At 40.4% G+C, this 72,089-nt stretch overlaps 2 protein-coding genes across 6 annotated transcripts; both read left to right on the top strand.

Moving 5' to 3' along the window:
- Positions 1–19,233: 19,233 nt before the first annotated feature.
- On the top strand, positions 19,234–38,364 carry TMEM139 (transmembrane protein 139). Its single transcript, XM_081316938.1, has 3 exons — positions 19,234–19,468; positions 33,674–33,985; positions 36,247–38,364. The coding sequence occupies exons 2-3, from the start codon at positions 33,738–33,740 to the stop codon at positions 36,659–36,661; spliced, it is 663 nt and encodes a 220-aa protein (XP_081173064.1). The 5' UTR covers positions 19,234–19,468; positions 33,674–33,737; the 3' UTR covers positions 36,662–38,364.
- A 3,592-nt stretch (positions 38,365–41,956) lies between these two features.
- Positions 41,957–68,772, top strand: CASP2 (caspase 2). 5 transcript variants are annotated; one of them, XM_081317575.1, is made up of 12 exons: positions 41,957–42,162; positions 43,495–43,563; positions 44,034–44,184; positions 47,977–48,144; positions 52,010–52,091; positions 54,851–54,948; positions 55,965–56,141; positions 57,319–57,447; positions 57,797–57,887; positions 65,840–65,989; positions 66,106–66,215; positions 67,012–68,772. In XM_081317575.1, exons 3-12 carry the CDS (start codon positions 44,035–44,037, stop codon positions 67,144–67,146), a joined length of 1,290 nt encoding a protein of 429 aa, XP_081173701.1. In that variant the 5' UTR covers positions 41,957–42,162; positions 43,495–43,563; position 44,034; the 3' UTR covers positions 67,147–68,772. The 5 variants fall into 5 exon arrangements, with proteins under 5 accessions (XP_081173701.1, XP_081173699.1, XP_081173700.1 ...); XM_081317573.1 differs by having other exon boundaries at positions 43,305–43,563; XM_081317574.1 differs by lacking the exon at positions 43,495–43,563 and having other exon boundaries at positions 41,999–42,162.
- Positions 68,773–72,089: the final 3,317 nt, after the last annotated feature.

Genomic DNA, 72,089 nt, shown 5'->3' with positions numbered 1-72,089 from the left:
TTCTTTTATGATCATCCATGTATGAGACCTATCAACCAAAGGGAGGATTATAAATATTGTAAGTAAGTGAAATCAGTAAGTTAGAAAACAGATTGCCAATGGATGGGTTTAAAGATGCTGACCTGCTTTTAAGCCTTCCACAGGAACTTGCATAGCACAAATCAGTAGGCAATTTTTTTCAATATAAAGGTAAGGTAAAGGTTCCCCCGCACATGCGTGCTAGTTGTTTCCAACTCTAGGGGCCGCTCATCTCCGTTTCAAAGCCAAAGAGCCAGCGCTTGTCCGAGGACGTCTCCGTGGTCATGTGGCTGGCATGACTAGATGCCAAAGGCGCACGGAACGCTGTTACCTTCCCACCGTAGTGGTCCCTATTTTTCTACTTGCATTTTTATGTGCTTTCGAACTGCTAGGTTGGCAGAAGCTGGGACGAGTAACAGGTGCTCACTCTGTTACGCGGCACTCGGGATTCGACCCGCCAAACTGCCAACCTTCTGATTGACAAGCTCAGCATCCTAACAAAGGTCAGTGGTTGTGATCCATTCTCTTTATTGCCAAAATATTTAGAATAGAATGATTTAATAATAGCAGCCAGATCTGTAGTCAATGCCTACTCTTCAGTTACATTTTGGTAAACTCTTTTCATCTGAAAGATGTAAGACTATTAGACCAGTGCTTCTGATGTTAGTGTATGCTGGTCTTTGACTGTAATAAAGATTTGATTGCTAGCAATAAGACACATCCATTTCCCATGGATGCAACCCAGTGTATTTCACTGTCCATTCAGTTGATGGAACAGTCAGGTGATCTGGGAGAGTGTGATCAGTCCTACTGACGAATGGTCTTCAGTGTCATTTAGTTCTAGGCCGCAAGAGGGTCTGTTTTTTTCAAGTTAGTTTCTCCTGCTGTGCTTGCCTCATCACTGAACTATTCTGGGCCTTGTTGGCTTGAAAAGCCATAAACAGCACCGACACAATTGGTGACAGGGTTAGAGAAATCTGCCAAGGGAAATGATCAAGAAACAGATCTCTGCTGCTTCATTGCCTCATATTCCCCGCACCTGTCAGCCATCGTCTGAGTTGCTTTTGAACATGAGGTGAAATGGTTTTCTGGAATACTATTAAGTTTGTGTCCAAAAGGAGCCCAATAATACTCTCTAGGATTGGAGGGCTTGTTGAACCAGTGCTTCTTTGGGATATAATACTAATCTGAGCGTCAGCTCAACTATAAGCTCTTTTTGAATACATACACAACACACATGAACAAAATGAGTGTGAGTTTTGACATGCTTAAATTCAGGAATGTGCTGTAAATAATAAAATTTAAAGTTAAATTGAAAACCTTGAGAAATACATTGGAGAGCGCTATTTGCTGTCATCCTAGCTATGGTAGGAGAGTGATTTCTATAGAGACAGCACATTTTATACCATTAATAGTTTTCTGCTCACTTGATGACTAGTGAATATCACTTTAACTTGCCTGTGAGAAAGAGCACTTTATCTGTGGTGCAATTTATTTATTTGGATTTATATACCGCCCCTCTCCCAAGGGACTCGGGGCGGTACGTATCTCTCTCTGGATCTGAATAATCTGATCTCTGAGTTAGTGTAGGGTGAATTAATATTTCTGGGGCTAGGGTTGCATGGAACTTTTCAATGAAATTTCCTTTTTCCATCTCCTTAGGTTATTAAAATATTGTAAACTACTATGCTTACTAAATTATCTTTGTTAGTTATAGTTATCCATATCTTCAAAGTGTAGCTAAATAATTAATGAATTAATTAATCTACCAGCCTCCAGGAGGCAGCAAATCAGCCTGATATCAGCTATAAATAACAATTCAGCAAAGTGGATTAAAAGAGTAGGATTTAAATGCAAAATTCCTGGCAGGGCAAATGCTCGTATTTCAGTTACAGAGAATTTTAAGTATAACTAGCTAAGGTTTATCTGAGACTGAGAAACCTAAAAAAATATTACACTGATGTCTATCTGAACCTTTTTCTTTTCTTTTCTTTCCAGATACAAAATTCTGGTTTGGTGCTACAGATCTTGAAGTGTCCTGCAAGACTTTTTCACAATGAAGTGAAAGTCAGAGGAGTGAAAGACAATGTGCCTTGCAACTGAATAGTGTTGTAGAAATGATCTCTTCTCTACAAATAATCTGGATGCCTACATGGAATGAAGTGTACAAAGGTACCACACTTCTGAGTGTTGGGCTATGGAGGCAAGCCAACAGGAATGGTCTTTTATGGAGTAATGTACTCTGAAAATTTTCCAAAAAACATCTATTTGGCTACCATTCCAAAAATGATCCTTGAGAAGAAGTTCTTGTATTTTTAATGGCATGATAATTCAATAGAAAGTAATTTGGGTATAATGCAATGTTATTTATTGTGCCCTGGATAACCGATTGCAGAAAGGACAAATTCACAGCCTCCAGCTTTGATCACATGTATAAGAAAAACAAGTTTTACATTTCAGGAAAAATTCTCTGAACTTCTGAAAAATATTTTAGTAAAAATATAGATACTGCCTTAGGATCTAATGAACAGTTGACTGCATTAAAGTACTGTAGAAATTTTCACTTCATTGTGTGTAGTTGCCTAGAAAATAGATGTATTTGTACTTAAAACATGTCTCTGTGTTCTTCAATTATTGTGATCTCCAATTCTGAAAATGTAGGTGCTTCTAAATACTGTAGATAATTTTCAATCATAGCAGCAAGATCCTGCTGGTGTACCAACCTCCCTGCTAGCCATCAGAATCCCTTCTTGAGCTGTAAAGTTGGTTTCTGAGCAAGGGGTTGGAGAATTGCTGCCTTTTAGTGCTTGGGGATTTCAAGCTGCCCACCATGAGAACCAAACTTGGGATTCATCTCCTCCATGACCATCATGGGCTTGTTCATGTAATCTTGAGCCTGATTCATATTGGTGGTTACATCTTAGATCTTGTACTCATCTCAGAGTGGCTGAAATTTCCTAACTCTTGGGCAAGAAGTTCTGGCCACTATCTAATGTGCAACTGGCTGCAGAAAGTGTGCCAGGTTCTGGATAACATTGCCTCTAAATAGTGTCTCCCTAGCCCAGTTGATGCCATGGTTTTCTAAAACTCTCTTGAAAATGAAATATCTACAAGTGTATTGGATGGAGCATGGTTTGTGTCTATATTCAAGTCTACAATGTGGCAGCAAGAGGGTGGTGTATTCCTCCTTTACTGTGCCAATGGACTGTCACCCGACAGCTGTATTTAGAATGGCCAACTCTCTACTGTGGAAAACATGAAGACCTGCCGTCAGACCAATCTGCCCAGCACTTTGCTGGTAAAGTCACTCAAATTTGCTGAAGCTTTGACTTTTCATGTGGACAAAGTGACAGGTAATCTTGTGAGGTTACCTGGGGTTTTTTGGGGTCTCTGACCTTGGTGGAAGCAGATAGTTTGCTGTCTACATTGTCTACATTCTAAGATGGCGGCGCCTGGAATGGCTGCGGCTGCATTGGCTCTTGAAGGCAAATAGTTTTGGGAGGGATAGTAAGAGCTATAGGCCACATGATCAGGAAGATTTTAATGTGTTTGAGCAACATGGTGGAACTAAGGTAACATACGATGTAGTGTATGCTGTTAAGCACACACGGAAATGTCAGCACAGCAGGGGGCTGGACAGCTCCAGGCTATAACCGCTTTGGCGGGAAAGCCTGAATAGAGCGAGTCGTTGACAGCCCCAGGGCATGGTCAGCTCTGGCGGGAAGCCAGGGTTTAAATCCATTGGCCACCTGCACTGGCGGGAAGCCCAGGTTCAAATCTATTGGTCACCATTCACCTGGGCAGGTATAAGAGACGCCAGGTAAACCCCTTTGCCCCAGTTTTCATTCCTGATCCAAATAAAGAAGTACTACCCAGCTCAAGTGTCCGTCTCTCTGTGCGACCATGCGACATTGCATACGACATACGACCGACAATCTTTGCTGGCCTGGCGAGTTTCTAGTTGTTTTGGAACTGTTGGTGAGACCGTTAAAAGTCGTTGGCGCTGTTTGAATTTGTTCTACCAGCAGCAAGATCTGACTGCTGGCCCAGTGATGGATTCTATTGCAAATCAGGGCTGTTTCCAGAGGAGGCAGAGGAGGAGAGGACCTGGAACTTATGGAGCGAAGGAACTGGATGAGGCTGTCGGCAGGCCCAGAGGAAGAGAGAGAGGCTTTTGGAGGAGTTGGTGGTGGTAGCAGCGTGCTCCAGGGGCAAAAAGAAGCAAGGCCCCTTTAAGGAAAGGGTGGAAGAGTCAGGATCAGAAAAAGGAAAGAAGGCGAGGTTGTCAGAATACAAGCTAACTTGAGGGCTAATCCACATGGAGCCCCATTTCCATCTGTCCTGTTTGCCATCGTTCACTCCCTAGAGACTAAAATGGACAATGTGAAATTTGAGCGGGCCCCGAACAAGGAGTATATATCGGAGGTGGTGACCCTTTGAGAGCTGTATGCAACGAAATTTCATTTTGATGTATGCCGATTGGTGTACATTCAAAGTGACAATAAAGTTATCATCATTTGCCATCTCCCTTTTACAGCCTTGGCTATCCTGGATAATGCAAGGAGCAGGCAGAGAGGTGACCACCTGCAGCTGGGGGATAATAAATTCCTTCTTATAGGAGGGGAAATTTTCAACAGCCTTGAAGGAATTGTGGTGTGCCCCCTTCCAAACAGGCAATCTAGGGGAGTTGGACATCATTCTGTATCCAACTTTCCTTGAGACACTGTTGGCAGTACAGTAGTGGCAAACCAGTTTCACAACAACCTAGTTGAGATTGATTATCTGTTTCAGTCATATTTCAGGCTGAGACAGAGACAAAAGAAATTGCTTTTTTATGCCTGTTTCAGAATATGAGTGTCAATAGTGTACCCATCCTTGTTCTTTTGGACCTCTCAGTGGCCTTCAGTATCATTGACCATGGTATCTTACTGTCCACTTAGGAGGGATAGGGATGGGAAGCCCTGTTTTATAATGGTTCTACTCCTTCCTTAGTGGTGGTTTCAGCCAGGGAGTCTGTATGCTAATAATAGTCAACTATTCTAAGAGCCTGGATGGGAAAAAAACAGACTGAAACTGAACCCAAGTAAAACAAGAGTTACTATATTTATATCTGGGTCCTATGTCAACATCAGTGTTGCCTCTGGATGGTCAGGCATTACCCATTAAAGAGCAAATTCACAACTGGAGGGTCCTTGTAGACTCATAGCTCCTGCTAGAATAGGCATATCTAACGAGGCATTTGCCAAGCTAATGCACTACATGTGACTCTATCTGGTGCAAGAGAAGCTTGCTAGAGTAATTCATGCTGTCACCACCACCCCCAAGTTTAACCACCCTATTAAAGATTCTTCGGAAACTGCAACTGGTCCTGAATGTAGTCACCTATGTACTTGCCAACTTTTGGCAATGGCACTAAATAACACCCATTTTCCTGACCCTGCACTGGTTACTGATATGCATACAATTTAAGATTCTGGTGTTCACCAAAAAAAGCTTTATGACTTGGAATTTGGGCATCTGCAGGGCTGCCTGCTCCAACCAGAATCAGCCCACCTCATTAGATCTTGGAGGGCTGTGTAGTTATCCTAATGATTCCACACTTCAGGGAGGTGAACGAAGCCAAGGCAAGATGATATTGTTTTTTTTTTAAACAACTTCATTGTTTAGCATGGCCTCTGGAATGGTATGCTCGATATATTGCACTGAACCATTTTAATGATTTATTCTATTTTCTTGTCACCCATGCTGGTTTTTACTATGGAAATTTTGATTATTATTGGGTTGCATGCAGTGGTGGCATTCAAATATGTGAACAACCAGTTCTCTGTGTGGATGCTGCTTCTGGAAGTCCATTCTGGGCCTGGGCAACAAAAAATTAGCTACCAGTTCTGCCAAAGTGGTGCAAACTGGCTGAATCCCACCACTGGTTGCATGCTTGTTTACTTGATTGCTGCACCATATAAGTTCAATCAATCAATAATAAAAGTAATTGCAGAAATTGTTCTCTCCTTAAGTGGTATTTTTCTCTACAAAACAGTGAGAAACTATGTAATAATTAGAAGTGAAGACAAGATAATCTGGATCCAACACAAAATTGCAGGAAGGAATACAGCAAATATCCAGTGAAAGGTGTCTTCTGGAAGCTACTTGCATTCCTCAGAATGAGAAAATTCTGGAATTAATAAATCTATCAGATCAGCACTGCAAAATGTTTGATGACCACCAAATGGCAGCAAAGCACTAACTGCCCTCTTTTTGCTGCCACTTTGTGGTTGTCTGAATTTTTGCAGCACAGGTTAGTCCTAACATCTTCTCCATTATTCCTTTGGAGAAATATATTCTGCCATTTTAATATTTGCCAAAATATTTCTTTCTCTGGGTTCTTCCCACAACCCACCTTTGTGCCATAAGAGTGGGGATGACACACTTTTACTGGCACAAGATTAAAAATTGATCTGGCCAGGGAGACTTGATAAACAAGTTTTAAACTGTTAATGCAAAAAAGGGGAAGACACTAAAAGAGGCAGCAGAAAAAGTTCCCTGCGGAGAACAACAACAACAAAATGAAAGGTCTCACTTCAGAAACTGAACATTTGCAACATGTTAAAGAGGACTTAAGGACTTGCAGCTTGAGAATGCTGAAAGCTCCAAATAATTTTATAAGCCTAGTATTTTTGTGTGTACAATTTGTGAGGGCATGGAGAATCTACCTTTGACTTTTATTTTAAAATAGACCACATTATTTTAGAGATTGAAAATGCTTATATGTTCAGGATTAGTTCCATAGTAGTTTTACTGATTAGTGATTAGTGATAGGATAAGAAAAGTAACTTAATAAGAACAAGGTTATTTCCCTACACAAGCAAACTTGAGCTCATGAGGCTCCTGTGGGTAGACACACTTCATGTTTCAGGAAAAGGATAGACAGATAAAATCCATTTACAACACCTACAGAAAATGCACAAATAAAACAAGCAAACGAACACATTTTTCCTTCTAAATGAGCTTAAAACATTCCCTCCTGACAAGGGAAGCTAAAAGGGAATTCAGTTCTTTTCACTTCACTCTATTTTGTTGGCCAGACAAAATAAGAGTGAAGGTATTTTCCCTTTGGTGGCTTATTTTAAGCAGAATTTCTAGCAGAATTTTAAAATTCTTTTCTCTTTGAATTAGAGACAATTACCTAATTTACCTCTCACACAAAGAGTTTGACACAGGTACACACACAAAGACAAGGAAAACAAAAAAGGAAACAGAGCTCTTAGTTTTACACATCCTGGTCATTCCCACCATAAATCTCAGTTAACTCAAATTAGGGAAGGCACAAATCGTAAGCATATCATGTGGTTGCAGAGAGAGAGAGAGAGAGAGAGAGGGAGGGAGGGAGGGAGGGAGGGAGGGAGGGAGGAGAGAGAGAGAGAGAGAGAGAGAGAGAGAGAGAGAGAGAGAGAGAGAGAGAGAGTGTCACTATTCCTATATTTTATTTTCCTTTTCTTTTAAGTACCTTTATTTAGCCAAATTGGTTTCCCAGCAAAGCCCTGAGCAAAGACACACATAATTGGTGTGCATGCTTCTTTTTCATTCCCACCTGGATGGGTAACTTCTTTTAGCAGTCTCCCTAAAGGAGACATTGGCAGAACCTTGGAATCAGTGTTTCCCACATAGTATTCAGGCAAGACTCTGACCTCTTTACCCGCAGTGAGTCTTTTCCTTTATTCTCCTGCATCCCCAGAGTGACTCTTTCCTGGAGTCCTCTGTTCTGGCAAGGCAATCTTTCAGCCCTAGCCCCTTTTGAAGCCGCCCTAGTTCCTTGTCCCGGTTTCAGACCACAAAGGGATCTGGGAGGACTCTGACTTCCTTTTTGCAGAGTATGAGGGTCCCTCCTAGAAGAGTGGAACTTTGACTGGTGGTTTCAGCCAGTTGCCCAGGTTTGACACTCTTACTCATTTCATTCCATTTTCACACAGCCTCTCCTTTTTCCCTAACAAAAGGTCCTGCGCTCTGGCCAAACCCCCATGCTTTTCAGAGTCTGTTGGTTGAACAGATCTTTTGGTGGTTAGGAAAGGCCAGAGGGAGCAAAATCCAACTGTGATTGGGAAAAGGGTCTTCTCACTCTCACACACAGACACACAGACATTACCCTCACTGCCCTGGGCTTTAAAGTTAAAATGTAGAGGTATTCACCTTCTTTCCAAAGCAGCCCTTGAGCAAAAACTCAAAACTCCCTTTATTAGCTTCACTCCACATGGCCAGAGCTGGGAAACCTATCCACATACACAAGGGGTCCACAGCCAGCAAGATGGGGCTTACCAGTCCCAGTCCATTAGTCAGGTTGGAGTCCCATCTGGGGTGCCAAATTGTTGAAAGAAAAATCTTCATCAGAGTCCAGTCCAACCTGGGAATAAACAAAATGAAGACTGCTTTAGAAAGAAGTTTGTAGTTTATTGAAGGACAGAGCCAGACAGAAGCGTGGCTCTGGGAAAACTGACCACATATTGCTGGGAGTGCTGGGTTTTTATACCTTCCTGGGCTTTTGTGTTTGGAATTTTTCCTGTTTGAGGCTTTGTGTTTCCTGTGTCATGTACTTTGACCTGAGTCTGAGTGTGCCTTTCTGATATTCTGATGGTGGTGAGTTAATCCTATTATGTCCTAAAGGTCATATCCTGCTTCCCTGTGGCTGCGGCTGCTGGTTATGTCCTGTGCTGGATTTTTTTAGGTGAGGGGTTGTTGAGTCTAGGAATCTTTGTCTTTTTAATCCCATCAGCTCCAGCTTCCTGGCTCCAACCTTCCTGAATGGATTATTACATCCGCATTTCTAAAAGCTGGTTTCTGCTGAGTTTCCTGGGTGGGAGGGAGGGAGAAATTTCTGCCTTTTAAAGATCATCTCCATTATTCCTTTGGAGAAATATATTCTGCCTTTTTAATATTTCCCAAAATATTTTTTCTCTATTCTTCCTACAACACTGTAATGTATTGGCCTTTTACATGCTGTGTTTGCTTATATATACTGCTTGCTAAATGCTTAGTTCAATTGCTAAGTACTTAGTTCACTGTATGCTGGGCCGGCCCAGACTGGTTGTCTCTAGCTGGCTAAGTAGGTCTTTGGGCAGGAAACCACTGCTTTAAACCTATTGATCGCCACCTATTGGCCAACTGTATAAATAGCTGCACAGGAGCTCCTATCTTGCTTCTGTTATGTTCTGACCTTCAATAAAGCCTGTTGCTGTTTTGAACCTTCCGTCTCGCTCAATGTCTGCAAAGAACTGGCTACACAACAAACACTTTATCTGGGGCTGCAAGTTAAAATGGACAGACTACATTTACGAAAGAGACTGAAATTGACTGTATTTGGAACTGTTCTTGTCTTATTTAGTTTTTGGCTAGATCTCATTGGGTGATAAATGCCATTCTCTTTTCAGTCTGTGTGTCAGAGGTGTGGCTGTGGAGGGGGGAAGGTAATAATAAAAGAAGGAAAAGTTGGAAGAAGCAATCAGGCTACATATTTTAACGGTTGAATTTTTAAAGAGTGGAAGTAGGGAAAAATTCTTAACTCAGAAGGTAAATTTGGAAGAAAATTTATAATGGCAAGTGCTGGGCAGAGACCAGAGAGAAGTGTGATTGTATTTATGTTACATTGAAATCTGGAACTAGGTCCAGAAGAGGACACCTTACTAATTATCTTGAAAAGAGGCTGTAAATGACATTCATTTTATGCACCTCGTGATGGGATCTTGCTGAAGGAGGAACAGCAACCTTTAATCCAGTCATGTGAATTGACAGAAACTGGTTAAATTCTGTTGTAAGGACTAGATTAAGGCCAATATGATTCACACCAGAATATATCTTAGATCAGGGGTGTGGAACAATGGCCCTTTTATGACTTGTGGACTTCAACTCCCAGAATTCCTGAACCAGCATGGCTGGCTCAGGAGTTCTGGGAATTGAAGTCCACAAGTCATAAAGGGCCCATCGTTCCACACCTCTGCCTTAAAAGTATTGTTCTATATTGAAGGCATAATCCAGTGAGATATTCTCTTGCACAAATCTTGCAGAAATGAATAGGCCCATGGAAAAGCCCTTCTGGGGTCTTTCTTAACATTGCACAGCTTGCTTCCTCGGTATTCTGCAAGATGATTTACAGAAGGTAATGCACTGTTAAACACAATAAAATGGCAGTAGAACTTTAACATACATTCAGATTTCTGGGAAAGCTAACAGAGACCTATGTGCTGTTATAAATTTATAAGGAACAGCCTGTTTGTATAACCATATATCACTTTACAAGATGCCCTTTCCCCTGAGCATTTAATTTTGCATTTACATCCTGCACCTGGTACTCACGTAAAAGTAACTGAAGTCGTGACAGGTATATTGCTCTTTCTTAGAAATATAAGAATATTCTCAGCAAGGAAAATTACCCCGGAATTACAAGAAAAATGAAGAAAGAAGAGAGGAAGTTGGAATGACTCATCCGTCCTCTTTTTATGTTTACTTGATGAAGTCTGAAGCAAGGTTACACATCTACTTCCCTTGTGATGGAATTGGGCATGATGAAACCGGAACTTTCATTATAGAGAAAATGTGCAAAATATTAGAGTAGTCAGTTTTCAAGTTGTATTTTATTTATCTATTTGTCAAATTGATGTAGCCACTAATCCTTATACATATGTGTCTCTGGGTGGCACTCAGTAAAAATAAAATAATTTTAAAAACTGTAAAAACCATTAAGGATTAAAAATATAAATATACTGGTCAAAGTCCTTGATTTATGCCTCTGTTGAGACCAAAATTTCTTTCACTAAGCAATGCAGTCATCAAGTGAGTCCTGACTGATTTTATGCCTTTTTTGCCACAGTCATTAAATGAATCACCACAGTCATTGAGCAAATCACAGTCATTAAGGAAATTTCACTTCCCCCAGTCAGTGCTTAAGACAGTTTATGATGCAAAACAGCCATTTTGAAGTGCAGCTTCAAAACACAACTAGAGTTGTATTTGTGATGGGCTGGGAGTAATTGGAGGACAACATCACCTAATTTCTACCTTCAAAAAGTGATGGGTGGCTTATATAATGGAATAAGCAGAAATGCAAATCTGACTCAGGACTGGAACTTCACCCATTCTCCAGGATTATCCTCTTAACATCAGCTCATGTCAAATAATTGCTTAAAACATGAGTGCAAAAAATTCAAGCTGCTAACATTTTGTGATTTGAGTGACTGTGATCAGAAATTTAGTACTTCTGTTTACACAGTTTGAAAAAATATACTAGCCATCTTAAGCTTTGCAGTAATTCTTTTTATCCTTTACTCTTCACCCAAGATATACCATCTGACCTATCCTCTTTGAGAACGAGGTACTTAATAAGCTGTGCAAAACCTAGGGTGGCTTTGGTGCCTATTGATTTCAGGGTTTAAGTAGCTAGCCTTTTTCATTAACCATGGATATGATTAATCAACAGTTTGGAGTGTGAGTAAACAGTTGATCCAATGTAGAAGCCAAAGTTTATCGGTCTTTATTTGCGTAAATATAAATTACTTTATTGCAGTCATTAACCAGCACAAGAGAACTGATATTCAAACATCCAAAACTAAATTGACACAGGATCGTTGTGAAAAGTGCATATAGACAAAAAAATTTGGCTAAAATATGATATTAAATCATAATTTGTTAAAAGGCTTGCTTAGGCTACACATCTACAGCAAAAAGAGATTAAAGTTAACAGTCTGTATAATATAAACTAGGAATACCAAAATAAAATGCAAATACTACTTGGCTGCAATTAAGTTTTACTGCGTAACATTTAAAATTTATTTGGAGTATATGACTGAATAAAAAGCTTAAAAGGTATTAATTGTGCATAGCCAATAAGCATGGCTAGACAGTAATTACACAATCTCATTTCTGTGGAAAATCCCTTTACACAAAATTGGAGAGCAACAGTAGGCGTCAGAGAACTGAAAGTAATTCAAAATGAATTTCTATGCTAATGACATAGAGCAGTTTCCTCCACCTACCATCCTCCAAATATATTGGGACTGATGAGGCCGCAGATCCAACATGCAGTCTCCAGTCCTTTGTGTTCTATACAGACCTACTCGTGTGTATTAGGTATACATAGCCTGTTTGAGACAAAATATTGTGAGTGTGAAAAGGTGAAGCAATGACACTCTCAAACTACTTTCAAGACCATAAAACTTGTTGTCCATCTCTACAGCACCAGAAGAGTCAAACCCATTCCTGTCAGCATGATTCAGCATATCATGTAAGGCAACCGAAAAGCAAGGATGATTTAGTGTTTTCAGGCCAGAACAAACATAGGAAAATCTATATTTGTTTTGGCCTGAAAACACTAAATCATCCCTGCTTTTTAAATAAGGTATCTCATTTGTCCAAATTTAGACTGTGGTGAAGGATCTCTGGCTGAAAGATCTTCCCATTAAAGGTAAACTCCCTTTAATTAAAAGCCTTTTCAGATTAAGGCAAATGCTGTCAGCCTTACCAGGTAGACCAGATAAGAAACATAGGCAGATCAGCTAATTCTTCTTTATTGTAAAGCTACATTAGCAGAATCTTGTAAGTCTGAAAGTACAGTTCTCCCAACATCCCCTTTATAGACCCAACTTAGGGAAGGTCCCTCCTGAGCCTCTTGCTCTGCCCACTGTGCAGCTGTGGGCTTTGCTACCTCTTATCTGACAGAATCTTTTTACCCTGTCTCTCAAGGTCATTCCCATACAGTGCACTGTTACAGTGCACTGTTTTCCAGTTAATTATGGAGTGTATTGGGCCAGAGGCAGGCCCTGAGCTATACAGTATTTTCCATTTGTGTAACTTTGAACCTCAAAGGAAGAATGAGGAGCCCTAGGATTGGTCACTGAGCACAGTCACGGGATCTCTATTACTGGCCTAGAACAGTGACAAAGAGCATCCCTCTATAGACTTGGGACAGGCAAAGAAGTAGCAGCCTAAGATCTGACAAATTTATGGACGGCCAAATCAGAAACAAAATTCAAATTTCATACACTAGATACACTTTGTTTATTTATTTGATTTGATTTGGGTGCAACCTAACTCCAAAACAATCACACAATAAATGCTGACTCAGATGGGCAATTTAGCCAAACAACATAGAACAGGGGTCTTCAAACTTGGCCCTCTTATGACTTGTGGACTTCAACTCCCAGAATTCCTCAGCCAGGAGTTGAAGTCCACAAGTCATAAAAGGGCCAAGTCTGAAGACCCCTGACAAACAAAAACATATATAAAAGGGAGCCAGAGAGGGTCTCCATCTTGCCTCATTCAAGATTTAAAGGGAGCAGTCCTTAGTGGAGGTGGCACTTCTGTATAAATTATTTTATTTATTGTACTTTTGATTTTTCCAGCCATGAAATTTAGAGAACTATTAAAAACATTAAAATTTGTAAAAGCAAACTTGAACATCACAGTGTAATTCCCCTTGCACCTTTGTCTACCACTGTTGTTGCAGCTGGTAACCATTTGGATGATATCATCTCACAAGACATTGAAGATCATTGTTCCTCACTACGAAGCAGGACCAGAACCAGAACCATCCCATTCTGCAATGGATTCCCATGAAACTGGCCCTCCATCCCCCAAAACATTATACCCACAACTTGATTTTGAGGATTAGCCTAGCTGGACCAGTAAAATTTTTAGCATTATGATTTGCTTCATATACTTTATGGACAGCCATATAAGACAAGAGCTGTACTGTTATCCGTATATTAGGAATGCCGAAACTGAGAAAATCACAGCTTTCTGAAGACCACTCTGTCCTCAGGGCCAGAGTTAAAAATGGAACCCTAGATTTCTCTGTTTATATCAGCCACTATACTGTATCAAGGGCACACGTCCTCTATGCCTTCCAAGAATCATTTCTGCCTCCCTGTGTCCTTATGCCATCATCTGTGTTCAGCAGCTGAGTTGACTGATTTCTGGTTCATTCTTGGTGTAACCAAAACAGAAAAAGTGATATCTCTATTGCAATAACAAAGCTGTGTTGTCCTTGTGGGTGGGCTGTTTCCTATTGGTGGTAACTCTTCTCTCACTAGTCTTTCAAAGTTCTATATAACAAAATGAGTCTGAGTACTAAATTAGGAAGTCATCAAGTGGAGTTATTTCCAGAGTTTTCTCTGACAGGAATTGTTAAGGTTTGAGACCAAAATAAAATATGTATGACTTTGTTCAAATGGAAGGCATTCAGATTGATCCAGTAGAACTCATTATTAGCCAAGGCTCATAGCTTTGAGAGTTCCATTAATTTTTCTTTAGTTTTTGCCAGGGTAATGGGTACCCTTTACTTGAATTTACTCTAGGAGATGCAATATTTGCATTGCTATTCTTACGGGTTATCAGCAATAGTTCCCTATTACTCAATCCAATAAATGATTTCACATAATTCCTGTTACTTACACGCACAAAGATAACAAATAAGGAAACTGGCAATCAAAAAATCTATGAAAGAAAAAAGAGAAGATATGGGGGGAAAAGAGGGAAGGGAAATTTAGAGGATCGACAAGTTAAATGAGCAACATCTTGTATGAAGGCCTAAAATAATGGGAAAATATTTATATAATATTTATTTAATTTATTTATTTAATTTATTTAATTGGATTTGTATACCGCCCTTTCCCGCCTTACCCTTTCTATATTTCTATAAAATATAGAAAATAACATTTTTTGAGAAATTCTTTTAAAATTAGGTTACCAGATTACTCTGTTTTTACCAATGTTCCCTATGAAGGAGTATCCAGGTTGGAAGATGAGATTTCTTTCCACATCCTGCAGTAACTTTCTCTGTCTCTATTTAATATTTAGAAAGAATTCTGTGAACCACTAAAACCACTTATCTTCTCATATCACATAGATCTATCTGTATGTTCAACAGAGACATCTTTGACTTGCAGGTGACATCTCAAGAAAATTGGCACGGGATTTTATCCAAGGTGATTTTTATGATTCTTAAAATTTAGGTAAAGCATTGGCAGAATTTTAAGGAAAAGGCAAAATATTTTGGGTTCTAATTAAATCAAGGATGTGAATAAGGTTGTAGAAAGTAATTTTTTCAGTATTAAGCAAAGATAAAAAATAAGGCTCCATAACCTCAATAAGGGAAGTTCAAAAGTAATGCTGGAAAATATTACCTGACAGAAATAATATTGGAAGCTTGGAATCAACTTCCAGCAGAGGTAGTGGGTCAGTCATCAGTTACTGAGGTTAAACATGCTGGGGATAAACAGATGTCCATCATCGAACAAAAATTAAAAATTAAACAAATTAAAGATAATGATTAAAACGGATATTTTGGATCTCTCAAAATGGACAAAAGAATAGAACCTCAGGCTTGGGTTGAATGTCTACAAGCACTTTCACCCAAGAAGCTTTTCTCCACTGTGGAACTGAAGCCTCTCCACCCATCCTTGAGTCAACAGAAAGCTATGCTGGCATGAAATTGGCTGTCTCTGTTGCGAGGCTCTACCTTGCCTTTATTGCCTCTGTTCTTATTCTGTGTGGTCATCTAACTTTCCATCAAGGAAAAAAAAGCCTAACAGACTTTGGGACTGTTATTAGACAGTGTCAGAATAAAGAGGAAAGACTTTGATACTGCACAACTAAGGATGACTTAAACCTTCCATGCTCATGGGCTGGGGATAAGTTGAAGGTGATGTCATGGGGAATATACGGTAGCACAAAATAGATGCTGCCATGACTTGTCTGTGCTGAGGTTAAGTTGAGGTGAGGAAAGGATTTAGTGATTCCATGCCAATTTAGAAGCAATTTTGGACCCCTGTGCTTCTGTGACTTCAGTTGGTTTTGCAAGCTGAGTTATTTTTATTGCAGCTGAACTTCAGTGAGCCCAAATTGCAACCAGTCAACCCATTTGCAACAGTCTGTGGGCATCTGCTTCCCCACAGGAAGAAACTCTTGTCCCTCTGTTCTGTTGGCTCCTCATCTTCAGCTTTCCCAAGTATTCCATTTCAGGTCCTTTAAGGAGAAGGTCAAAAGTGAAACTGACCAGTGTCCTGTTGGTTTTCCCCTTGGTTTCCACTGGGAGGAGCAATATTCTGTCTGGGTTTCCTTCTTTTTTCTACCATTTTTTTTCCTTTGGGTGGAGTGAGGGGTGAAGGAATTTTTGATTGCTCCAGGGGATTAGAAATTTTGGCAATATTACACAGTAAATTCCAGTAGCTTAAGAACTATGCAATTTATTTAGATTGTAGTACATAGTAGTCTATAATTACCTGCTTCATTATTTTGATGATGTAAAGTTATGCCATCTCCCTGAGCTTTTTAATACAAGAGGAATTATGGCAATGGACTGATGGCTTCATCCTTTTACAGTCAGTTCTCATATAACATGTGTTTATACAACATGAATTCACCTATGCACAATTAATAAATAGGAGGACAATGTCTGTAAAGTAAAAAGCATGTTTGCGTATGTATGATTTTCCTGACATTCAGTTTTGGAGCAATCAGACGTGGCAGGTGAACACTGCAAGCACTACCCAATTGAACATTAACAGATTGCTGCTTTCTTTACTGCTCACTCAATTCAGTTTGCTACATGTGTGCTATTTTGTCAGCATCTGTTGTGCCTCCCTTCTCATTTTTTGATGTTATTCAGGGGTGTCCATAATGGAGATTAAAAGAAAAATTAAGATGGTGACCACAAACCAGTGATCAAAACCCTGTCCCCTTTTTAATCTGCATTGTGAGACAAGTTCAAAAAAGGTGGGGCTACATGATTGTAGTCATTATCTTGACTTTTCTAAAATTCCCTTCCTGAGGATAGCCCTGGTGTTATTACTGTTTAAGTGTGCTTTCTCCCTCCTAAAATAGTAAAATAATTGATATACTGGTGATAAAACTTCAGGTAGAGAAAGAAAAAAAAAGCTTTATCAACTGAGGAGAATTTTTTAGATTCTCAAGTTTTTGAAAAAAACTGAAAGAGCATGTAATACAGTATCATGCATGCTGCTGAGACGATGTTGTGGACGATGTTGTGGACAGCTGGAAAAAATGTGGAGAAAATACCCAGAAACTTTTTAGAGGGAACAAGTCAAGTGCTACAAAGTCTGCTAGGACAGGTCATAAAGGAGGAGATGGAACATTTATTCAGAGTTTGGATTGATGATAAAAGAGGAGATTGAGGTACGATTTTGCTTGGTAAAAGAGAACTTATTAGCAATACGTGAAGACCTCAGAGAAAACGCTGAAAATCCTGAAGACATGTTTCCCTCAACTGTGTAAGTATTACATTGAGATTATTTATTGTATTGGTTGGCTTTGGTTTGCAAAAATATTTTTATCTTTGAGTGTCTACTTCTAACCCTGTTCTTTCTCCAAAATCTTATTATTCATTTGCGTGATTTTGCATCACATGAGGTTTTCTAGCAACACAACTTTTGTAGTACATACTGTAAAAGCTGACTTTTGAGAATTTGACACATTGCACCACATGAATACACCTCTGGGATCTAGCAATTTATTCCACTTCCTTTTTGTGTAGAGGTAAGGGTATATTATTTCTCCCGGGCCAGCAGTAGCATGGACAGGATACCAAATGAATAACTTTTTCCAGCTAAGCCTTAATTGTTCAGTTAGGGTTTGGCACTTTGTGTTGTCAGTATTCTGAATTCAGCAGGGTAATTGGCACATTGCTTCCAACTACTTTGGAAGGGATGAGTGACATGTCAAAGTGTCCTACATGTCCCTGAAGCCTCCTTTCAACTCATTTACGAGATTATTGGTCAACAAGGTATTATTCACATACCACAGATGTGTGCAGGGTTTCTGCTTAACTGACAACCACGACACAAGTTATTTTCTCCATGTTCCATAAAGGACCAGTAGCTGACTCTAAGTGGCAATAGGACTGTGGCCACCACTTGAGGTCAGAGTGTAGGTTAAGAAGAACAGGGTCAAGGCAAGTAGAACACTCCGAGCTTGGTCCTTATGACTTTTGCTTTCATTTACCACCTCTCCAATCCAAGGCAACTATGTTAAAATGCTGTGATAATTAATTAGAAGCTTACTTTTCAGAATAACAATGGCTCACAACCAATATCTCCATTGCTACACAGTATGTATCACTGTGTTCCATGTTATGTTGTGGTATAAATGACCTTAGAGGATTAGTGGGACAACTGGCATGTAAAAGAATGGAGAACGTTCTGGGAAGTGTTCCAGAAGGGGTCTTTTCAGAAGTTTTTCTAGAGAATAGAAGGAAAGGAGGGGAGAAATATTTTCTTGCAAGATTCTTTTAATGAAAATTTATATAGAGCTAGTACTCATGGCAGTATATCTTGTCCAGAGTACTTTACTAAACTAATATATTTTGTTTTGTATTGTTTTGAAATGTTGTAAGCTGCCTAGAATTGCTATTGTGAGGGCTGGATGTCATATAAATTGAAGATTGAAGAAATGAGCAAATAATGGAAAGTGTAGAATAAAAGGACAATAAATGTTTAAAAATAACCAACTAACGTTTAGAATTTTGTCATGGATGAGGAGGAACTGATTTGGGTCGTTTGTTAAATCATCGGTTCCTAAAGATAAAACATTTAGACACCTCTGAATTATGGTGTGATGTTTCTTTCTTAATGGAAGTCTTTCAGACAAACAGGGCTGAGGAGTCACTGCTGAAAGCTTAGTTCCTCTGTTTGAGCAAGACTTCTGAGAAACTTCAGACTCTTGTTGATGTTTTTACCAAATAGTTGTAACTTTACAGAATTGTTGAATATCTGCCCTTTCACTTTTTTCTAAACTTGTAATCATTAGGTGGGTACTCTTAATTACAGACACCTCCCTTGCCTGGGAAGCTATTTGGGCTGTCACCAGTTCAACAGTACAAAATCTGTGGATAAAACCAGCACCTGGCAAGCAATCGGAGTAGCTACGATCCAGTGTGTGTATCTTTATAGCACTCATAAACAGTTTAATGAAGAACAGGCTATGGAGTTAAAGGCTAGGCCAAAGCCTCACCCTGGGGAGGGAGGTGTGTCTGAAGCCTTTTTCCAGAAGAATGAGAGATTAACCCAGATAGGGGAAGGAGGGTAAGAGGCAAACTATATACATATTCCCTCCCTTTCTCCCTCCCTTTACACCGCCCTTTTCCTTCACTAGCTTCCTGATCATCTGAGTAGCTTAGCCTGAAAGGCAGCAAAAAAAAGTGAAGAACATATATTGAAGCTGAAAGAAGGCAGCTTTATTTGGGAGGGGAAAAAATCTAACAAAGCTGAAGAGTGAGAGTTTGCAATTATGTCTTCTCTCTGACTTTCTGAAACAGTGGTGAAGACAGGAAGTGTGAGAAGTTGTTGGAGTTGCTTCAGCCAGAGACAGTGGCAAAGAGTTACTACAGCTAGCTGGAGATGACAGCAGGAGGCAAGAACACATGGCTGGATCTGCCATAGGATTCCCAGGCCTGGTAAGTATCCATAACCTATTGCATCTTTGGCAAAGGGGACTGTACAGAGATGAAGATTGAGTGTATAAATGAATTGAGTATGAGTTTCCTCACAATATGTACTGTATCTGTGTGAACACACACACATAAATGAATGGTACTGTATGGAGAGTGGTTGACAAGCATAAAAGCAGATCAGAATATGTCCCAAAGGTGCTTTTGAAAAGGCAACTGGACTTTCTTGGGGTTTCCCCCCCAAAAAAAAATGTTTCGCTTATCATCCAAGAAGCTTCTTCAGTTCTGAGATCAAAGTATCTTCTCCACAAATTTTACTGATGTGCTGACAGTGCAGTCCTATTTATGTTTCTTTGGAATTTACTATGTTCACGAGTCTTAATCCCTGATACTTTAGTTTGAGATGACATTAGAGATATAACAAAATATTGTAAAAATCTTAATCAGGAGAATTGCAACTGCAATTTGAAACTTGTAAATATCACTTGTTATATATAGATATATAACATTCAGCTACATTAACATTGGTATCGCCCTAGTCTGCTTTCATAACTCATAACATTTCCTAAGTGTTTAAAAAGACATTACAAAATTTACATCATGAGAATCTGAGCTGTCATTTACTCAAAAGTGGTAAGGTTGGCATTACTCACAATGGAGAAATGGTTGGTGAAGACTAAATTAACCTTTTTGATTAGAGAAAAAATTGTATCAACACTTATGGCTGAAAAGAAACCCCTTGTAATTTTTTTTGCATGAAACAGAAAAATGCAGTTTTGATTTGTAGTTTTGATGATTTGAAAAAAAGATGGGTAACAGAAAACAATTAGCTTTTTTTGTAGTCAGGAAATAAGAGAATTTTGTAATAGTATTTATGTTTGCAGCAAAGAAAATCAAAAGCTGCCTTTTCTTTTCTTTTTGCATGTTTTATTTTTTCCTTCCTTTCTTTATGGCTGTTATTCTTTGTTAGTTTGTTAGTTTTTATGTTCTTTGTAAAATATTTATATAAATATTTATATACATATGTATTCTGAACTGTCAGTGACAGTATTGAATTTGAAATGCAGTGCATTATAAGGATCAAGGAATAACAAAGTGAAATCTTTCTGCATGAATGAAAATAATGGTTTCATTAATTTTAGGACTGAGCAAGAAATAAATACAAACTTTTAATTTTAGTAATTACACTTCAATCTATAGATCAGAGAAGTTCTCAGACCCTGTGTGATACAGTAGGTGTCCACTAAGGCTTTATGAAGGCAAAATGAAGATCGAAATCCAGAATCAGTTTTGATATTCCCACTTTGCCAAAACAAGTCTGATCAAAGACTTTTTTTAATAGTGACTCCTCTCCAAGTTGCTTATAAACTCCTGACATGGTGGTTTCATTCAGCAGATTGAGAACTGCTGGCACATGCTTTGCAGATTGATGCCAACATTCATGACACACCTTTTAAAAAAAGATGAAGTATAAAGTGTAGTTATATCTTTCTCTGTTCAAGATTTCAAAAGGTGTATATTTATATTAACCTTTGTTATTATAATCTCCAGCAGTATTACTACAGTGGCCTCAACTGTTCCCCTCCAAATTCCAGTCCCTAACTAACAATGATTCCTGTTCACCTATTTATTCATCGAAATTGAGAACAACTTTGTGAGTCAGGTTAGGCCAAGAAATTGTGAGACTAGACATAGGCCATTGTGAGTTTTAATGGGCAAGAAGAGAGTTATGCCAGATACCACATAATCCTACTCATCATACACATCTTTGCTTTCATGAAAAATTTACCGTATTTTGGAAAGCTGTATGTTTCATACCACCCATGACCACATTTTATTCTAGACAGCCATAGCCTAAGACAAGGAACCTGAAGGCATTCAGAAGTCCTTTGCAGGAGTGTCCATAGTAGGTATGTCCAACCTGTGTCCTGCAGGCCACATGCAGCCCTAGACAGCTAGTAATGCAGCCCCAAGGATCATAAACTAATAATGTATTTATATACATTGATTAGGGACGTGGTGGCTCAGTGGGTTAGGACACTGAGCTTGTTGATCAGGAGGTCAGCAGTTTGGCGGGTCGAATCCCGAGTGCTGCGTAACAGAGTGAGCGCCTGTTACTTGTCCCAGCTTCTGCCAACCTAGCAGTTTGAAAGCATGTAAAAATGCAAGTAGAAAAATAGGGACCACTACGGTGGGAAGGTAACAGCGTTCCGTGCGCCTTTGGCGTCTAGTCATGTTGGCCACATGACCATGGAGACGTCCTCGGACAAGTGCTGGCTCTTCAGCTTTGAAACGGAGAAAAGCACTGGCCCCTAGAGTCGGAAACGACTAGCATGCATGTACGGGGGAACCTTTACCTTTTACCTTTATACACTGATTATATTTTAAATGTGGCCCAAGATCATTTGTCTTCACTCAATGTGGCCCAGGCAAGTCAAAAGGTTTATACTTTCAGGAAACAAGTGAGTTTAAAATATTTTTTTCAGAAGTCTTAGTTACTGTGTATATAAATTAGCTGCTCCGTTCTATGATATTTAGAATTGTGACAAAGTTTAATATTTGGAACTGTGTGTGCATGTGAATGGCATGCATACTTCTGCCTTGTTATATGTACAATATTGTGCTTCTTGTGTGAATGGAAGTAAAGACTACAATAATTCAGGGGCAACTCATTTGTTCAAGTAATTATGCAACTCCTACCATCTCTCCCCTTTCTACTCCCAGTTTCTGACTACTTTCTTTCTTTTTTTCCTCCCTCCCTTTCTAATTTGGGGTTTCATAAGCACCTTCTGACTCCGAAGAGTGGAATTTTCCTGCCCTTTTGCTGTCAGCAGGTGTGAGTTTAGGCATACAGGGCAATCTCTATGTGTGATTTAAGCCCCAAGAAATGTGACTCTAGCAATAAAGCTGCTATCATTGCAAATGGGAGAATAAGAGCAGAACGTCCGTCAACTGGAATTTCCTTCAGGCCAAAAAAGGACAACATTCAACTGGCACCGAATGCCTTGAGAATATTTTCCTTCAGACACTTTTTGTTTTAAAGACTATGCCCCTAACAGGCAGTAGAGGGCTTACTTGCTCCATTCACGATAAAGCTTGGCTTTGGTATCTCCATAACTCAGATCAATATTAGGCTATTTCACTTCTAAGGCAAAAAGGCAGTTACTTCAGACCAGGTAGGCTTCTAAGCATTTCATCTACAGAAGTCATTCTTAATCCCGTGGCAGATTGCAGTAGGTGATGGTATTAATTTTTGGTGTGTGTTTTGATGTGTTCTTGGAGCTGATTCTTGCTTGCAGTCCTCATCCTGCCCAGACAATTCTCATCTCTTCCAATTCATTGCTCCAAGATTTGTTCGTTTTATCTTCAGCCTTGTGTTGTCCTTGTATTAAATAAAAATACCCTGCCCCCGCCCCCTTAAACTGATTTTATCCTACTCAGATTCAAGGCAAGCAAAATGTGTGACATCTGTTATCCTGAGTTGTGGACATAAGAAGAGGTGTGTTCAGTGTGTATTTGGCATGGCCATTAGCCAACACATCCTGAATCCACTTCTCTCCTGGTGTTTGCACTCCCCATTTGTTTCTTCTTATGCTACCATCTCTCTTTATGTTTAAAGCCAGTTTCTCTCCAGGCTTCCAACAAGGGAGGTGTGCTGAGATCAGATCCTCAGTATTTAATCTGAGCAAGAAAAGGGGGATATTTATTCAGCACCAGGATAGCACTATGCTTAGAAGCAGTATTTTTATTTTCGGGTGTGGGATAGTCACTTTTTTCTCCCAGTAGGATTCTGAAAATCACGAGGGACCTCAAACGGTGCCTTTGTTGGTCATTGGCTGGTTTTACTCACCTTGCACAGCAGCTAGTCAGCTTTAGTTAACCCTATTTAGAGGACATAGTTCATTGCACAATCATAGCAGAATGTGCCTTCTTCTTCTTTGCGATTATTTCTATTCTAATGTTTCTCTGTTCAAAATTTCATATTTTAACTTGGGAGATGTATAGATGGGATGTGACAGGAGGGGCAGGCCAGGCTAGAAAAGAATCCCCCCAACCAGGCCCACCCCATTCATGCTGCAGTGCCCTGGTTGGTGCTGATTTTTCCCACTGCCTGGTGATTTTCTGAAGGAGGATAGCAACTTAACCAGAGAAGACTAACCACTGATTATAATGACTGACATATGTGCAAATCCCTATGACACAACTTGACAGTGGCATAGGACGGATGCCAAAGAGACAAAGTAGGAATTGGTGATAGGCACAGCAAAGTTAATGATGGCATTGTGTTTTGTGCCAACACAAGGAATGAATAGCATGCAATAGTAGGGAAAGGCCCACAGTTATTTAGGTATCACTGAGTCTTGTTTGCCTCTGAGTAACTGTTTGAGCAAAAGTTTGCTAGCTTGCCTTGTCTTTAATAAAAGTCATAGCTTTTCTAAGACATTCCAGTAAACTCTTGGATTCTATTCATCCATCCAATTGGTCATTTTCCTCTCCCATTTCCCTCAACCTTGCCAAGCACCTGAATTGGCTGCTGGCCTGAGTCCACAGCTTCTGGGGAATACATGACCTTGAGAAGCACCACCTTGTCTCCCTCCCACCTTGTCACTGAAACCACCATGAAGTGGACTAGCAGCTCTTTGCTCCAAATGCTGGTGGTGACTTCGTGCTACTTACATTTAAGCACCAGAGGACCAGGCACTGAGAAGCACTAGGACTTTGGGTAGATGTTTGGGAAGGATTGTGGTGAGTGTTTTTTTCAGACTGGATATATCCAATTGGGGGGATACCTATTTTCTCTCTGGGTGTGAGATACGTAGTAGAGGCAACAATATCCTTCTCAAGTAATGCCAGTCTGCAGTTGTTAGTGTGGGATGTTATAGTATGTTGATTGATGTGATGGATTATAGATCTGAAGTTCCACTCTGTGCATGAGTAGAAGTGAATTAAGGTTTCTGAGAAGCTAGTTGGTTAGAGAGTAGATGGTTGCATCATATTTGAAACTAGGGGAAAGCTTCCAGGTTTGGGGAGGATTGGTTCAATCGGGGGAGGGGTGGGAAAGGCGGTTGCCACTTGCTGGTGATAGGCAGAGAGAGATATGGCAGGAGATGGGCAGCTCAGGGAAAGTGTACTCAAGTTTCTTGTACCAATTCTGCCTTCTAGACCCCTGGCTCAACTCCAGCGCTAGTCACTGATTTCTTAGGGGTCCTTAATGCCATCTTGCTCTGTAATAAACCATTCCTTCATTCTGGATCTTATTATGGATGACAGAGCCAACATAGCATGTCTTACCAAGGCTTGGATAGGCATCTTTGTGTATATTTCCGACTTTGAATTATTTGAGGCATTTGTCATGTAATATTACTTAGATTATTCCTTAGTGGACTCCAGTTTGACACAGCTACCTATCTGAGAAAAGTTTGTGCTTGTTCATCTCAAGGATGAACCCTACCCCTAATCCTAACCCATCAGACTTCAGACTTTGGCACAGTAACAGGAGCCATAATCAGAGGGTGGGCATGAGTGGGACTTCCCAATCCAAGAATAGGCAGAGTTGGTGGGCAAGATGAATTTGTGCAAAAGCCTGAGTCACAGCTGCCACCCGCTCTTCATATAGGAATTGTGAATCCTACGTGCATGTGTCAAGCAAGTAATTTTTCTTTCTATGCTGGGACCATCAGTCTTTGCAGCTCTGGTCCAGTTACACTGCCTGGCTGAGGAATTTTGGGAATTGAAGTCCAGAAGTCATAAAAGGGCCAGGTTTGAAGACCCCTGCTGTAATGGAATGTGGGAATGATCACAGAAGGAAGAGCGGCAGTCTAGACAGTGATCTGAGAAACAAAATCTGAGTCTGAAGGAGGAGTGGAGGAGGAGGAAGCATCTCAGCCCTCCCTAGTTTTTGACACAGTAAAAGTAAGGAAGGGGGGGGGAGGGACTTTCAGACTTGCAAGATTCTGTTACTGAATTCTTACAGTAATGGTAGCATTAGTATTTATGATTGGTGCTTCTTGTGTGGACTGCCTCTAGTGGCAAGGCAACTTCAGTATATTTTTTATTGCAACTCTCTTTTTCGGTGTGTGTGTGTGTGTGTGTGTGTGTGTGTGTGTGTGTGTGTGTATAACATGATATATGAAGCAGCTTTTTCTTAGTCTCATTTTTGTAGCGGTTATTCTATATTTTCTTCTTCATTCACAAACTCTTTCACTTCATCATTCCACCAGGCAATCGTTTTCTTTTCCCATTAGTGAAAAGATACACACTTCTGTGGCATTTTATAACTGTAAAATAATTGTTTTCAATTTGTTCCAAGGAGCCATATCCTCTGTCCATATAGCCAGTTTCCATTCTTTCTCTGCCTTCCAATTCTCTTTCAGTATTTTTTATTCTAACTTCTGTTCCTTGTTTCTTTTTTCCAACAAGAAACCATTCTTGACATCACCAGTGTAAAGACAGTGTGGGAAGTCCCCCCCCCAGAAGGAAATATTAAAGAGGCAGAAAAGCATGCCCAGTTTTTCTTAACATTCCCAAGTCTCCCTCTCCAAATTCTCCCAAAAAGAAACCAGATCTGTAGAAATGCAGATGTAGACCATTCAGGAAGGTTGAAGCTAGACCAGGGGTAGGCAACCTTGGCTCTTTTATGACTCATGGACTTCAACTCCCAGAAATCCTGAGCCAGCATAGCATAGCTGGCTCAGGATTTCTGGGAGTTGAAGTCCATGAGTCATAAAAGAGCCAAGGTTGCCTACCCAAGCTAGACAGTTAAGAAGACAAAGACACCTAAAATCTACATACCCCACCCAAACTCTAAGACAGGATATAATAGGATTAACCCACAGATGCCAAAGGGACACAGGTCAAAGTACATGACACAGGAAATGCAAAGTCTCAAACAGGAACAGGAAACAACCTCAAGAGCCCCAGGGGGTATAAAATCCCACTCCCTGCATGTGCTCACTCTCTTTTCTTCCAGAGCCATCTTCCTGTCTGGCTCTCCTCTTCAATAAACTGAAACCTTCTTTCTAAAGCAGTTGCCATGTTATTCGCAGCTTGGACTGAACCATGATGAAGACTTTTCCTTCAACAACAGGATGTTGCCTGTTTCACATCCAAAACCTTTCACCACTCATATATTCTTCAATGGTTCTCTTTTTTTTCATTGTAGTTAAATCAATCATATTTTTAGATTCATTTTGTGTAACGTGTACATATTCGAAACAACTACTGTAAACCTTTCCTGAATAAATACTCACCAAACCTTCCTCATTCTTTCTGGGTCACTGAATGGGTGGGCCACTTCTGTATTTTCTCAACTTGTTCCCAAACATCCATTTATGTGAATCAACAAAATAATTTTCCTCCTCCCCCAATTGTATTTAATTTTAATAATGAAGATAAAGTAGCACACTTGTGTTGGCCCTTCCAGGTAGGGCAGATCAAAACACAAGACACTACAGGCATTCCAGAAATGCTACTTTACTATTGTAGGTTATAACAACAGAAACTTGAAAACCTACCACATTTTCCTCTGTCCCTTTTTATACTAAACAACATTAAGGTAGGGTTATTTTGAGTTTCTTTCTCATGCTTCCTTCAATCTCTTGTCCAAGTACCTTCTTAACAGCTTGTTCATGCCTTCCCAAAGGTCAGTTTTTAATTCTTTATAACTTGAATCTATGAAAATGGAAGCTTATATAGAATAAGGATATGGTATGTATCCTATGTAAGGATCAGATAGAGCAACAATTAGATTAAAATGTTGTGGTTACTTTGATGTTAGATCAATGCTTTTCTACATTATTAAAGAGAGTAATGGGATTTATTAATTGCCTTTGTCCAGTTGTAAGAAACTACTGAGCAACTATTTCATATTTAGCTGTATTGAAAATACAATAGAAATAGGTAACCACACAGTTCTGGACTTTAAAAATGCTTCAACTCCTTTTCCCTAAGTAGAGTTCTTGCATACTTCCATTATGGTCATCTTCCTTGCACTTTACACACACACATTGCATAACCTCTAAGGTTGTAATAAAAAGATTGTAGGAATGTTCTATCATCTCTGATGCGAATTTGATTATTATCTTTCAACATTTTGGAGGGATGTCTTTAACAAAATGACACTTATAAACAAGGACTAGGTTCTTACCATGTTTAGACCTTCTAGGTTTAGACCTTCTGTATTTGATAGAAGGAGTAAAATGTTATGAAACAAGAGTGTTATTGTCTAACTGCAGTAAAGTTAATCATTTCTCACCAGTGGAAATATTCGGATAATCTCTTACTCAAAAACTGGTTTGATAAGACTTGGTCAATAGATCTGCTTGAGAATGTCTTTGATGAAATTTATTTGTGTGTGTGCGTGTGTGTGTGTGTGTAAGAGAGAGAGAGAGAGAGAGAGAGAGAGAGAGAGAGAGAGAGAGAGAGAGAGAGAGAGAGAGAGAGAGAGAGAGAGAGAATCTAGCCTCTAGCCCCCTCCCCTTGGTTTCTCCCCCCCCCCATTGTTTCCTTGAGTCTTCTGAGAGAAGGATGGTGGTGGATGGAACAAATTGCTTGCAATGTAGAGAGGTTTTGGTCTGCTTGTAACTCGTTTAGCCCCATCGGTCCTTGAGTCTTCTGAGAGAAGGATGGTGGTGGATGGAACAAATTGCTTGCAATGTAGAGAGGTTTTGGTCTGCTTGTAACTCGTTTAGCCCCATCGGGACGAGTGATAAATTGATGGCAGAGAGGGGTGAAACTGCTTATAGCCCGCTGTTTGTTTGTGTCTGTGTGTCTGTGTGTCTGTCTGTCTGTCTGTCTGTCTGTCTGTCTCTCTCTCTCTCTGTGTGTGTGTGTGTGTGTGTGTGAGAGAGAGAGAGAGAGAGAGAGAATCTAGCCTCTAGCCCCCTACCCTTGGTTTCTCCCCCCCCCCCCGCATTGTTTCCTTGAGTCTTCTGAGAGAAGGATGGTGGTGGATGGAACAAATTGCTTGCAATGTAGAGAGGTTTTGGTCTGCTTGTAACTCGTTTAGCCCCATCGGGACGAGTGATAAATTGATGGCAGAGAGGGGTGAAACTGCTTATAGCCCGCTGTTTGTTTGTGTCTGTGTGTCTGTGTGTCTGTCTGTCTGTCTGTCTGTCTGTCTGTCTCTCTCTCTCTCTCTGTGTGTGTGTGTGTGTGTGAGAGAGAGAGAGAGAGAGAGAGAGAATCTAGCCTCTAGCCCCCTACCCTTGGTTTCTCCCCCCCCCCCGCATTGTTTCCTTGAGTCTTCTGAGAGAAGGATGGTGGTGGATGGAACAAATTGCTTGCAATGTAGAGAGGTTTTGGTCTGCTTGTAACTCGTTTAGCCCCCATCAGGATGAGTGATAAATTGATGGCAGAGAGGGGTGAAACTGCTTATAGCCCGCTGTTTGTTTGTGTCTGTGTGTCTGTCTGTCTGTCTCTCTCTTTCTCTCTCTCTCTCTCTCTCTCTCTCTCTCTGTGTGAGAGAGAGAGGGAGAGGGAGAGGGAGAGAGAGAGAGAGAGAGAAAACATTATTTTATTGGGACTATCAGGATTGTATCTGTTTTATACAAGATGAAATGAATAATCCTTTAGGATATGGAAAATTTAAAGGGCCTATTTAATGTAGGAATGACTTGTATAATACTATTTTTTAGAATAAAAAATGCTTTATGCCATAAAGATAAGGGAGTCAAGCTATTCTCCAAAGCACCTGAAGGCAGGACAAGAAGCAATGGATGGAAACTAATCAAGGAGAGAAGCAACCTAGAACTAAGGAGAAACTTTCTGACAGTAGGAACAATTAACCAGTGGAACAACCTGCCTCCAGAAGTTGTGAATGCTCCAACACTGGACATTTTTAAGAAGAGATTAGACAACCATTTATCAGAAATGGTATAGGGTTTTCTGCCAGAGCAGGGAGTTGGACTAGAGCAGGGCTTTCAACCTTTTCACCCATTGTACCACTTTTAGGATATGGCAACATCCGAGTACCACCAGTCGCCTAGCAAGGTGTCAAAAACTTGATGACCAAAAAAAAAAAAAAGGAAAAAAGTTGATGAAGTACAGGTAGTCCTCGACTTACAACAGTTTGCTTAGTGACTGTTCGAAGTTACAATGGCACTTAAAAAAGGGCCCCGAAGCCACAGCCGAGCAAGACACCTGCCTGTCAGCCCGGCGGCGCTCTTTCTCCTGTCCGAGGTTTTCATTGTTGTGAACATTTCTGTTGAGGCTTGGCAGGTGGGGTGGGGGTGTGTGTTTGGTTATTATCCCCCCCCATCTGCTGGTTTTGGTCACTTCACATGGCCCTGGGACCCTGTGACCATCATAAATATGAATCAGTTGCCAAGCATCTGAATGTAAATCACAAGACCCTGGAGATGCTGCAACATTCCAGCTGATTGGCGCTTCTTCTGGGCTCAGAACCACTGGGATCAGTGCCGAGCTCCAGCTGGAGCCTGGCATTGATCCTAGCACTTCCGCTGAGCCCTGACAGCCCTGCAGCTCCAGCTGCCTCTCGCTTAGGTTTGTGCGGTGCTGCCACCGGTTCAGCTCATTCCCCTCCCCTGCTACCACTTTTCAAGGATGGCCGCGTACCACCTGCCAGGTGCCAATGTACCACAAGTGGTACCCGTACCACTGGTTGAAAAGCCCTGGACTAGAAGGCCTCCAAGGTCCCTTCCAATTCTGTTATTCTGTTGTTATTCAGTTATAGGTATTAAATTCCAAAGTGCAATCTTCCATATGCCATATAATGACAAGATGAGCCCAATAAATGTTGAAATCTGTTGCCCAGGTGTTATATATCAACACCTTTTTTAATTTTAATTTTTTTTATTAAGGCACCAGGTTAGAAAGCAGGGGACTGTCACTTCTAGTCCTGCCTTACCGATGAAAGCGGACTAGATGATTTTATGGCAGTCACTCTCTCAGCCCAACTCACCTCACAGGGTTGTTGTTGTGGGGAGAATAGGAGGAGGGAAATACGTTGGATATGTTTGCCTCCATGAATTATTTGTAAAAATAATAAGAGCAGGATATAAATAATATAATAAAATAAAATAAAATAGGTTACCAAGCTATTCATTTTTATCCTCAAACAATCTGAGTAAACATTCATCATCACTTAGTCTATTCCAGTCTACATTCTGAAACAAATCATGCTACAATTATTTTTCTTGCATACATGACTAAATCCTTCACAAAAAGAATCCTTGGCAACCTTTTGACTCAGCAGGCATTGAATAAGGTTCTTTCTGAGTCAGAGTCTTTCTTCATCCTCCACAGTCTCCTGATTCATGTAATTCATCTCCTAGTGGGATGCTCAGATGGATTGTTTCTATTTTCATTTTGGCTAAAATCATACTTTTCTTGACTTCGTGTTATGCACTTTCCTTTTCCCTGAGCAATCACTCTTTCCAGGTGAGAACTTTAGGTTAATCAAACTCAGAGTGTCAGTGAATACAAGAAACTTTTATTCTGTTACATTTTATTACATTTTGTCCTTGCTATAAGAAGAAAAACCTCTTTTCTCTTGTTTTGCTTTTTCCTTTCACTGCTGGGCTAATTATATTTCTATACTTACTCATGGCCAACTTAGGTTTTAGCAAAGAACAAGCCTGCCTTCTATTTTTTTCCTCCTCCTCCTCCTCCTCCTCCTCCTCCTCCTCCTCCTCCTCCTCCCTTTACCCTTGAGTCCACCTCCCTGCTTTTCTGTTGTTATTCTAAAAAATCCTTGACATTATTGCATCCTTCCCCTACTACAGCGATGGCGAACCTTTTAGAGATCGAGTGCCAAAACCGCAACCCAAAACCCATTTATTTATTGCAAAGTGCCAGGGCTGCATCAGCATTGTGGTGCCCTTGGGGGGGGGGCAGGGAAGCATCTCTGAGTGCTGCAAAAACCAGGGGTGCAAAAATGGGCCACCGTGCTGCAAGGTGCAAAAATGGCCGCCGCCACACCACGGGGTGCAGATACAAGGCGCTGCACCATGCAAGAACAGGGCAGGGCTAGTTAGTATCACGCAGGCGCTAGCCCCGGCCCATTTGCAGCCCCTCCCTTTTCTTCCAATCCACCAATCGACAATGCTTGGTGACCTCTGCTCTACCACCTCTACTCGAGTTTGCTAATCGGCCGCTTCACCTCCTTTGTGCTGGATGGGGCTCCTGCTCCGGGCAGTGGTGACAGCCTGATGGACCTGCTGCTGACGGCGGTGGCACGCGTGCCAACAGAGAGGGCTCTGAGTGCCGCCTCTGGCACGCGTGCCATAGGTTCGCCACCACTGCCCTACTACTTAGAAAAGATTACCTCTCCCAGGTAGAGCTCAGTAACCATTGACCTTTACCTGAATAAATGCATTGTTGAATTTCTTCCTATTTACAGTATACTAGGTAGGGCTTGTTAAGTGCTTATAAATGAGAAGTACTGTGAATGGTCCTGCCTAGCACCCTCCTTAACTGCTGCTAATAGCTCAGTATCCTGACCGTTAAAGCCCATCAAGATGACCCCTCTCCCATTGTTTTATAATAATCCTCTTTACGGTTTGCACTGTTCTATTGACTGAATCTTCTTTGTATATAAAAGAAATGTACAGGTAGTCCTTGACCTAATATAGGAATTAGCCTGGAATTTTGGCTGTAAGTAGTCGTGTTCATTAAGTGACTGCCTTACTCGATGACCACAATCTGAGTTCTCCCTTTTGTGATCATTAAGAGACTGCCCAGGGATGCTTCAGGGGAGGCCTTGAGAGGCCTGGTGCCCACCAGCATGCTAAAGTTTGCCATGGGCTGGGAGGCATCAGCCAGCTACGCCCAATGGCGCACAGACCCTATCGCTGCCTCACCACGCCCTGGTCCATTTACCTTTCTGTTTCCTTGTTTCATCCTGCATGGGGCCCCTATTCTCGTGATTGTATGGAAGGCTCCTTCTTCAAATCGTGCAGTTTGGATAAAAGACCTTCCCAACAATCATGAGACCAACAGCATTTGCTCGTGTTTTCTCCTCCAGAGAGGAAGACACTAGTGAAACCAGCATTCTGAAAGGCTCTGAGCCTCAGGCTTTCAAAATGCCAGCTTTGCTACAATTTTCAATAGATTTGAAATCTGCTCTTCCAGCGCACAATCTCAGGTCAACCCCAAAATGTGGCCCTGTGACCTGGGGGAGGGCAGGACAACATTTTTCAATGCCTAGAAGTGCTTTATGGCCAGTTATGACTATGGAAAGTAGTAAAACAACTGGTCATAAGTCAAGGACTAACTGTATTTAAAATTTTATCAATATATTTTAAAGAAGACAAGGGTGTAACATGGTAAGAGAAACAAGGATACGTTGAATTCCTCCTAATTCCAAAATTTTAAAACACAGTATCATTGCCTTTTGTCCTGCCTGCATGTACTAGCAGTTGATCATTGGAACAGACTAGAATGAAGAGTGATATATGAAGTTTCAAATTGAATAATCATAATCAAATGCAAAACTTTGATGATAAAGGTAGACCTCCAAAATTGGATATGTTTAGATTAATTATGAAATGCATTGAGTCATGCATATCACTCTGTTTTGGTGGATGCCATTTCAACTGTTGGAGACTGAGATTAATGAGATTACCATTTTTTTCAGAAATATGGTAGTTAGGTTCAAGAGATTTCATGGCCTAGCAAACATTACTTGAATCTATGGGTCTCATCAATCTGCCATATAGGTATCTTTGACTTACGACTGGTTGCTTAACAACCATTCAAAGGTATGATGGAATTCCAAAACATTACTTAAAGTTACTGTCTTCGAAGTTATGACTACCACTCAGTTCTCATAGTCATCGCATTTTGGGTGCTTGGCAAACAGCTCCCATATACAATTGGTGGCAACATCCCACAGTGATGCCTTTTGTGATGCTTTTGGGTTTTTTTTCTGGCAAAAAACGCACTTTGAATAACCTGGAATTGGACTTACAACCATGTGATTTGCTTAACGACCACATGGTTCTCTTAACAGCTATTGTAAAAACGGTTGTAAAATTGAATCCGGTCATGTGGTCATATGATTGTAACACGACCAAAATTCTGGGCTCATAAATCAAGGACCACCTGTATGCTTCTATAGCACTTTGCTGTACATATTATATGTTCTTCACATCATCAGGTGCTAGGCACATTCATTTTATTGAATATTTTCTCTCCTATGGATAAACAGGCATGTGTTACTTTGTGCACTCTGTTCCCTCTCTTTCACAGGCATCCATACTACCAGCTAGTCTGCTACTTTCGGTCAACAACTGTTACTCCCATTTGTGTTGTCATGTTGTCAGAGTCACACTGGAGGAGTCTCCGTCATACCTTGCTGGTGCTCTTCTCAGCCACCCTTCTCATTGGCATAACCATGCTGGCCATCTCCTCTGAAATCAATCCCATTGGAGTTTTCTTTCTTGTGGCAGGGGGCTTGTGTTTGGTTGGCTACCTCATTAGTGTGGCAGTTGAACAATGCCTGAAGCATCAGAATGCAGAAGAGGAGACTCAGGCAGCCCCAGGAAGACAAAATCACGATGGGTAAGACCATGTAATTGTGCCAATTCCCACATATCTTAATCACAGGAAATAAGCATCCATTTCTGACAGCAGTTTAAGGGAAAGTGGCTGAGACCAAGGAGTTTTCTAGTTTAGCATCCTAATTCCAGTGATGACTGCTCAAGAGTTTTGGGAAATCTATAAGCAAGACATGAAGATAGTAACCCTTCACTGTTGCCTATCTGTGGCTTCTAGAACTCACACTATTAGACCAACAATTGCAGAGCAGAATGTTGCCAGATTGAAAACAATGTTTCTTCATATACCCACTGAGGGCAGACATGCACATGTGCATTTATTCATTCATTCTGTAATAAAATCACTCAAGGCATCTAGCCTTTGATGCTGCTAGAGTTTAATTCATATTACCACTCTCTGGCTTTCTCCAGATGGATTGAGAATGCAGTTCCTAGAATTCTAAGGCAACTTGATAAGAGAGCCGTCTGACAGGGAATTCTGTTCTGTAATCCCAACACATCTGAAGGCTGATCCATTGGATAAGATTGAACTTCAAGTAGTCCTCAACTTACAACAGTTTGTTTAGTGACTGTTCAAAATTGCAACGGCACTCAAAAAAAAATGTCTGTTGACTGTCGTTAGTTCCACTTATGACAGTTGCAGCATCCCTGTGGTCACATGATTAAAAGGTGGACGCTTGGCAACTGACTCATATTTATGACGATTGCAGTGTCCCGGGGTCATGTGATCACAACCTTCTGACAAGCAAAGTCAATGGAGGAAGCTGGAATCACTTAACCGTGTTATTAACTTAACAACCGCAGTGATTCACTTAACAACCGTGGCAAGAAAGGTTGTAAAATGGGGCACAGCTCTTTTGACCATTGATCAAAACATTATCTTTTTTAGTAACGTCCATCTGATGTGCTATGATAGTCTGGGGAAGCAGTGTGATAGCCAGAACTAGAGGTTTCTCAGTTGTAGCAGCTCAGTCAGGGAACTCTTCCAAGGGGAAGGCAAGTAGACCCCCTGGCTGTGTTTTAAATGACTATCCAGCAAAGTAGGTGTGCTTCAGATCCCTTTTATAGAAAACAATGTCACCTAGTGGAACTAGAAAGCACACTTTCTCTGTTACAGTGATTACTCTTTGAAACAGCAGTCTCTGAGATTTGGATGGTTCTGACTGTGTTGGCTTTCCATAAGGTTTGAAAACCCATTTTCCCCCCTGGGTTTAGGGCCAGAATGTGGGATATGCTCTTCTGTAATGATTTTGGATTAGACTAAGCTGTGACGTGGTCTCAGTTATGCTCCACTGCAGTGCATCTAAGCATTTTGTTCCTTATGCTTTTGTCCATATTTAAACCACTTAGTCACCATTCATGAGTTGGGTGGCCATACTCAATCATTCAATCAATCAGAGACATGTCGGTTAACCCAGGCATTTTTTTTAAAAAAATTCCATTTATATCCCGCCCTTCTCTGAAGACTCAGGGCGGCTTACAAGCTTAGCAGTAGCCTTCATTCTATGTATATGCCTGCTTATTAGGGCTTTCACACCCCCCCCAAGCGGCATTATTACAAAGTCAGCTTAATTGCCCCCAACAATCTGGGTCCTCATTTTACCTACCTCGGAAGGATGGAAGGCTGAGTCAACCTTGAGCCTGGTGGGATGCGAACCTGCACTAATTGCAGGCAGCTGGTGTTACTTAAGGAGGCATTAGCCCACTGCTCCACCAAGGCTCTTAGAACAACAATTTGTTCCATTACAGATTGCCTTTTAGGTTGCCCCATTTACTGTATTCCTTTTCTTTTTTTAAAAAGTGAAACTTGTTGTTTTTATTGCATTTAAAATGGTTGGTTTAATTATTTTCTTTTTCACTTAAGATTTTCTTGGGAACTGCTCTAGGCTTATCAGGGAGAGTTGTACTGAAATAAAATTAATAATAATTATAACCATTGCATTACATGCCCAGTAGTGCATGAAAGAGATGACAATCTACCGGAAGAATACTAGATTCTTGTCAGGGCTTATTTATTTCAGTGATAGTTCTGAAGTTGAAATGTATAGCATAATTTGCAGAAAAAGAGAATAATTTTGTATTCTTGCAGGGTAATAATTAAATGGGATATAGAATGCAATTATGGGGATTAAGTAAAAATTAAACCCACTTGGTTGAAATGATTTAGAATCCTGCTTGTGTCTCATTAAAAAAAATAGGTAACTGTTCCTCATGGAACTAGGAAGCAGTTATTTTGAACTTTCCTCCCTTTTTGTTTTAACGCAGAGACAATGCAACCTATGAAGCACCAACATATGAGGAAGTGGTGGCCACTGGCTACTTGTCAGATTCAGCGCCCACAATTTGGACCATCACATCTAGTCCTGGAACAACCCAAGTAGAACCCCCTCCGTATAGTGTGGTTATTGAGACTCCTCCCCATGGAGAGACTGTGGTAGAGACATTGAGTGTCTCAGTGGCACCAGGTGCACGGCGGGCCTCCGAAGCAGATCTGTACTCCAGGCTGCGCCTCCGACTAGTCCTACCCCCAAGACTAAAACGCTTTGTCTCAGATACTCATGAACTCAAAGGGACTGAAGAGCGTCTGGAACGCCTGGAGCCTCTCACCCCACCTCCTGCATATGAGAATGTGACTGGTGATGACGTCTTTGAAGGACACTTTCAACCTTCAAAACCTTGACTGAAAGGCTGGAGATTGATAAACAGTGCCAGTATTACCACATGACTTCTTCTGAGCCCATTATCAGCTGGCTGCTGTAGCCTGTATTACATTTGCAACAAAAGTTGGTTTGCGAGGGCTTGGCTCTCTTTGATGAAAAATGCATGCGTTATAGACATGCATGGTAAGGATTCCTTTGCTTCCTTTGGAGTTTCTTCCAGGGACTGGGGGAAAGGTAGCAAGGTTCTTAGACATTTCATCTGATGGTTGGACATTTCCAAAGTCATTCATATGCTCTTAGCATTGAACAATAGCTTAGGCTACCTAGGGAGAACAAAAGACAGGTTGTCATACCAGGAGGCAGATTGTAGGCACAGATTGTTAATCATCCTGCCTAGCTCATATAAACAGAAGTCGGGAGAGAAGGAAGAACAGGGCAGGGCAGAGAGCCAGTGAAATAAAGATTTTTTAAAAAGCAGGAAGTTGCCTTTAATTTTTTTAACTCAAGTTCCACTGATAAACTAGTCCAGATCCAGGAATTGCTTAAAAGATCTTCCTGGAAAGATTAAAATCAGCCCATACACTGGTGATGATTCATCTTAAAACTGGTTTACCTTATTTTCTGTGTCATACCTGTCATAATAAGTGTTAGCATTTGTATTTGTCTGTGTTTTTCAGTCAGGAGTAGGCAATTTATCCAAACATTTATTTCAACATTTTTCTAAATGGAAGCTAACCGTAACAATGAGCATCTTCCTTAAAGTCAAGTACGGGCAAGTAGGGACTCTGTAAGGCAGAGAATAGCGCCCTAAGAATACTATTGAAGTGTCCCCTTTCTCTTATTTATTGAAACTGGGCTTGCTTTATACGAATCACGATATGTACATGTGGAGTATTTCCTGTTATGATGATAATGAATACAGTATGGATCTCTGTCACAACCTTAGAATCTGTCAGGATGAAAATAAGCTTACTCGTCCCAGCTTCTGCCAACCTAGCAGTTCGAAAGCACGTAAAAATGCAAGTAGAAAAATAGGGACCACTCTGGTGGGAAGGTAACAGCATTCCGTGCGCCTTTGGCGTGTAGTCATGCTGGCCACATGACCACAGAGACGTCCTCGGACAAGCGCTGGCTCTTCGGCTTTGAAACGGAGATGAGCACCGGCCCCTAGAGTCGGAAACGACTAGCACGCATGTGCGGGGGAACCTTTACCTTTTTATACAACAGTTCATACAAGCTAGTGCAATATAGTTTCAAAATAATTTAATTAAAATTTTTCAGATCTGTCTTTGGTGAAGGGGGCTAGTAAATCAGATTTCACTAATTTTACCTGAAATAGACACAACATTGTATGTGGTAACTGCTCCAGGTAAAATAAAGATTTATGAAATAAAGCAAGCCTTGGTGGCAAATTTGAAATTCAAATAATACTAAGGCTGCCACTTTAAGATTTTTTAAAATAGAGAAATCTGAATAATTTCCAGGTATGTTCAAAAGATTCATGTCTGAAAATTATGCATCAGTTGCTAAAAGCAGTAGTAATGAGTAATATATGTTCTTTTTATGGCTGTCATATTGATTGTTAAGGTGCAGAAGGATGAATTTTAATATTTTTTTAAATATGCAAAATTGTAAAAACTGAGTATACAAAATATATTTAATAGCTTGCTAGATTTTAAAAGTGTAAATCCAGCACTGCAAAGAATGCTAAAACAAAATAAAATATTTGAATACAGAAAATCTATGGGCTGATCTCTTGCATCCAGAATAACAAGCAATGGAAGATATTAGCTGAGTAAGTCTTTTCCTTCCAAGCAATGCACTTTTAGGAATCCCTGGAAATAGACCAGCTATGCGATTCCTGTGTCTATTAGGCTGAGGGGTAGTCACAAAAGAATAGGGCGCTGGAAATGGAAAACAGAACTTTCTATTAAAAGATAGTTCTTTCAGGCACACTCATTCCTGGATAGAGGAAGAGGATTCAGCCCTAATCTTCTAGTTTGAATTAATTCTAGGGTGGACAATTGCCTATATTCATGAGTTTCATGTGCCCCACAGAACTCTCTTGGGTTCTTCTAACTGTTCTTCATGACAGTTATTTTGGGCAATCACACATTCTATATGTTGCCAAAATACAATGACTTTCAATAGAAGAGAATATATGTACCTCAAGGCTGAACTATGAAGTCCTGGGTGCTCTGAGCTTTCTTACTTCTGAGAACTTATTTGGGGACATTAGCAGAAAGGTGTTCCACCAAGCAGTTTTTATCAAGTGTTGTGAACATGACTAAGACTTCATTTATGCTGAAGGCATTTGGGTATATGAAGAATATAGTAGTGGCAATGTCCAAAACCCATTTGTCATTTAATAGAAACACAACAAACAGTTCAGCACCATATCTATACCATTTCTGAAGTGAGCATACAGCATACACTTTAAAAACTTTTGGACACAGAAGTATTGTATGTTTTTTTTTAAAAAATCTGCAATTACACTTCACTTGCAAGCTTCAATTGCCACAGCATTTTTTGCTTTTGGTCCAATTTTCAATCTGCAAGAATTTGAACACTGATTTTCTGTGTTGAAAGTCAATTTTTATTTCCCCCCAACCCAACCCAACCCAACCCAATGGAATGTTAGAAAGCTATTCTGTAAAATGGCTTGGGTGTCTAGTAAACAACGTGCACCTGAACATAGGTAAGGCAAAGGAGATGGTGCTAGACTTCCAGAAGAAAAGAGAGGAACCTGCCCCACTTTACATCGGGGTGGGGTGGGGGGCTGTGTGGAGAGAGTTTCCTCCTTTAAATTCCTGGGAGTCTACCTCTGTGAAGATCTTACCTGGAAAGTCAATACAACCCAGGTGGCCAGAAAGGCCCAACAGAGATTCCACTTCCTCAGGGTCTTGTGAAAGAACAGGGTAGAATGACCTTCTTTTACTGGTCTACTATAGAGAGCGTCCTCTCGCACTGTATTGTGGTTTGGTATGCTGGCCTGACAGTCACGGGTAGGAAGATATTACAGAGGGTGGTGAGCACAGCACAAAACATCGTGGGCTGTCCCCTGACACCACTGGATGACATCGCCAGGGCTCGCTGCCTTGGAAGTGTGAGGAAAATTCTCAGGGATGACTCACACCCTGGTCAGTACAGGAGTATAGCCAGCCATACCAACAGGCTGAAGAACAGCTTCTATCCATGGACTGTCAGGCTCTTGAATGGGAAATAACTTTATGTATCATTGACTTTCGAGGCTGGTGTGTTGTGCAATTAGCTCACATGGTGTAACAAGATGGTGGGTTTGTTGTCACTGTGAGTTGTGGGGGGGCACGAAGGGAGGCTCAGCCAATCTCAATGTATACATGGTTGTTCTTTGACAATAAAGATTTATTCATTCATTCATTCATTCATTCATTCATTCACATTCTGTAAAATGGCTTGGGAACTGAGAGTGGAATAACTCTCCAAAAACAGAATGGCTCCAAAATTTGGGAGGAGAAGCTGAGGGGAAAAAAATTGATAATAATGTATAGTGGCTAGGAGAGCCTTCACATAGCTTTGAATTGTGTGCCAGTTGTGGCCATTTCTAGATTGGGAGGCTCTGCTCACAGTCACTCACAAAGCTATAATTCAGCTATCCTTTTCTTGTATAAGTTGATTACCAGGGGTTTTTAGAGAAAAACATGATTTTCACAACTCATTAAAGTAATAACAAGTCTCATTCAGGTCAAGGTCAATTCTTGATTTCAAGTCCATGTAGTTTGCTTGACAAGGATATGAATATGGCTTGGGGTTGCATTCTTCACCAATGTTTACTGTCAAACCAATCTAATCCAAGGGCTTGGATTTTTTTTTTCTGGACATAGCCAAAGTTGGACTGATGCTGCCACCTGCTGACTGAATGGTTAAAAGGCTTCCTTATTTATCAGCATCATTTTTCTAGTACTGAATAAGTAAGGTAAAGTTTGATAGCTTTAATATAAATAAAGGTAGTCTTTGACTTACAACAGTTCATTTAGTGACAGTTCAAAGTTACAGTAACACTGAAAAATGTGACTTATGGCCCTTTTCCCCAGTTACAGTTTTGCAGGATCCTCATGATCATGTGATCAAAATTCAGCTGATTGGTAACTGGTTCATATTTATGACCATTTTTCTGTCCCAAGGTCACGTGATGACCTTTTTGTGACCTTCTGACAAGCAAAGTCAATGGGGAAGCCAGATTCACTTAACAATCGTGTTACTAACTCATCAACTGCAGCGATTCACTTAACAACTGTGGCAGGAAAAGTCATAAAATGGGGCAAAGCCCATTTAACAAATGTCTCACTTAACCACAGAAATGTTGGGCTCAATTGTGGTTGTAAGTCGAGGACTCCCGTAGAGCCAAAAATTATAGTTTATTTTACCCTAAACGATGAGTGAAAAGCTGTGCTTACTCAGCATGCTAAATTCTGGATAGTTGAATCATGTTTTACTGAGCAAAGGAATTGGCGCAGTTCCTGCAACACATTAAATCATAAATTGCTAGTTTACAACAATAGTAATGAAAATGATAAAACCAGCTGTCTGGAGAAGGGTTTAATGTTGGGAAAGGTGCAATGTTGGGAAAGGTGCATCCACCAGCAAGGTGGATGGACTCAATGAAAGTTGCAATGGATGCGCCATGGGAAGAATGGGAAGGACCAGGTTAGGGACAGATCTTCATGAAGAAAATCTATTTCTGTGGTTGCTAAGAGTTAACAGACTTCAGGGTACATTACCAATTAGCATGGAATTCTTGTACCTATTACTTCAATATGTTATGGTTCAGTTAAGGATAGCTAGCAAGCAGGCAGCGTAAAGTAAATTACAACAAACAGGAGTAATCACTAACCTGCGAGATTGCCAAATGTCGCTGAACTATAACGCCCCAAACCCTTTACTATTGAACCTGCTAGCTGAGGTTGCTGGGAGTTGTAGTTCAGCGGCATCTGGCGCAACGACATTTTCCGGTCTTGCTTTTAACTCAGTGAAAACAATGTGCAGAAGGGAAGGACCAGCAAGAAAGCCACAGGGAAATCTTTTTCATAAGGGACGCAGTTGCAAGAAAGGCAGGTTATAATGTCCAAAGAATTGGAGAAATCAGTGAAAACAACCGCCGCCTGGATGTAGAGCAGGTTAAAAATCCCGAATTCTATAAACGAACCTCGGGGGACCTTTTTCCCTCGCGCTGGGGAGGGGTGGGGGGTGGAAAAAAAAAAGAAATGACAGAACTGCGCGCGCACACCGCCACTCGCGCAAGCGCCCAGAGGGCAGGAGGCGAAGTGCGCCCACGTGACCGAGGATGCTCGCTCCTTTTCTTTCCTGCTGGCTAAAGAGCGAGGAATTTGAGCGGGAAACCGCTTTTCCGCCTGGGGCCTAGCACGGGTGGCGCCGCTAAAAAGGAGGACCGGCTAACGCGCCGTGTGTGCATTGCTGGCGGTGGCTTCCGCGGCGCGCTTCTTAGTCAGGGTCCGACGCCAAAGGGACGGGAGTGGAGCAGGTAGAATTAGATCGAGGGCGCCTGGGGGAAGCCTTCCCGCCTGCAGGGCAAAGAAGGGATGGAGCAGAAGAAGGACCGCCCGCTCTGGCGGGCTCTGCATTGCAACTGCAGAGCCTTCTTGGGAGGGTGAGGCTGTCCTGGGGGCCGCGAGTTCCCACTTGCGGCTTTGACGTTTCCTCCTGAGCGTCTTGCCTGCTTTCCTCCCCCCCCCCCCCAGCGCCTGCCCTGATTTTCCCCCGCCTCTTACTTTGCTCGGCTCGGCATGCAGAAGTCTGGATTGGGAGTAACACGTTAGGTTTCTGAAACTCTTTTCGTGTTCACTATTTGACTGCCGATTTTGGCAGCCGTCCCATCACTTGAGTTCCTCTTCTCCCTCTTTAAGTGCAAGCGGAGCGAGAGGAAATAATGACTTCCTTTTGAGGAGATCACCTGAGGACTAAGAAGTTCATACTCGGGAGAGGCTGAAGGCAGGATTTGCATGAAGGGATGTTCCAATTAAAAAAAAATCAGCTTTAGAAATTCTAAAGTGACGAAAGATCGGTGGGCTTGTATAGCATTGGAAGTTTTTTTTTCTCTGCAAAGACCCTTGCACAAAATTAAAGCTCTTTTCTGTTTTTCCTGATTATGGAATAACGGTTATATACATCTGTTGTAGCACTGTCATTGATCTCAGTTATTATATGACTGGAGTTTCCCATTCTTTATGTGTAAAATGAAAATGAATTCAGCAAAATCCGTGTCTGGATTATTTAAAGAGCCATGAATGCATCGATCATAAATATTTGCTGTGACATAGCTATCGTTACCTTGCTGGGGTTTATTTTGAAAATCCGGGTATAGCTTTTAAATACTATCACTTAATAGTATGAAGTTGACATGAAGTTGACTATTATCAGGACTTGAGGTAAAATTGGTTTGGAATAGAGTTGTATTCCTCGAAAAGACAAATTTTCTGTTTGGGAATTCTCCTTGAACCCATTAATAATAATACCTTGGTAATGTGTGAGATATTTATAAAAACTCCTGTATAATTGTTAATTCCAGATAGAATGATGTATCTGTTGAGAGTAATGTTTGTTGACTCTGGTAGTATATCAACATAATATAGCAGAATACATTTTTTAAAATATATTTTTCAATAGGAATCACCCATTTGGAAAGGGAAAGCTGTGAAGGAAACTTGTTCCAGTTGCCTCAAGTTGATGAGCTTTGGTGTGCTTTTTACTGTTGTCTGAGGGACTTTGAAGTAAATGCCCCATTAAAAACAATTATAAATTGTGTTGGTTTTATGCTGACTTAAATCACCAAATATAAAATTATTGTTTTGAAAAGAAAGAAGCTATGCCCAACATTTCAAGTCACCATTCTATTTTTGAATAGACTTTATCTGTCCAACATCAGGTAATAACATACCACATTGGTGTGATATTTCAGTAACTGATTTGCACTTTATGGTAGCTGTTGGTTTATTGGAGCAGCTAAGTAATTAAGATGAGATAAAATTATCCTATTAAGAAATAATAGAAAATGTGTATATTTATAGTTCACAGTCTTAGTTGGGTATATTACTGTGCTGCAAGAAGTGGTTTCATATGCGTCCATTGTTTTGACCTTGATCTTAATTGATTGCAGGTCTGAGTAAGTTTGGCAGAGCCTATAATATCTGTATTCTAATGCTTAAGGATAAATTTAAAACTTAAATTGGAAATGTCCCTATTATAGACATTAGTAGGGTTGGAATTATACTCTAGACAAAAATGGTTAAATTAAATGTTCAAACACTTGCCTCTTATGTGCTTATAAGTTTTAAACATTATGTAAGATGGGAAGAGCAGATATAATATTTCCATTTAGATTTGTTTTGTTTCTAGGATGCTGGGTGCATGTGGCATGCAGAAATGTCACCAAGAAGTGTTGAAAAAGAACCGTGTATTCCTAGCAAGTCAGCTAGTGTTGAAGGAATTACTGGAACATCTTATAGAAAAGGATATTATCACGGAAACAATGATGGAGATGATACAGGTGTGTTTGGTTTTATCATAACTGGGCTTAATTTTAATTATCCCAAGTGACCTTTACTCTAACATACTGTTTATGCTTTCAAATGTTAACATTGCATTCTTCATGAATTAATACCAGCAGTTTCAGGTAGCATCTACCGTATTTTCCGGCGTATAAGACGACTGGGCGTATAAGACAACCCCCCAACTTTTGAGATGATTTTCAAGATTTTTCGTCTTATACGCCGGAAAATCAGCGAGCCCGGGAAGGCACGTCCTCCCCTCTCACTGTGGAGGAAGCAGGGCAGTCTGGCGTCTGGCAGGAGCCGGCAGGGCAGTCCTGCGCACGCGCGCACTCCCAACAGCCGAGGAGTGCGCGCGTGCGCAGGACTGCCCTGCCGGCTCCCGCCAGACGCCAGCCTGCCCTGCTTCCTCCACAGTGAGAGGGGAGGGCGTGCCTTCCCGGGCTCGCTGATTTTCCGGCGTATAAGACGACTGGGCGTATAAGACGACCTCCCAACTTTTGAAATGATTTTCATGGGTTAAAAAGTCGTCTTATACGCCGGAAAATGTAGTGGTATAACTAAACACTTATAGATGAATGAAAGTTTATGGTGTCTTGTTTGATCATCTGTGGTGAGAATTGCCTCTAAATAGAAATGAGAACACTATAAGTGGAACAAATATTTCTCCCTTTTTACTTTTAGTCCACCAGTGCTGAGGCAGGGAAGCTAATAGCAATAGAACCCTGTTTGATAAATTTTCTGTCTTCCAAGCTACTCTGCAGAGTAAGAAGTAGAAGAGGAAATAGAACGAATAAGTTTTAGCAGGCAGTGCTTACATAAGTAATCAAAATATAGCTATTGATGTAAAAACCTATTTTGCTTCCCAGTACTCAAAAGTTATTTGCTTCCCAGTACTCAAAAGTTATTTTTTTAAAAAAATCATTTGCATCATTAAACATAGTAACTTAAATTATTGGAATGCTTTTGAAATATTCATATTCCATATTCTTCCCAAATTGCAATTGTCTTGCTGTGTGTTGAATGATGAAAATTTGACCAATATATTGTAGGAATGTAAATGTTCGAAAGCAATATAATTTTCTAGCTATCAAGCTGTGAGAAAAACTCCCCAATAACAATAATAGAAAAATTTATTTCTATTCCTATTTATTAAAAGAAAGAAAAACTGTGTTATATAGTACCATATGTTATATTTATGAGGTCTGAAGTTCTTTATATGTCATTGTGCTTAATTGCATGATGAACTTTAAAATTATTATGTAGGGTTTTTTATTGTCACTATCTTAAGCATTGTATGTTCAGTGAAACAAAATAAATCTTTTATATTTATACTTATCATCTATGAGTTTTCTGTCTGGGTATATAATGTTTGAGAGCCAATTTGGTATAGTGGTTAAGGCATAAGGCTAGAAGCCAGGAGACTGTGAGTTCTAGCCTAACCTTAGGGACAAAGCCAGCTGGATGACCATGGATTGGTCATTCTCTCAGCTCTAGAAAGGTGACAGTGGCAAACCACCTCGGAAAAACCTTGCCGAGAAAACTGCAGGGACTTGTCCAGGTAGTCTCTGTCAATAGGGCACGTTTGAACAGAGGAACAAAAAAAAAAAACTTAAGTTGCTTTTTTGTGAGACAAAAGATAATATAAGCAAGAGATTAATGAAAACTATGAGCATTCAGTTGACAAAAATATAATTAGGTGGAATATTTTATTTATTGATTGATTTTTCACATTTTTAATCCCCCCCCCTCAATCTCTCTCAGAGAGGGACTCTAGGTGGTGTACAATAAAACTCTAAAATATAAAAACAGCATATCATCATCATCTTCCTAATGTTATTCCCACAGGCAAAGCGTCTGCTTTTCAGATTGACAAATGCCACCTTGCATGATCAAATGCAACATCCTGGTCATGTCTGCATTTTGACAGAGATGGCTATAGATCATTGGTTGCAAAAAAGAAAAAAGAAAAAAAAACTGACTGACAGGCTTATTGCCTGGGTCTGACCTCGATTTGGTCTGATCTCATCACTGCCCTAATAGGCGGATAGTATCCAGCAGCACCACTAGGAAAAGCAAACCTTACTGCCAAAAATAAAAATAGCATATAAGAATTAAAAATTAAAAAAATAATTAGAATTTAAAAAGAAGCAAGGTTGATTGAACCCTGTTAAAAATTGGTTAAAAATGTGAAGGGAGAGTTCTCAGACGCCAACCAGCCCCGTAGCTGCGGGTCCCTCTGGGGTCCCCCACACAAGAGTACAGAGCCATATTTTAAACTTCTTTTCCAGAAGGCCAGGAGAGGGGATAATATTCCACAGGGCTGGTGCGATGGCAGAAAAGACTCCTCCTAGATTCTGCCAGTTGAAATTCCTTAACGTAAGGCATCTGCAACATACCTTCCCTCCTGACTGGGTGGGATGGGTTACAAAACAACAACAATTGAGCATTGGTTTTTAACTGGAAAAAGAAGCCTATGCACAGTCTATACCTGAAAGACATTGAAGGAAAGGTAGATACAAAACTAACAGGGAGCTGGTTGAGATCTGGAGTGCTGAAGAAAGAAACTGAAGGCTTCATTTTGGCTGCCCGAGAACAAACCTTGTAGACCAATTCTATGAAAGCAAAAATTCAACATGTCAGCAAGAACAACAAATGTTGCTTATGCAACGAGAAAGATGAAACAGTGGATCACCTTATTAGTGGCTGCAGTAAAATCTCACAGACTGATTATCTACAACGTCGTGATCGAGTTGCCAAAGTTATACATTGGAAGCTTTGACAAACGTTTGGGTTTGAATGCAGCAAAAATTACTGGGAACACCAAATTGACAAGGTTCTTGAAAATGAGCACGTCAAGATCCAGTGGAACTTTTGGATCCAAACAGACAGTCATTTGGCCCACAACATGCCTGACATCACTATTGTGGAAAAGAAAAAAATCTGATTCATTGATATTGCAATACCAGATGATGCACAAATTGAAGAGAAACAATTAGAAAATATAACAAAGTATCATGATTTGCACATTGAAGTTGAGCGATTGTGGAGGAAGAAATCAATGGTTCTACCAATAATAATAGGAGCAATACCCAATACATGGAAATTTTGAACCTATTAGACATGAATATCTGACTTTGTGAAAAACCACCCTACTTGGAACTGCCAATATACTCAGACTCTATCTTAATAGCTCTTAGGTCCTTGGTTAGGACTTGAACTGTTAAGTTTTTACCAATCCCAGACTGTGAATCGAATTGAAGATTAAATTTATAATAGTAATAGTAGTAACAACAACAACAACAACCATCAAACAACATCTACCTACTTCAGATCCTTTGGATTGCTAGATGAATAAAAATGGCAAATCCAGTCTAAACATATGACTGTGTGAACAGCCGTAATTAAAACTATCCTGCTTTGGAACTGCCTATAATCTTAGACGCTATCTTAATCATTCTTAGGGTGTTGGTTATGATTTGTATTGTTAAGTCTTAGACTGTGAATCTAACTATAACAACCATACATTTAATACAATCAAACAACAACACCTGCCTATCCTAGGTTTTTGGAAAGGATTTGATAGGTGGATAAAAATGCCAAATCCAGTTTAAACAACTGGCTGACTGGCCAGCCATAATAACAATGTTAACTTGGGCAAAATTTCATCATTGCAAGCAATGTTCTCATAGCAAAGATAGTGATAATATCCTCTAGGTCTGGATAGCTTTTTGTTGTTATTGCTGCTGTTACATATTTTTTCAGTGGTATGTATTTTTGCATCAATATAGGCGAAGTCTGGAAATTTTAGCCAAAACGTAGAATTCTTGAATTTGCTTCCGAAGAGGGGCCCCAAAGCCTTTTCAGCCTTTTGTGAAGCGTTACGAGAAACTAAACAACAGCACTTGGAAGAAATGCTCTTCAGCACTATTCCCTGCCATACGACTGAGGCTGTAAAGGTAAGGAATATAATATAAATATAAAATTAAGGAGCATATTTAGTGTTAGTGATTCCATATTGCTCTTTCATGCAATACCAGTATGATATTTTCAGCCCCCCTGGATCCTGTGTATTCAGCTTCCTAAACTTAGAAAGCTAAGTAGAGAAGACATTTGGGCGCCTCCCCAAACCTCCCCAAACGTCGGCAGGTCTCCGTTCCTCCTGCCGACGTTTGGGGAGGTTTGGGCGCCTCCCCAAACCTCCCCAGGTCTCCGTTCCTCCGCGCAGACCTGCCGACGTTTGGGGAGGTTTGGGCGCCTCCCCAAACCTCCCCAAACGTCGCGCAGACCTGCCGACGTTTGGGGAGGCGCCCAAACCTCCCCAAACGTCGGCAGGTCTGCGCGGAGGAACGGAGACCTGGGGAGGTTTGGGGAGGCGCCCAAACCTCCCCAAACGTCGGCAGGTCTGCGCGGAGGAACGGAGACCTGGGGAGGTTTGGGGAGGCGCCCAAACCTCCCCAAACGTTGGCAGGAGGAACGGAGACCTGGGGAGGTTTGGGGAGGCGCCCAAACCTCCCCAAACGTCGGCAGGTCTGCGCGGAGGAACGGAGACCTGGGGAGGTTTGGGGAGGCGCCCAAACCTCCCCAAACGTCGGCAGGAGGAACGGAGACCTGGGGAGGTTTGGGGAGGCGCCCAAACCTCCCCAAACGTCGGCAGGTCTGTGCGGAGGAACGGAGACCTGGGGAGGTTTGGGGAGGTGCCCAAACCTCCCCAAACGTCGGCAGGAGGAACGGAGACCTGCCGACGTTTGGGGAGGTTTGGGGAGGCGCCCAAACCTCCCCAAACGTCGGCAGGTCTGCGCAGAGGAACGGAGACCTGGGGAGGTTTGGGGAGGCGCCCAAACCTCCCCAAACGTCGGCAGGAGGAACGGAGACCTTGGGAGGTTTGGGGAGGCGCCCAAACCTCCCCAAACGTCGGCAGGTCTGCGCGGAGGAACGGAGACCTGGGGAGGTTTGGGGAGGCGCCCAAACCTCCCCAAACGTCGGCAGGAGGAACGGAGACCTGGGGAGGTTTGGGGAGGCGCCCAAACCTCCCCAAACGTCGGCAGGTCTGCGCGGAGGAACGGAGACCTGGGGAGGTTTGGGGAGGCGCCCAAACCTCCCCAAACGTCGGCAGGAGGAACGGAGACCTGGGGAGGTTTGGGGAGGCGCCCAAACCTCCCCAAACGTCGGCAGGTCTGCGCGGAGGAACGGAGACCTGGGGAGGTTTGGGGAGGCGCCCAAACCTCCCCAAACGTCGGCAGGAGGAACGGAGACCTGGGGAGGTTTGGGGAGGCGCCCAAACCTCCCCAAACGTCGGCAGGTCTGCGCGGAGGAACGGAGACCTGGGGAGGTTTGGGGAGGCGCCCAAACCTCCCCAAACGTCGGCAGGAGGAATGGAGACCTGGGGAGGTTTGGGGAGGCGCCCAAACCTCCCCAAACGTCGGCAGGTCTGCGCGGAGGAACGGAGACCTGGGGAGGTTTGGGGAGGCGCCCAAACCTCCCCAAACGTCGGCAGGAGGAACGGAGACCTGGGGAGGTTTGGGGAGGCGCCCAAACCTCCCCAAACGTCGGCAGGTCTGCGCGGAGGAACGGAGACCTGGGGAGGTTTGGGGAGGTGCCCAAACCTCCCCAAACGTCGGCAGGAGGAACGGAGACCTGCCGACGTTTGGGGAGGTTTGGGGAGGCGCCCAAACCTCCCCAAACGTCGGCAGGTCTGTGCGGAGGAACGGAGACCTGGGGAGGTTTGGGGAGGTTTGGGGAGGCGCCCAAACGTCGGCAGGTCTGCGCGGAGGAACGGAGACCTGCCGACGTTTGGGGAGGTTTGGGGAGGCGCCCAAACGTCGGCAGGTCTGCGCGGAGGAACGGAGACCTGCCGACGTTTGGGGAGGTTTGGGGAGGTGCGCGCGCACCTCCCCAAACCTCCCCAAACTTCGGCAGGTCTCCGGACGGCGGCGGCTTGGGAGAGGTGCGCGCGATCCTGGAAGCACCGAAGCCTCGGCCGCGCGCAAGTCCTCGGTAAGCTCCGGGCGGTCACTTGCTTCGCGTCTCCTGAGGGAAGGGGGGGCGACTGGAGCGGGCGTGTTTCCTCGCCTGCTGGGCGCCGCGATTTGCCCGGGGAATGCGCGGGCCCCGAATGGCAGCGTGGAGCGAGGAAGCGGACAGCCAGGGCTTCCCCGAGAGCCGCGGCCACACAGGGTATTCCTGTGTATTCAGGCTTGCAAAATGGCGGATCGAGCCTCTGCTGGCGGCAGAGGCTTGCAGAGCGCGGATCCAGCCTCCGCCGGTGGCGGAGGCTTGCAGAACGGCGGATCGGCTTATACTCGAGTCAACAACTTTTCCCAGTTTTTGGGGGTGAAATTGGGGGTCTCGGCTTATACTCGAGTCGGCTTATACTCAAGTATATACGGTAATAACACCAGCTAAGGAACAGCTGTGACTTCAATTTTTTTTAATCCCATTTATATCCCGCCCTTCTCCGAAGACTCAGGGTGGCTTACAATCTAAGCACAAATCAATGTGATTTGTTGTGAACAGATAATAATTGGACACAAGCTGAACTGGACAGTTTGGACTGAAAAAACAAGAAAACTAATCACTATTCTCTATACATTACATCTCCATAATGATATTGATAGAATTGCTCCAACAGTGAGATGGGTGGCATTATTAAATAATTAAATTAATGATAGATAGATAGATAGATAGATAGATAGATAGATAGATAGATAGATAGATAGATAGAATATACTTGTTCTGCAGAAATGCAGGTTTACTTCAGGTGAAGTAAACCTGAAGAAGAAAAGTGCATTCGCTGATCATGTAAAAGACAGCCAAGAACAAGCATTGATGTAAGTTAAAAATTGGAACTTACTAAATGTATGGGAAACAAAAGTGAATATGAAAACAATATAATAAAACCACGAAGAGAATACTGACAAAGAAAAGTATTACAGGGCCAATTTCTACAAGAGATTGAGGGGAAAGTGGGTAATAATAAAACCTGTGAATGGCTTACAACTGGGACATTATAAAAAGAAAGTTAAAGCTTGGTTTTGGCTGTGCAAGAGCAAACTATTGGAACTAAATAGTCAATGCCAACACCACGTAAAGAATTGGCAGCTGTGACTTCATATTGTGAACAGATGTAATAATAATAATAATGTATTACATTGATATGCTGACTGATTCCCAGTGACTGGGTGGTTTGCAATTGTTTAAACTCTTGAAAAACAAAGAACAATACAAAAAATAACATTTTTTTCTTTATATTTGTGAAATATGTGTTATCTACATGCACTTGTTAGAAATGTTCTTTGAGGAGCTTGCTTAATTTTTTTTTAAAAGATCTAGATTAAGACTATAAAACAGTATATATCTTTACATAAAGGTAAATCTGTCCGAGTGATCACAAAATTATAAAAGGCAATATATAAATACATTTGTGCATGCACCTGGTTGAATATGATGAAGTATAGCAGTCAAATTTGATTCAGTAGGAAAACATTGATTCAAATTTGGTTCAGTAGGAATCTATTGCGTGGTAAGTTCTGTGGGCAGAACTGTCAATAGTTTCTGACCATTGCTCACTATGACAGGATTCTCTGGTGAATTAAGTATGTCCTAGCATACTACTTGACTGTTAAGCCATGATAAGAGTCAGTATATCTTGCGAACTGACTGGCTTTAGGAATAATTTATATCCGTGTGTATATGCACACATATTTGCACTATCATAGATAGTGGAAATTACTTCCTCTTTTGTCCCCATCTCTCATCTGAGGTTTTATTTGATGAACACAGTATGTTTGTGATAATTTCAAAGTACTTTCTGATCTTTTTCAGCGACCTTATTGTTATGATCAAAGTTTCCCATTTCCAGTGCCTGAATCCTGTGTCTCCCAGAAAAGACTATATCAGAACAATGGTAAATTTATAATACAATTTCCCTTTGTCACAGCACTGACATGTCAAATGTTTTTAAAATTAGTATATTAGGAAAAAATATTTAGTATTTTGAAAGTTGTAATCCAAATGAATTGGAAAAAAAACTGATTAGTGAGATGGGATTTCTGTTCTTTTTGGTGGATGTTTTGCTGTGGTCTTAAACAACAAGTACTTGGGGATGTGTTTTAATTTTAGCCAATCGAAACTATATCACAGCATGTTGCAAAATGTAAGTATTTTTAATGTCAACATTGAGCATGAAGTATGTCTTTAAAAGCCCAGTGACAATAGAGATATCCAGGGAGGTTTTATTATTATTTTCATTCCAAGCCATGAAAAATAGTTCCACATCTTAGTCTATTTCCTTGAACAGAGCTGCAACTTTGTCTGTGTGCTTCAATCTCCTCTGTCCGAGTGGTGAGATGTGGGAGGATCTTACACAGTTTTTGCTTTATAACATATTCCCCATACTGTAAAGTTAATGTAATAGCACTAGCAGATAGATAACTATAAACTCACACACCAGTGAACGTTAGTTTTTTTAAAAAATACTCTTATTTTTACTATTTGGTTACATAAATTATTTTCTCTTAACTTTATCAGACAGGTATTTTTGAAATCACATACATGGCTTTGTAACCTATGCTACAGTTCTGTGTAGGAGTGTGCTTGGAGACTATTGGGGTAGCTTGTAAAATCAAAGAAGCATTGCTGTGGACTGGCTCTTTGACAGCAGGAACCCTCCCCTCTCATAATTTAATATCTTAAAGATATCCTAAGTGGAAGAAATGCAATACATATGTTTTGAAATCAAGGATAGGGATCTGGTAATGTATTATTCAGGCTTAATCCCTGAAGCATCATCTAGCTCAGGGGTCTTCAGACTTGGCACTTTTAAGACTTGTGGACTTCAACCCCCAGAGTTCCTCAGCCATCATGGCAGATTGAGGAATTCTGGGAGTTGAAGTCCACAGGTCTTAAAAGTTGCCAAGGTTGAGGACCCCTGATCTAGCCTAATGCCATTTTCTGAATAAAAAGTTTGTCTGCAATTTCTAAGAGAGGAAAGGCATTCTTGTACTTTCTTCTTGTGGTATTAGTTTCATCTGAATAGTTTTTAAAATTCCATTTCCAGCCTGTTTCTTTCAAAAATGGTTTATTTTTATAAATTATACAATATGAATAATTTTGTAAATTATTAAAAAAGAGAAAATATTTTGGAGGTTGACATCTTTTCACGTTATTTGTGGTGCCCACACCTTTTCTTTCAATACAGGTCCTGGTTGAGTTATTTTTGGGACTCCCAGACTAGGGTCCTGACTAAAGGATATACACAAATCAATATCCCTATATAAAATTATAACTTTTGAAGGAATAATGGAAAAACAAAGAAAAACAATCCAGATTTAATGCTTGGGATTTAGCTGCATCCCACTGAGATTTTAAATTGCAAACTGTTTTACTAGCTAATAATTATATAGATTATTCATTGGATGAGTCTACTGTTCATATCCCATGGCTATGACTGTAGCCTAGACGTATTCACAAAAGTTAATTGGCTGCTGTTAAGTCATTTTTCATTGTTAATGTGTTGTGATATAAACACAGATTTATATACCGGTACTTCAGAAAATGGAAGAATATGAAGCTATTTAAAGAATGTCAAAAGTTATATATGTGTTCAGAATACATGAGTTGTTTAATGCTGTAGAACATCTTAAATCAAGGAAGAAAACATTGGGTCCTTATGCTGAATCCAACTACAGATCTCCTTTTCCCCCAAATCCTGATTCCTGTTGCCTGATACCTCTGTCTAATTTGCTTGCATTTCGTCCTCAAGGAGGAGAAAGATAGTAATGGTGAAATACCAATTTGTCCTAAGGTTGGGCAGCAACTTTACTAATGACTCTCAATGAGAAGACCTTTCCCTTCCTGATATTATAATATATAATATTTTAAAATATTACATACTCTGCACAAATTTTGTTGATGTTTCACATTTTTAATTTATACTTCATCCATGGTAACCTTACTCTCTTGATACTCATAATAGCTCAACTAGTTTAAACAGCTATTGTTACTTAAAGGGAAATTTCAGTTGAGATTTAATTTTTGATGGAACTCTGATAGGATGTGAGATGGTTAAATTCGAATCACTTGGATTTTAGTATTTCAATAAGAAAAAGAAACATTGCATTACAGTACAGGTAATCCTTGATTTATGACCACAATTGAGCCCCTGATTTCCATTGCTAAGCAAGTCGGTTGTTAAGTGAGTTTTTGCTCCGTTTTACAGTCTTGCCATAGTTATTAAATGAATCATTCGGTCATTAAACAAATCTGGCTTCCCCCATTGATTTTGCTGGTCAGAAACTGGCTGTGAAGGATACACCTGGTGATCACATGACCCGAGGACAACGCAACAGTCATAAATAAATGCTAGTTGCCAAGTGTCTGAGATGACTGTGGTGATGCAGCAACGGTGTGAAAACTGGTCATTAGTCACTTTTTTCAATGCTGTTTTAACTGAATGGTCACTAAACAAGTGGTTGAAAGTTGACGACTACCTGTAGAATACTATTTAGTACATTCGATAAAGGTAAATGTTTAAATTAAGCAATGCATGTATTGTGTAGGGTTTTTTTCTTAAGTATCCTCACCTTGCTGTAAATCTAAAGCATGCTGTTACACAGTGGCCTGCTTTGCTGCTGACCCCTTTACATATTGCTGATTGATTTGCAGCAGAGCCAATGGAGCATTCATTAGATGACGGAGATGGCCCTCACTATCCTCAGGTGAAACCATGCACTCTAGAATTTTATCGCACTCATCTGCACTTGGTAAGTAAGCTGCAAAGTGGACATTGAGAATTTTTCCCCCCATAAATATGTCTGGGGTGTTTTATTTGCAGGAAAGCATTTAAATAAATAGGCTATGTGGAAAAACTGCCCTCACACAAAATGTAGCAGTTTCTTTTTTCATGTATATGATTATAAAATTTTGAGTAGCCCCATAACTTTGAAAATTCAGAGTAAAAATGGAGGGGAGGTAGGTTAATCAGTCTGCGTTGATAGGGTCTTCTTCTCGAGCTGGGGTTTGGACTAGAACAGGGGTAGGCAACCTCGGCTCTTTTATGACTCATGGACTTCAACTCCCAGAATTCCTGAGTCAGCAGACTCAGGAATTCTGGGAGTTGAAGTCCATGAGTCATAAAAGAGCCGAGGTTGCCTACCCCCAGACTAGAAGAACTCCAAGGTCCCTTCCAACTCTGTTATTCTGTATTTGATGAATCAAGAAGAATGTTTCCCAAACTCAGTTCCACAAACTACCATTGTTCCCAAACAAGTCAAAAAGTTCTGCAAGCTGAAAAATCAATCGGAAGAAGACTTGGAAGGCTGTTCATAGATAATGGGCTTTTTTTATAAGAGCATTTGGGGTTCTGCTGTGTTTTCCTTCAACATAACTTTGCAAAACCAAATTTTCAGCAATTACTTTAACTAAGATCAAATATAAAAATAAATAGAATGTTATAAGGACCCTCTTTAACAAATCTCACTCCAGACCTTAAATGAGTACACAATCATATCCAAACTCGTATTTCCCTTTAAGTTAATAAAACATTTGACTATTCATTTGTTTTCATGTATTAAAAATTACGGTATTCATATATATTTTTTTTAAAAAAATAGTTTCCTACAATCTGGAAACATTAACTAATACTGTCCAAGAGTGTTCAAATTTTGCATTTTGACCTCTCTTCGACTGGTAGGGAGTGTGGTATGTTTTCAAAGCAACTTGTGATTTTACTTTCAGCGTATAGGCCAAGAAACTGATATATATTATCTGTGTTTAATAGGCATACAAGTTGAAATCACGCCCACGAGGCCTGGCTCTTATCCTTAGCAATGTGCATTTCAGCAAGGAGACTGATCTAGAGTTGCGTTCTGGAGGAAATGTGGACCATGCTGCTCTAGATAAGCTCTTCAAGCATCTTGGATACCAGGTGGTTGTACGACATGATCAGACTGCACAGGTAAGTTGAAAAATGTGATAGTTGTGACAAATGTTTGCATAAGTTTCACGAAATTTATTTTCCAGAATTGGCTGTTTTTAAGATAGCATCAAGATTATATTAGAGCGAACGTTTCCTCTTTGTATTCCTTTTTATATTTAAAAAAAATTAATTATAAGATTGTTTTTAACTTCCATTCCTTGATTTTTTCATTATCTAAACTTTATTTCTTTATTTGTATATAAATATATATTAGACTTATTAACAAAGATTTCCAGACTTAAATTTTAAAAACTGAAATTTCCTTGGAGTTTTTTGTTTGAAAATGATATAAATCGTGCACTTTTAGAAACCATGCTCATACGTTTTCAGTTTTGATAATTCCTGAATCCTTCATCTCCTAGTTAGGCTATTTGGAGGTTATATCCTCTAATTTCCAACTTTGTTTGCATATATTATTATTATTATTATTATTATTATTATTATTATTATTATTATTATTATTATTATTATTATTATTATTATTATTATTATTATTATAATATTATTATTATAAATATTAATATTATTATTAATATTAATAATAATAATTTTATTTGTATACTGCCCTTCTCCCGAAGGACTCAGGGCGGTGAACAGGGCAGTATATGTTAAAAGACAAAATACAAAAATTAAAAGAGATTAAACAAAATGCCCACAATTCTTACAATAAGTTAAAACACATTAAAATAAGTTAAAACACATTAATAAAACCCAACCCCATCCCATCAGGCCAGGCCAGCTTGTTCGAAGAGGTAAGTCTTTAGATCGCGCCAGAAGGAGCGGAGGTCGGGCGCCATCCGGAGCTCAACCGGAAGATGGTTCCATAAATCCGGCGCGCCCACAAGAACACCCTCCCCCTGGGGGCCACCAGTCGACATTCTTTGACCGGTGGCACCCTGAGGAGGCCCTCTCTGTGGGAGCGAACTGGGTGGAGGGAAGTTGATGCCGGCCGCAGGTGCTCCCTAAGGTATTCCGGACCCATGCCATGTAGGGTTTTGTATGTCATTACCAACACCTTGAATCTCACCCGGAAGACAACTGGAAGCCAATGCAGCTCGCGGAGCAGAGGTGTAACATGGGAGTATCGGGAAACTCCCAACACAACTCTCGCGGCAATTCAAGAGATTGCTGATTAGGGATTTTTTTTTGTCCTCAGGAAATGAAAGAACAGTTGGAATTTTTTTCAAAGCTTCCACTTCACCGAGACTTAGATTCCTGCATAGTATCACTTCTTTCACATGGCATAGAGGGTGGAGTCTACGGAGTGGATGGGAAGCTACTTCAGGTAACTCAATCATAGGCAGATTCCTTCTTTGTTTTGGAATGTGATCATGCAGGGAATCTGAGGATCAAACTGGCCATCATGGAAACAACAAAGCCTTAAACAGCTTTAACATATTATGAGATTCTGCCTTAAAGTAGAATGGAAGATAATTCTGGTGAAGGGGAGACAAATAGAGGGGGGAAAACTGGGCAGAGTAGATGCCATGCTTGCATTCTAATAAAAGAAATGGCAGCCTTTATATTCTTTTAATCACTATACAGTAAAATAGTAATAAAAAATGTAAAATGATAACTGGTTTAACAATTTCCTTTCAAAACATTGTTACCTTGTCTTCTTGTTTCTTTTCCAGCTGCAGGAAATTTTCAGGATTTTTGATAATGCGAATTGTCCTAATCTTCAGAATAAGCCTAAAATGTTCTTCATCCAGGCATGTCGGGGAGGTGAGTGACTGGGGAGGGTGACCTGTGATTCACGACAAAGATTTCCCTTTTTGCACGCTTGTGCTCACCTCTCCTCTTTACTTCTCTCAGGTATAAGCGGAACCCATTTCACCTCCCTGCCTTGCTGTTGCCACTTCCTCTCTCTGTAAGTGGTTCTGGCTGTGCATGGCTTTGGTCAGCAACTTGCGGACCTTGCAGTAACATGGAAAAAGAAGAAAGGAGATTTGTAATCTCCTCTTCTTGCATGTGTATGGGGGCACTTACTAACCACACTCCCAATGAGATTGTGTGCTGGAACCTTTGTTCTTTCTCTCTTTGGCCCGGACTCTGGTGTTTCCTACCTGTGCTGAACTTTTATCAGATTGAATAAATAGTAGCCTGAGATCATATTGTGTGAAACATTATGAATAGCTTGAAAAAGTTTGCTATTTTGAGTTTCCATTTGATTCAGATGCAAGGAAGAACAGCTGAATTTTAAATACCATTAAGATCCAGAGACATCCTAAAACATCTAAAGCAAATTATAGGAATGTAAGAAAAAAAATAGAATATAGAATGTAAGACTGACCTTAGCCAGATTATATCATAATCAAAGGATTATAACTGATGTAAGGAGTGGGGATGATTCAGCAGATATTTCAACTGATTAAAATTTGTAGGAAATATATCAGTCCCTAAACACAAGCATACCACCATAATCTTAAAGGATTCCCAGTGATTTTCAAGTAAAAGTATCCAAAGTGAAAATAAAAAAAATCATCAATAATAAGGACCAGTAAAAAAACAACAGGCATTATAATTCCAAATTATTCTCTAAATGCTGTCTTATAAAAGACTTCAATTTATCCAACTTAAGGAAAGATAAAAGCAGGTATACTAATTTCTAGAAAGAGGTGGTTCCATAAAATAGGGCCATTGCTGTGAAGTAGTTTTTCCGGGCACCCACACTCGATCTCAAAAGGAGATAAGGAAGTTAACTTCATCTAGGCAGCTTTATTCAATTTCTCCATGAAGCCAAGTAGCATAAAGCATTGACTCCATCTTATATAAGTACATATCTAGAGCTTTATTTTTTTCCCCTTTATACCTACAGCAACTTTACAGCTCCCATTATTCGTCATGAGTTTCTAAGGATTTGGATTCAGCAACATCTTGAGGCCCTCAGATCCTCCCCTTTTCCTTAAAGAATATTTTCTTCTGATGAACCTTCAGACAGTTGTGTCTGCAGTGCAGATGAACTCTGAAGTACATTAGAAACAAGCGCCTAGAACAGGGGTAGGCAACCTTGGCTCCTTTATGACTGGTGGACTTCAACTCCCAGAATTCCTGAGCCAGCACAGCTGTCCACGAATCATAAAAGAGCCAAGTTTGCCTATCCCTGGCCTAGAAAATTTGTTTATATAGTTCTCCAGAGGCTTGCCTTAAATCTTCGCCTTATATAGGAAATACATTTTAGGCTTGAAAAGTGTTTTATAGGGAATAAAGGTTGAAAAGCTGACTGCATGTTTTTAATAGGGGCACTTAAATGGTCCTTAAATTTAAATTTATTTTTTTAACCAAGTTTCAGATCTTAGGAGAATAGCGGTGGTGCTCATTGATGTGCAAAACCAGAATAGAGCTAGTGTTCTATTACTGTGCCAGGGCTGCAGACACCTTATTTAAGGTAATATATGCTTTTGAGGTATGTGTAAAAGACATTTTTGGTATTACAGTAGCACTTCTTGATAAAATTAACCTGTTAAGTTTATTTAACGCACACACATGCACACATAGTTTCATAGTATCTGTCTCCTGCATAAACATTTGAACTAATCTGTAACATAATTATTATATTTTTTTCTGTGTTGAAATTCAAGTGCTACAGATCATAACTGAATGGAGTTTGCCTCTAAAACTAGGGATATTTCATCAGGAAAAGCAGGAATCCAGTATGTGCCTAGCACAGAACAACCATGAACTGTGCTATGCACTACTTTGTGGTTAAATAAATGGTATTATTTATTGTTATATTATTTTACTGTATTTCTGGACCACTGCATTACCACACAACTCCTAGAGGTTGCAGTATTTCTATTAAAAATAATAAAGCCAATACATAAAATGACAGTGAATACTAAATTCTCTGTGGTGTTTGTTAACAGCAGCAAGCTGTGAATTAAAAGCCATATGAAACAGTTCAGTCTTCTGATAATTCCAATCAGCATACTATGGTTTGTGGATAAAATATGTTATTAAAGAGAATCCTGCACTTATTTATAGCACGTAGGCAAGTAGAACCTTCATTTGTTTCTTTGGCCTAATTTTAATCTAATTTAATTTTTTAATTTGCATTTGTCCAATTTAAAATTGACTAAGAACTATTTTAATCAGCTGTGCTAAGTTTTCAGTGAATAATAAACTGGATCAAGAAATTTAGCTAGGACAACATGAGTAAATAAATTCAGGGTTAATCTTTTAACTTAGTTGGACATGAATGTACAGGAAGATAGCTCAAGCCAAACCCTAATCTACTTAATGGCTTGAACTTGTAACAAAAGGTAGGAAAGTAGACTCGCATGATGTGCTAAGCCATAAACCATGACTCAGAAACCACAGTAACTAGGTTAACATCTTGTGCTAAGGTAGAATCTGTCAAACCTATGCTTTATGCTATGGCATAAAGTTTCTTCAGTTAGGGTTAGAGTTAGGATTAGGGCTAAGGTTGAAATGGAACGCCTTAGAAGAAGCACATTCGGGACCTGTGTCCCTTTCTGTGGAATTGTGGAGCTGTAAAATTTCTAGAACTAGGAAAGGAGAAATACCAATGAATGCAGAGAGCTGCTTGGAACTTCAGGAAGTAGAAAAATGCTTTCCTTTGCCTGAAATAGGGGACGATAAATCTTCCCCAAATGTGTTTGGTACTGGTATCTTTCTCCTGAGTTTTTCTACTTTATCTTCAGTGGATTGATCAGAGAGACAAGCTTTCATAATTGGAGTTTCTTTCTTACCTATATACATCTTTATTTATTACTAAGGAGTTTTAATGCATGGCGAACAGTTTATTTGCTCATGTACCAAGATTTTTTTTTTACAACCTAGCTTGTAGATTCTAGTTTCACATGTGAATTCATCTCCAAGAAATTAAATGCTTGCCTTAAAAGCTGTGCTAGCTGATCTGTTTAGCTTTGTGTTGCTAAACCTATAAAATAAAGAATGACCTGCAAGAGCTTCATTACGCAAACATGATATTTGATGCTTATTTTGATTACCATGTTGTTACATTGTCTAAATGCACGGAGGCTTCTTGTTTGTCCTACTTTGACCCAATCTTCCATAGCATACTGTTGCAGCTTCAGTATTGCATCTCCCACTGCGAGGCGTTCATCTGTCCACTGGCTGCTGTTTCCTTCCCAGTAGGTGTGGACTGGCTCCTGCTGTTTAGTAACCTTACAGCTGGAATGGAGTGGTTATGTCTATTCTACAGTCTTTCTGGCAGTAAATACTGAATGCTTGGATTGATTTCATTTTCAAGCGGAAGGGAAAAGAAGGAATGTTAATTTAGTTAGGAATAGCAAGGGTCAGCAACAGCGCCTTGCTTTCTCTAGAGGCGTCTTATGATTTCACCATTATTATGAACTGGTTTCAAACTGATTATGTTAAATATAAATAGCAGAGGGTAAGTATGCAATTTAATAATGATAGTGTGCATAAAGCAGTTTGAAAGCACTTGGTATTATGAGTCTAGCTGCATGTATAGCCTTATTAATGCCTAGCATGCAACAAGAACAATGAGCGAGAAAAAATATAAGATAAAATGGAAGTAAATAATGATAAAATTAGCTTTGAAAATAACCTAATAGTCTAATAACCATTTTTGGGGTGGGAGGAGAGCTTATACTATTAGTAAAACTATCAGTTTTCTAGACTGAATAGAAAATGAACAGGAACAGGATTAACTGAAATTGGATTTGCCGAAAGAATAATTAAAAGAAAGGAAATATAAAGATATACAGAGTGTAAGCTTCTTTCTCTCTATCCAAAGCTCTTGAAAATATGGTTACTTAGTTAAGAAACCACTTGTGTGGAGCAGAGACTATAAGAAAGACCTAATATTTTAAACCTGGTAAAAGCTGTGGTTATAAATCAGCTATTCCCCTTCCTCATTTTTCTCTCTTGATATATTTTCCATAAAAAAGTTTTTTTTAATCCTGCCTCCATTTTTGGAGCCCTCGAAAGCCTATTGTTTCATTTTCCAGGAATGCCTATGGTGTCTTCAAAGCATACCATAAATTAATAATTATTTAAAACTATTAAAGCAATATTTAAAAGGAATGCTCAAACTACAGATTGTTAGATGAGTATTAAGGGGGATAATGGCATTTATGATGATGCAGTTACTCACATATACTCTTGAAAATCAGGTGATTGAAGTGCTCTGGATTGTTTTAAGTGCGTACAAACTCAAAACAATTCTCAGCTCGCATGGTACAAAACTTAATCTGAGCAATATTGAAAACTTATTTTCAATTCCAGTTGTATTCTTAGCTTGTTTGTAAAAAGCCTGCATGTAGAGCTTCATTCTTTATCCAGTGCTGTATTGATTGGAAAATTTTCCCTTCCCTTCATATATTCTTTTTTTTAAAAATACATATAGAGGGTTTCCCACAGCTGAACATTCCTGAGGCTATCTTGGAAATAGCAACCACAAAGAGTGTATTAGAGACACTGGTGACCTTTCCTTAACTGTTGGAAATTGGATACAATAAGTATGGAGGGAGGTTGGCAGAAATTTATTGGTGATTTTAAAGTAGTCTGTAGGCTCTATATGTAGTTCTTGCAGTATTAGGAATCTATATGGTGCCTTCAGATTTCTCTGTTATTACAACCTGATCTATAATGGCTGTTTGTGACAATACAATTGAATGTTAAGTCTAGCATCAAGTGAAAGCTTTAAAAATTACAGAACTAGCTACAAAATTAGTAGCTAACTGGTCTGTGTAAGCTGAACAAACAATGGCTAGACGTTTGAGAAATAATAGCATAACAACTATAAAATGACTGTGAATTCCAGTCAGTAAGATTTCAAATATTTACAGCAGAAAATAATGCTGAATTAAGCATTAAGATAATTGTAGTTTGCATAGCAAGATGATACTGAAAATATTTACATTACAGACTGCAGAACTAAATACAAAAAGTTGGAGTAAAAATACAGATGTAGCAGTACTATTAATGAGTTATTGCCAAATCTTTCTTACTGCTGGTGCAGAATGTAACATCATAGGATATGGAGGAGATATTCTCAGAATGTAATTAAGAAATATAAAATTGATCTGTATGGCTTGGCCATTTAGAGAATAAAGAAAGAATACAATACTGCTAACACTATTGAGTGAGCAGTAGAGAAGGTTATGCTTGATAATTTCAACTTGTCCGTCATCACAAGGGCACAATTGTTCTGGGAAAGATATCTTCCGAGCTCAGTTGAAGGGAAAGTATTATATTGAGCCAAAATAAAAGCTCTTCTATGAGAAAACTTCTAGTTAAGTACTGGGTTTTACTGTGCCCTTTAGACTTTCATGATTTTTTTAAAAAAGTGATGTATTTAAATCAGATTGGCACCCCCTGTCCATTGTATACAGCCATCAGTGGTTGTGACTTGCTCATCGCCTAAGGCAGGGGTCCCCAACCTCCAGGCTGTGACCCAGTACTGGGCCATGGTCTGTTCGGAATCGGGCTGCACAAGTGGCTGGCCAGTGCATGTGTGCAACTCGGCTTGCTTGAGCGGCCGGTGCACTAGTCCGCCTCTTGCGCAGGACGGTTGCCCTCTTCCCCCCATTGGGCTGCCAAGCCATAAAGGTTGGGGACCACTGACCTAGGGCAGGGCTTTTCAACCAGTGGTACGGGTACCACCTGTGGTACATTGGCACCTAGCAGGTGGTACACGACCATCCTAGAAAAGTGGTAGCGGGGGAGGGGAATGAGCTGAACCGGTGGCAGCACCGCACAAGCCTGAGCGAGAGATGGCTGAAGCTGCAGGGCTCAGCGGAAGTGCCAGGATCAGCACCACGCTCCAGCTGGAACTCAATGCTGATCCTGGCGTGTCTGCTGAGCCCAGAAGAAGCGCCAATCAGCTGGAATGTTACAGCATCTCCAGGGTCTTGTGATTTACATTCAGATGCTTGGCAACTGATTCATATTCAGTGTCCCAGGGTCATGTGAAGTGACCAAAACCTGCTGCAACCACCCAGCAGAGGGGGGGGGAATAAAAACCAAACACACCCCTACCCCACCCCCGTGGCCAATCCTCAACAGAAATGCTCACAACAATGAAAACCTCGGACAGGAGGAAGAGCGCCGCCGGGCGGGCAGGCAGGTGTCTTCCTCGGCTGTGGCTTGGGGGGCACTTTTTTCAATGCCATTGTAACTTCGAACAGTCACTAAGTGAACTGTTGTAAGTTGAGGACTACCTGTACTTCATCACTTTTTCCCTTTTTTTTGGTCATCAAGTTTTTACCACCTTGCTAGGCGACTGGTGGTACTCGGATGTTGCCATATCCTAAAAGTGGTACGATGGGTGAAAAGGTTGGGGACCACTGACCCAGGGAAAGTAAGTGGCAGAGGAGGAGCCTGAGTAACGTTGGCTTTTTCAGTAAAGTTGCTTTAGATTAGGGTTAGGGTTCGTTCAACTCATATACTCTTCTATTGGTCTCTATAAACTGTACCAACTCTTAGCTACTTGGACCTACAATACCCTTCTTTGCTTAAAAATAAAAATTTCACAATTTTTTTTTTGCTTGTTTTGGACAAAATAGTTTCCAGGAGCATTCTGGATGCCTGAGTTTGGGAGACTGTCCCCAGATATTTAGAATATGAGACCGGCTCAATTATAGCCCTGTTTATATACTAGGTTTCCTGGAAAAATGTTTGGTTTGAGGGTTTTTCATAGTTTGTTTTCAGTTATTGTATTGAGCTAGGGTTACTAAGACACAGCTGAGTCCCATCGGGGTTCTTATAAGAAAGGATTCTTATATCATCTATGTAGAGCAGAAAAAGAGCTATGCAGGAGGAATGGGACAAGTATGCGCCCTTGTTTAATATCCTTGTGAGTTAGAACAGCACTTGATAAATGGCTTTAAGGGTTGCATCTAACTTTCAGGGATCTGCTATTGTGAAGAGCATGACTAAGAAACAACAAGTATTAATTAACTGGAGAGGCTTTGGGTTTTTCCCGGAGTTTAGTTCGTCATGGAGTCAAAGCAGGACTTAAGTCATGAGAAAATTCATACAGCAAACCCTGAAGTGTGTAGAGTACCTCTTGATTAGATGTTGCAAGCACTGTTCAGTCATGGATTGATCACTCCCTAAAGCCAGCCTGTCTCTGTAGTTGACTTCCCTTTTCTAGCTAATCTCTTAACTTCTACTAAAAGCTTCTGACAGAAAATATCCCAAGTAAAATAAAGGTCTGCAATTTAGCAGTTATGTCTCTTCCTTACTTTTGACATGGGTGTTGCATAGACTTAATTTTACCTCCATCATGTATCTGTGCTTGTGAATGCTGTGTAAGGTATTAATAAGAGAATTGTTCTAAGAAAAATTGGTTTATATCACATTGCAATAGCAATAGCACTTAGACTTATATGCCGCTTCACAGCACTCTCCGGGCAGTTTATAATGACAGCATATTGCCCCCAACAATCTGAGTCCTCAGTTTATCGATCTCTGAAGGATGGAAGGATGAGTCAATCTTGATCGCCTTCAGGATCAAACTGCAGGCTGCGGACAGAGTTTGTTTGCAATACTACATTCTAACCACTTGAGAGACCAGGACTCCTGGTGAATACACATATATCAATGTCTGTATCTAAGGTTTGCAACCACTAATTGAAGATTAAATGAGTATGCCTGTCATTTAGCAAAGATATATAATAGAGCTGCATGGAATTGATCTTCTGCCTTTTTCCTTTTGTAAGATGAGACAGACCGTGGAGTGGATCAGGTAGATGGGAATGACCGGGCCAATTCTCCTGGTTGTGAGGAGAGTGATGCCAACAAGAAGGAAAATCCTAAGTTACGCCTCCCTACCTGCTCTGATATGATCTGTGGATATGCCTGCCTGAAAGGTATTTTGGATAATACAAGTGCTGTCGTATTATTACACTATTTATCCTGTTATGCAGCTAAGGTATTTCTATTTCTTTCTCCTTTAATTGGCTTTGGTTGTGTTTTTTTTTTATAGGTACAGCTGCTATGAGAAATACCAAACGTGGATCATGGTATATAGAAGCTCTCACTTCTGTGTTTGCTGAGGATGCCAGAAATGTGCATGTGGCTGACATGCTGGTCAAGGTGGGCAGGGGTTACTGTGCTTTGTTTCTTTTTATGTTTTGTCTAAACTTAAAGGAGCTTCTTTGTACTAGGGATATGCAGCAAAAAAAAACCCAGCTAGTCTCTAATAGTCCATGCTTAAACCAAAACACTTGAGTTCCAGATAGCAGTATGAGGAGGGGGATGGTAGGTAGGGAAGGAAGGAAGGCATTGAGAAGAGAGTACGGAGTGGGAAATGCTGGTTGGATAATCACTGCCAGTATCCGTAGCTTTAAAGGTAGCATATCCAAGTGATCTGCCTTTCTGCTCTCTGTCTTCTTGGAGCTTTTCTCTCCTTATCTCTTCTTATGTTGCTCTTATACTGTCAAGAATGCCAACCATGGTAACTAAAGGAAGGATGGAAAGGAAAGTCCTGGGAAGGTAGGGTGAGTATGTTGGTTGAGTGGCTCCCTCCCCCGAGCTAGCCATAATTGTTGCTGATGTCCTTGACTTCAAGAGCAAGATAAGAGACAGAGCAAAAGAGGGTGCTGGAGAGATAAGTCTGTCAAAGCACAGACCGTGCAGAGGAGGAGGGAGAAGGCGCACCATCCTTACTCTATTCAGCCACCGAGACCCCACTGGATTTGCTCTTAGCCAAAACCTAAAACACTCAAGCTGTTCTTTGGCCCAGTTTTGCCAAACTGCAGCCCACCCGACATGAGCCAGCATAACTTCTGAGACACAATGTTATGGGTGTGAAACAAAGTTCATTTTTTTTCTTTTTTCTTTGTAGCTATCTACATTTTTAGATAATCTTTTGTTGTTTTCTGCCTTACAGGTGAACAGATTGATCAAACACCGTGAAGGCCATGCCCCTGGCACAGATTTTCATCGTTGTAAGGAGATGTCAGAGTATTGTAGCACTCTCTGCCAAGACCTTTACCTGTTTCCAGGGATAGTTTCTGAGAATTAATTCTGTTGTTCTTTTGGCAATGGAATTTTTTCCTGTTCCTGTTCAGCATTCATGAAACATCCTACAGTTGCCTGTAGATGTTTATGATCTACAGTATCTTCCTTCATGAATGACAGTGAAAATTGGACTGAAATATGCTATTTGCTTTCTTTATTTCTGTTTTTTTTTTTAAAAAAAAAACCTGAGATATCCTAAGCTATAATCTTTTAAGTAAATAATGCCTGGCCATGCCAAATTTCTTACGGTGTGTGCAGAGTTTGCTAAAATTACTCTCTAGAGTAGGATTTGGCTATTGTTCTGGGGGCTTTCTCCCTATGTGCCAAAAATAAATTGATGGGGAGCACTTTAATGATTTTATGTGTTTGTAGAAAATGTGAGTTTGAAATTTCATGTCATTATTTTTCTAAAGAAAAAGATATAAAACATTTTTTAAAAGCTACACGTTGAATTCTTTTTTAATTTGAATTGATGTTTGGTTGCCCATAGCAGTAGGTTTGAAAGGGAACCTTAACTCTAAAAATAGAGGCTGTGCAGACTATGAAGGCCAAGTTAGAGTGGCAGGCCAGTGCTAATGTTGCTTTATATGTATAGATATTCAAGGAGTCACTAGGCCACTAGTTTTTGCTACCAAACCTTTATTGAATGCTTGCTGCTTGCTATATTTTCTACGGTGGAATTTGATCATTCTTGCAGAAAATTGAGAGCAGGACTTGGAAATAATCACAGCGATTTTTCATTTTTCTCCAAGATACTTCTGGTTACATAAAATTATATTTCTAAGTTCCAAATGTTCATAATATTTTCACTGTGCATAATACTACCTGTTTATCTGATACTGATTTGAAGTTATACTTAAGACTTCACTAGGCAACATAAGTACTGTACGCTGCCATGGATTAACCTACCTTTATCCTGTTCTGATTGCCTATGTTCTTTCTATCTTGTCCTGAAGTTTGTTGTGGGGAGGAAAGGGTTAAAATACTTATTCAGTGTTTCCTGGAGTCCTGATAACTACCTGCTCCCCTCAATGAATAGCATTATTTTGAGTGAAAGCCTTCTGTTTATTATTGTGTTTATTATTTTTGTAGTGTTTTAAAAATGTTTTGAAACAGTTTTATCATTTGCCATAAACTGGAAGCGCTTTTAATGTAGAATAGGAAATATTTTGCTCTTCTGCTTGTAAGGATGCCTGGAGAGGCACAGGATAGAAAGTAGAGAGGAAGAAACCATCATTTTTCAGAATCTAGTTTTACTACTGTAAACGACCCTTTGGATGGGACTTGCCATGTCTTTGACTTTCCAGGGGTCTTTGGAAGTAAAGGACAGTTTTCTTGATATGTGTGAATATACTCTTTCGTAACAAAACAATCCAGGCACTCAGCAGCTCCAGTAATTAGATTGGTAGCTCCTGGACTTGCTGCAGTGCTTGAGAAATAACTCCCTTTCCTGTATTTAACTTGAAACCTTTGAAAATACTTTTGAAATATTTGGTGCTTTTTTAAAGAAAAACTTATTTTTGTATTTAAAAAAAATGTTTCTGCAATCAAAGTGACAAGTTTTCAAATCACTGCCTATATATTGTATATAAATTGCTTTCATATATGCCAAAATAAAAAGTAATCTCATTTTCCTATTTCTGTGTCTCTTTTTTCCCTCTTGTGAGAATTATATCTAGACTTTTCCTGCAAACCTGTCACGCCGTATTCCTGAAGCTACTGTTAGACAAAGATAGAATAAGAAAAGGTTAATGCTGCAATTTTTTTTAAAAAAAGACCAGTATTGAGAATTTTTAAGTTCTGCACATTTAATATATTTGGAAGTATTCCTGATAGGCATCCTTGAAATTAAATCAGGAAGAATTGTCTTAGTCATATTCTTACCTTAAAGCTGGAGAGAAGCATGAGGCTTTTTGGCTGGACAGCTCTGTCTGGAAAGCTATGAATAAGAAAGAGCTTAAGATCCAATGTGGTATCTTTTTTCTTTCTTTTCAACTGTCCAGAATCTCTCACTGAAACAAGAAGAACATATTAACCAACCGAACCAGTGGTGCTATTTTTATCTTTACTGCAATTAGCAAAAGTGTCTTTCCTGCCGTTTTTATTTACCATGTTTGTTTTCTGTGTGAAGGATGGAATGTATGGGTTGCACTGTAGTATCGTCCCTGAAGATAATAATATTTCCTTTTAAAGTCACTTTACCAAATATAAAAGTATCCTTGGGCTATTCAGTGTTGGGATTTTGCTAACAGGTTCAGAAAAGCAAACAAATTTACTTCAGGACTATCTGAGCTTTCTTTAATTAGATTGTGCAAAAGCAGGAAGGATGCACTATGCAAGCCAATGACTAGAGATGTGTTGATGCTTTTGTGGCTTTGATTCCTAATCTTACAAGCTTATGTGTATAGCCAATGGGGCTCAACAGGCCGACTACACTTTCTGGCATCATTTTCATAATTTATCAGAAATCTGAGAGAAATAGGTAGAATTGATTTCACGGGATGAAATTATGGATGTTCTTATTCAGTAAGCTTACCATAGAATTATGGTAAGCTTACCATAGAATTATGTCTTGCTGATTTCATTTCCCTGTTTGTCACAAGGTTTGCAACCACAATCTTCTTTCACGTCTGTGAAGTTTGTGGGATTGGACTTTAACCTCCTGGGAAAATTGAGGGTTGAGAGGGCATTCAGAATCCCCTAAACATGGTGGATAATGATCCTGCATTTCTAAGAGGGAGAAGTTGGCAGTGCCACCACAATATCCCTGTAAATATAGTAATTATAGTAATTCATCCTCTCCATTGTTTTCTTCTGTTTGTCTCTATGGGTCAAAGAACTGACATCCTCTTACTCTCCTCCTCCCCCACAAACCCTGGATTGTTTTCCCTTCTCATTCCAGAATCAATTTCCATGGACAGAAACTTGCTGTAGCCAGGAGAAAGAAATCTTACCACCTTTTAATTTACTGGGCTGACTGAATGCCAGGGCAGCAGTTAAAAATTATTGAGCAGAGCTATGACGCCTGTGTCACAGCATAAACAAGTGGGGGTCTCTGGTTACATAACAACACCCCCCCACCCACACATACATAGAGCAGCTTTCAGCCAGAGCACTCAGACGGACATTTATTCATTCCATGAACCTGTTACAGGAACACTAAAGGGAAGGCATCTCCCCCACAATGCCCAGTTTCCTTATTTGGAAATTTTGGATATGACTGGGAACACCCCTCTAAAAAGGACACTATGGTATCAGCAGTCACTGGTGAGTACAGTGGTATCCCTTTACTGTCCTTGTCCTCTGCCCCAGGCTATAGCTGGAGACCTTTAAATTAACGGTGGGCATTTTATCACTTGCAGAGCAGGGGTTAAGATCCTTTGCATGGACCTTCCGTGCATTCAAGCGTCATGACAGATCAATGTAGTAGATGGCAAATGTTACCATTCCTACCTTCTAGATTAAAAATGCTTTTGATATTTTGAAGAGGAAAAAGATGACTACACTGTGCACACAATTCAAATATTTCAGAAATTAACTTTGAAGGCAACTTTCAGGTTGGTTTTGGTTTTTGAAAATTATGGATGGTGTTGATAAAATCAGAACTGATGTGTTTTAGTTTCCTGGCTGAGGCTCAGACTCCCCACTGACCCTCCACTCCCAGCACAGAAAAGTTAGTGTGTTTGAGTGGAAGACTCAATTCATTGCTCTTGGTAATGAAATCTGCCTTGATAATTGTTCTTGTCTTTTGCTTTGATACTTCATTGATCTGTAGTGACATCCGTAGCATATACAACCCTTGTATTTGTTCCTTTGCAAAGAAATATAGCTTTTCAGTTTTGGATTTTTTTAAACAGCTGTGCCAGCTGAAAAAGTTGGGAGCTGGGCTGTTACTCTTGTTTTGAAGTTATCCATCAGTTTAAGCTCCTGGCTAGCTAATGCTTTTCAGGACTACAGTATTTGGTTTATTTCTCAGCATCCACAGTTATTTTAGAAAAGACTGTGTCCTGTTCAAAAAACAGAGTACAAGAAAGATGATGAAAGAAGATGGAATTTTAGCCAAGACCTAGCAACTCAGCCTGGCAGTGATCTTACCAGAGTTGTTTCCTAGTCTTGTCTTGGATTTGAATCTAGCCATTTTGTCACTTGTTTTGAGAGATTAATATAATCACACATTCCCACGGCAGAAACATTTGAATAATAGAACTGTGTGGGACATTGTGCTTCATATGGGATTTATTCACAGCCTCAGTGGCTTCAGTGTTGCGGTGAGCACATTGTGTATCATCCAGCTATTCCCAAACAATATATGTTCAAATACTACCAGAGAAGTGTAGAGTTAATCACCAAATAGCAACCTCTAAATATTACATGTATCTGGTTAGGCTTTGGAACAGAAAGGCTGTATCCTAACTTAATTTTGTTAAGTGAAGGTTTGTGGTTTTGTGTGTTGCATCCCATGGATGGGGCTTTGCTTGTTTGTGCAGATCAGTTGCTGGCATGCTGCGGCCCGGTACTGATATGGACCGGGGGTTGGGGACCCCCGCCATAGGCCAGTAATATAATGTCGTTCACAAGATGAGAATGAATCAGAGTAAACCCACAATTAAGCTACATATTCCTCTGCATGATTGCATTATAAGAGATGGCCCAAACAAGCAATTCTTAGCCATGCTAGTTAAAGATTTTAAGGTGGTTCTGACAAGCTATAATTCGCTAATAATTCACAGCAGTGTTATTGTGTTAAGGAGCCATCTTCAGTTTACCTTCTCCCCTATGGGAATCCTAATCTGTTATTCCTGAGGAAATAAAAGGATACTTGACCATTCCAGGTCAATCACTCTTTGTTGGTAAAATCCCTCCAGGAGGTGACACAAAGCTGGGTTAAGATGTTGGTAATCAGTAATCAGTATCTTGTTTTGCAAGTGGTGGTGGTATATCCCTTCC

This window comes from Vipera berus (genome assembly GCF_964194415.1).
Source record: "Vipera berus genome assembly, chromosome: 2".
Taxonomy (NCBI): domain Eukaryota; kingdom Metazoa; phylum Chordata; class Lepidosauria; order Squamata; family Viperidae; genus Vipera; species Vipera berus.
This window is presented reverse-complemented; position numbering and strand designations above follow the sequence as displayed.

Coding starts and splice junctions, on each gene's coding strand:
- TMEM139 (XM_081316938.1), top strand. CDS start 33,738: ATGTTGTCAGAGTCACACTGGAGGAGTCTCCGTCATACCTTGCTGGTG. Junction 33,986..36,246: donor GGAAGACAAAATCACGATGG/GTAAGACCATGT, acceptor GTTTTAACGCAG/AGACAATGCAACCTATGAAG.
- CASP2 (XM_081317575.1), top strand. CDS start 44,035: ATGCTGGGTGCATGTGGCATGCAGAAATGTCACCAAGAAGTGTTGAAA. Junction 52,092..54,850: donor AAGACTATATCAGAACAATG/GTAAATTTATAA, acceptor ATTGATTTGCAG/CAGAGCCAATGGAGCATTCA. Junction 66,216..67,011: donor TGGCTGACATGCTGGTCAAG/GTGGGCAGGGGT, acceptor TCTGCCTTACAG/GTGAACAGATTGATCAAACA.